Source organism: Ambystoma mexicanum, chromosome 4p (assembly GCF_040938575.1).
Source record: "Ambystoma mexicanum isolate Mex_15411 chromosome 4p, UKY_AmexF1_1, whole genome shotgun sequence".
Classification (NCBI taxonomy): domain Eukaryota; kingdom Metazoa; phylum Chordata; class Amphibia; order Caudata; family Ambystomatidae; genus Ambystoma; species Ambystoma mexicanum.
The window spans coordinates 502,119,582-502,191,670 of record NC_090927.1 but is presented as its reverse complement, the minus strand read 5'-3'; positions in this window follow the sequence as shown (position 1 = coordinate 502,191,670).

Here is a 72,089-nt window from a genome sequence, read left to right as displayed (position 1 = left end):
GTATCACCCAAAAAAAAACCCGGCCTCCCCTCCCCCCCCACCCCCCGTGTCCTCCGCACATACGGATTTGCCATTACTTGAACCACTGGCATTATTGCCTTTTTAAATTCTTCAATTTTTCTCCAGTACGCTTACTTGCTGCTATTTTCAGCAGCCATACGTTGCTCCCAGTTCCACCTCTTCGGTCTGCTTTCCCTGTCAGGCCGTGATTACACCAGAGGCAGGTGCCCCACCTCCTGTCCTATTAGTTAAACAGCCCTGTGACTCATTCCACTACGAATTACGTTTCGTACCTTGGTGCTTGACACCCCCCTGCTCCTATTGACTGGAGCTAGGTTGCCACTGCAACCCCTACATGACTTGCAAGCCGGCTCCATTAGCCCTCAGCTGCACGTTCCGCGAAGGCTTCGCTGTAATGTCTCCTGCAGCATGATGCAGCAGCTTTCTTTCTGCTGTTTCAGGAGTCTGTCTAGATGAGCGGACGCCATCTTGCGAGTTCCTAGGTAAGCGAATTACCAGATGCGCTCTCTCTCTCTGTATAACGCAACCTAAGGCCCCCGCTTCTGCGGCACGACCAGTTGCTACATTTACTAGGTGCTTTCAACTATTACAATAAAGAACGTGCCAACCTCATTACTCTTTTATGTATTTTTACTCCTCCTGGTTGGCTGTGCCCTATACAGCACTACGTGTGCTGCCGGATTTGATCCGCACCTATCAGTCTAACCCCTGACTGCTTCACATCCAGTCCAGCCTCATCTGTAAACCAACACGCAGGTAAACCTCTCTGCGTTATTTTTGCACTCGTTTGCACTCTTGCCACACTGTAATTCACATGCGCTCCACCCCTCTTCCACGAGCATTCGCCCTCTTTCGCCCTGGGCTTGTGGTGCCGGAACCATCCAGTAATTGTGTCTGCCGCCTCTTCTTTCTGTCCTACCTACTTGTTCACTTATTTTTTCCTACATTGACAACATTAATCTGTGTCTATCCCTATCCGGCACACTCAATTCTGGTCTGTGCCCAGCAACATACCGACACACTATATGTTGATGCTCGCCTGCAGCACTCTTTCCTGCTGCCCCCTTGATCTCTTTTTATATACCTGTGGCCCTCTTTCCTTGTCCTTGCTCCTACAGTTGCTGCACTTTCAGCACAGCAAGTTAGAGCATCGGCCCAGGTTGATCATTTGGCTGCAGCATTTTCACTGAGAAGCAGTGCAAGAATTCTAACATACCGGGAAAACAGCACCACAGATTCCCCCTGTCCCCAATGTACATACAGGGTAAGTGATCCGTGCACTTGTGACAGCAGTAATAGACTTTGATATACCTCAGAACATGTCCAACAGAGTACTCTTTGTATAAACCATGTCCCATTCTTTGCTGCCCCCTTTTAGGGAGAAACTATTTCACTACACTTTTCCTGCCCTGAGGAAGGCCCTAACTACTGATGCCCTTTTGGCATGCCGAAACGTGTTATCCATGTGTTTTGTTCCCTATTTTATTGGAAGTGTTTTGGGAACAAGTCTATGATTTCTCCTACACGTTGGCAGTTAACCATATAAACTCAGTTGATAGAATAACTTCTCTCTTTAATCGACCAGGGTAATTTTTTATACACCCTGGTAGTATCCACTCTGTAGGAACAGTTCGTTTCCTGCCAGGATATTTTCCTCATTTAAATTATTGAAAACTATCTAAATTGCTTTTTGATGAACATACCGTTCTTTATAAAATTATGTATATATGATGAATGTTTTGTTTTATGTCTATTCTTCTTTTTCAATATTTTTATTTAACTTTTGTAAAAAAGCGATTTGAATACAAAATGTATTTTGCATATTAAATTTTCTGTACTCCTAAAACTGCTCTTTGGATCCTTTTTTGTGACTTTTTTTGAAAGCACATTCCTTCTACATTACTTTGGAGATTTAACTAAAATAACTGAAAGAAATTAGGACTGTCTTCAGCGTGGGTACCTTGTTTGGCTTTGTTATTAAAGTGGGCCAATGGCAGGCTCTACTCTTAAGAGGGGTGTGAACATGATGACATTAGAAACCCAAACATCAATGGTACAAGACTAATAAATAAAGGAATGTCCAATCGAGGTACTATAAAAATATATACTTTGATTCAACACACTTATGTGCAAATAACTGACAACAAGACTAGAAAAGACCAAACCCTCGGGAAAGAACACAGAAAATGCAGAACATAGATATGAAGGCACTCTGGTTGCTGTACCAGGGGTGAATAGCATGAAATTGCACCAATGACCCTTTAAAAGAAAGGTGCAAGAGGGTGGCTTATTGGTCAGTATGGTTCCAAAAGTAGAACCAAGGGAGACTGGGCCTCTCAAAAGTCCCATAGGCCCTTCCTGGTGATTCAGCAACATTGAACTGGGCTTTTCAGTACTGTGCATGTGTGTCGAGCTGTGGTTGAATGCAGTGAATCTCAATGATTCAGCCAGCGGGTCAGCGTTGAGTCGGGATGGATGTGCCATCAGAATGGTGCAGTTTTAAGAATGTACCAGGTTAGGTTCGACAGCCAAGTCATGTTAAAATGAGTGACATCGCTGGTTGGAATAGTCATGCGAAACAATGCTTCCAGCGGTACTAGTCAAGGTCCCGGTCAGGTCTGCGCAAAGATCCTGGTGGTTCAGTGTGTTTGTTCAAAAACCTAGATCTGACTTTTCAAAGACATCTGCAGTGTAAGTGCCTTGTTCGAGCCAGAGCAGTGATAGACTATGCTGTTGCAATGCAGTGCTGAACTGGCTCAATGCAGCAACTCAATGGTTCAAGGTTCGGGAAAGTGACAAAAGCAGCACTGCGGGTCCTGTATGATTTGAATGCATCAAACACGGTTGACTCAGGCTTGAGGATGGTTCAAAGCTGCGCAACACAGGAATTCAACTGATATGACTTCTCTTGTGCGTGAGCTCCAATTAAGGTGCTTTGGGGGCAGGATTAGTCTCTTTCTCTTCACTCTCAGCCCAGGGAGGCCAGCTGCCACCTGCAGGAGTCCTTCACCTTAAAGTCCTTCACCAACAGTGAGGAGTCTGGGTTCTGGTGCAGCTGGCAGAGAGTGCAGTTCTTGACCCAAAATTCACCTACATTGTTCCCTAGGGATAGTTAGGGGACAGAGCTCACCTCTGTCATTGAACAACTGTCTTCACCTCAGGCAGACTGCTTTGGAATGGACTGCTCTCCCAACCAGATCCAAACAAATTCTTCTGTTCTTAAAAGTCCAAGATGAATCAAAAAGGATTGGGAGACCTCTTCCTTATAATGGTAAAATACCACAGAGCATCTTTAAGGGGTCCATTGTTGCTGTAACAAATGACCTTTGCCTTCTACATCAACCACACAGTGTTCTGCACTGCATGAAGTGAAGGAGATGGAGAGGAACGAGAAGCCAACAGAAAAGCAAGACAGAGATCCCTACCTCCAATCCCTTCTGCTCTGTTGGACTATTCTAATTATGCCCCATTGCCAAGCGATCAGCTTCACAGACCTTTTGGTATGGACAATTCTGGTGTCCGGCCGGCCTGTTATTACTGGTGTGCCTCTTTGAAGCATGGTTCACAGGGGATCTAGTGCGGAACGTGTTCTGGGCTGGAGAGAGGTGTTACCCAACCTGACCAACAGGAGACAGCCTTCCTGCCTTTTGTCTTGATTCCTAAAACCAAGGCAGGCAGCCTGGCTGCAAACCCACATAGCTTTCCATACCAGTCCCAAGCTCTCAAGGTTGACATGAGTATGATATAAATCTGATGTGGCTTTAATAATTGTGTGAACTATCAGCTACCTTGCCAACCAGGCATGGCCTGCCATCAGTTGGATCATCTCAGAATAACCATGCGTTTGGGTCAGAGGTGCAGATTCAAAAGCAACCTCTGTCTGAAGTCACTTTGGTGTCGTGGCAGCTGTTAAATAGGGCACATGCAACCATTGGTATTTCAGGTCAGGAGACTGATACAGTTTGGCAAAGATGTTCATTATGCTTTTGGGGGAATTACCTGCATCATTTCATTTTATTAGTTAGTAAAAATGTTTTTTAAAAAGGCAGGGCTTCTACACCCTTAGCAGATGGGAATACTTTACAGGAGCAATATCACTGATTTGAAAGATCTAAAATGTTATCTTTAAAGTAGGCAGTAGTTCAATTATAACATGAAGGAGCATGTCATGGAACAAATGTGCCCCGAAAATCCTAGCGCAAGCTGGCGCAAGGTGGTGCAAGCGTGAAAAAGCAAGCGTGCGTGTGATTCAAGGAAGTGCCTGCGTGTGTTTTCCACTGGTTGTGCGCCAAATCCGTGCGTGGCGCACACGGGTGCACACGTCATTGCAACAACCTGAACGGCGTGCGCAATGAGCACAGGGAAAGCGCACAACATCGGCGCACACACCAAAAAGCGGGCGGGACACGGGGCGTAACATGCGGAATGGGGAACAACGTGTGAAAAAGAAGGCGTAACTGGGTTTGTACTGCAGGGAAATACACAGAATGCCCACACGCATGCAAACAACTCGTATTCATGGAATCGAATACGGGAAACAAGCGTACGCAAAAAGACACGCACAGATGGCAACACGTCTGCCACAGGAAGGCAGGCGTAAGCGTCCCCGTGCACAGTATAAAAGTGCACGCAAACAACAAACACGTATATCCAGCTACAATGATTGCCCCATTTGTCGCAGCACTGATCGTGGGACACCGCAGGAGGAGGAGAATAGCCAGGGCCCGCATTTGTTCCGCCTGGACTAGCCTTTTTGGGATGCCTGACCACCAGGTCTACGGCAGGTTTAGGTTTCCACCTCGTATCATCCTAGACCTGGTCAGGGAGTGGGAAGATGACCTTACATCCCTCACCCTCTGCTCCCAAGCATTGAGCCCCTTGGAGAAGGTGCTCAATGACCTGCATTTTTTGGCCACTGGGTCATTTCAGCGGAATACTGCCATAGTGGGGGGGTCTCACAGGCCACGCAGTCATGCTGCCTACATCATGTGTTGGAAATCATGACTGCGCGCCCCTCAGTCCGCAGGCACATATACATGCCCAGAACACCCGCAGTAAGGCAGGCCGTAGTCCAGGACTTTTACAGGGTGGCACACTTCCCCAAAGTGCGCGGTGCCATAGATTGCACCCATGTGGCCCTACATCCATCTAGGGCCACTGAGCACATCTATCGAAACCGCAAGCACTGGCATTCCATCAATGTGAAGGTGGTATGCGATGCAAAGGGAATCATCACCTCTGTCTATGCAAACTACCCAGACTCCACCCATGACAGTTTCATATACAGAATGTCCGCCCTGAGCCAGGCCCTGGAAGCTGGGAAGCATGGCGTCACATGGCTCCTCGGTGAGCACAAATGCCCGTGCACATGCATGCATGTCACACACAGACAAATAAACAAACCCCAATGATCACAACCATTATCACCTCTCCAGGGGACAGTGCCTACCCTCTGAGCAACCACATGATGACGCCAATCCAGAACCCCACCACACCACCCCAGTTAAGATACAATGCTGTCCATATTGCAACCAGGGGCATAGTGGAGCACACATTCGGAGTGCTAAAGTCACACTCCCGCTCCCTTGACCGCTCTGGTGGGCAGCTACTCTATCCACCCCCAGTAGTGTGCAGGATCATTGTGGCAGCATATGTCCTGCACAATGTTGCTACACGGCAGGGTGTACTGGTGGACATGGTGGTGCCCCGACATACCCAACCACAGGCACAGGCGCTGCCCATGGGAGGGGATAGGGCACGTGGCGAGGCAGCCCGGACCCAGCTTGTGGCTACATTTTTCACCTAAACTCCCACCCCTGCGGAGTGCACACAGGCCTGGCACATACCAGGTGATAATCGATGATGACAAAGAGACAGTCAATTGTCACAACCTTACCACCCTGAGAATGTTGCCATGGAAGTGCTACATTGTGTGCATCCCTAGCTACTTAAACATAAACAATTGTGTGTGACCAAAAGGAACACATGCAAGGTGTGTATCACACACCCCTGCAAAACAGGCCATCACAATCCCTGGTATGTCATCCAGACCATCCTAAACCACATCACCCTTGTCTGACACACCATGACATGGCAAGCAATAGCAAAAGCCAAACACGTTACCAATAATATACGAAGTAATAAATGGAAAGTGGCTTCAGACAATGACGCCTGTCATGGAATCAGATGAAATGACTGACCAACAACCTCCCACACAAAACAAGTCATACCCAAATGCATTCCAACAATTGTAGCATGAACATAACAATCAATGCATGTTCACATGCACATTGGGCAAGGCAAAATCCCTACTCCTGAATCCGTGTGCTGTGTGCGTCTCCTGCAACACACTCCTCAGCACACAGCATAGTGACCAGCCATTGTGTCAGAGACACACCTCGACCATCACATGAAAAGGACAAAATAAACTAATAAATAAACAATTTACACATGTACAGGATCCACAAATGGTCATAGATCATGTGCTGCAGGGACACAGTGGTCCCCAGAAGGCAAACTGTGTGCACATGTGGCCATGGAAGGGTGGATGTACATGTGGTAGATCATAGTGCGACTGTGTGTGTCAGTAGGGACATGCACTCAATACATGCATGTCCAATCAAGTGACCATCAGTGTCCTCTACACATCACATGTGAACATTACCCATGTGCACACCCCAGCATGTCAAACCACACCAATCCCCTCACACCGGAAAGGTAAACACAACACAGGAACAGGCATTGACCTGCAGAACACATCATGTACATAGGACTCCACAATAATAATGTCAGGGTGCCCATCACACTGTAGGCCAAGACAACTGTTCAACAACCAAACACCCTCCCTCATTCACATATCACCATGTCCTACTGAACAACTGTGTCTGGGGTATGTAGCCTTCTTCCTTGAAGTCTACCTGGCCACAAGATCACCCTACCCCTTTGTCTCCATCTTCCACCTTGCGTGTAAATAGTGTCCAGCACCCTCAGAGGCCACCTTGACTGGCAAAAATACCAAATCGAAGAGAACTCAAAGGAGCCAAACACACAAGCCAGGCAAAAAGCCTGTAGGCAGCAAAACACACTTGAAGAGTCTCCAGTAGATGACTTGAAGTAGCAGTAAATTTCAAAGCACATGTACAAGCACAATGATGGAACAACCAAGTTAGCACACTTAAACAATGCTACAACAGGATGTATAACATGTTTGGTACATAATATACAATGATGCAGCACCAACTGATGGGTAGTGTCACTGCTCTGGTGTCCAGGCGCAGGAGTGGCATGAACCAACCACCCCCTCCATGGTCTGGGCGCCTGCATGGTCAAACTTTCACAGGCCTCTGAGACCACGGTGGGGAAGGAGGGTCAGGGATGTGTTGTCTGGACAGGCATTGTTATTCAGGATAACCGGAAAGAGGGGCAGGAGAGGGGAGTCGGATTGACAAGGGAAAGTAGGGAAAAGACAAAAATCGACTATTCACAATAACACATACTCAATCAGAGAAACCAGGTACATCATGCACATTGTACCAAATGACTCAAATGGAAGTCAAAGAGAGACTTATCTCTGGGGTGAGTGCTGGCCTCCTGCCTTCGCACTCTCAGGTCCGGTAACAGGAGCTGTTCAATGCTGCAAAGATAGTAAGAGTTACTAATCTGTGTGTGTCTATAACACACATATAACACCATACATGCCCCAAAGCAAGTAACTTCTCCCAAACAAACACTCTTGTCTGCTGCTTTTTACCAATACGTAAGATCCCCCCCTGATGGTTCATACACTGTCAATGCAGTAAGTCAGGCGCACGTGGCCGCGTGGCAAATGGAAGACCAATGTGTCAAGATTCACACATCCTGCAATGGTCCCTGGTTAAGCAGCTAGACGCATATAGCGAGGTACAACTTCAGTACAAGTAGTGTTCTGGTATCCCCCAAATAAAAGAGGTAGTGCATGTGTCAATTTGAACATGCAAATGATATGCACTGCACACAAGTCTGTCCCTCGCTGGGTGTCCCTGTGCGCAGCTTCTTTTTCTGGCTTTGAGCGCTACTGGGCTTATACATCTGCTTCTATGGACCATGGTGGACTGGAGGATATGTGCGACAGCCCCTGCATGTGCCCCTGACAACTTGGAAAGCAATTTGCCATGTGTCCACCAACTCATCTTAGCTGCACTGTGCGCTTCAACACCAATAACTGTCCAAGCTCACTGTCAGTGGCGCTACTTAGCATACATGTGCAACAGGCCTGGTGGAAGGTTGGCTGTGGTGTGTGCCCCTTGTACTGCTCACGTTGCCTGGAGTTCCTGGAAACACATCTGCTTCTGTTGGATGTATGAGCACAAGCCCTGTGGCACTGCTTGCCCACACATGCGCATGCCTGCACCACCGAACGTGGCCAGCTGCCAGATGTACAATGGCCCATGTCTGCCGGCAAAGGTGGTCTGGAGGCTTATTCTCCTGCAGAAAGGGCACAAAACACAGAATTAATGCTGGAAAGTCCCCTGTGTGTGTCTCTTCATGCTGGTTGTGACTGGCCCATGTCAGAGACCTACATCAGATTTCATCCCACCATCAGTGTGACTTTGACAGGCAAAGGGTGGCGGACACTCGCTACAGCATGAAGTGCATCGAGCACATGTACAGTAAAGTAAATAAACATACAACACAATGTATAGCAATTAATGGACACCTGATTCATGAAACCACCCATTTATAATGCTGAAATGCCGCCAATAAGACCCCTACAATCCCCACTAGGGGTGTTAATACAAGTAGTACAGCAGCAGACAGGCCACAGATATGACAGTCCAAAGCCCTTGTGAAATTGACTGTAACACCTAACCATCCTTGCGAGCCCATGGATAAGGGAAGCAGGAGTGGCCTATGTGAGTCAGGACCCCAAGCTGCAAACACATACACGAGACAAGCTTGAAGGGCTCAGCTGGAACAGACACTGGATGGTTTCAAAAGCCACAAAGCACCACACCATCACATGAAAGCACAATAGACAAGCAATTTTAAACTATATTAACTAATTAAACTAACTATAAAAAACCTACATTACCTAATTAAACTAACTATCAAATCGAATGTTAACTAACTAAACTAAAATGAAAAATCCAAAATGGCCACATACGACCCGGGGGGGGAGGCACCCAGGAGGGTGGAGATACAGGGTGCAGCTTAACACCCACATGCGATGATGTTGAGTAAACAAAGAAACCTCCATGGGCTCAATGCCTGCACAGCCCGACCTGTGTGGGTGTTACTCTCGCCTGGTTCCCACGAGGGCGTCGAACTGAACTGGCCAGCTGTTGTTTCCACCAGTGAGACGCGTAGTGCTGAGATGATGGACTGGCCCACCCAGCTTCGTTTGTTTGACTCGTAGGAATATCCTTCTGTAATGGAGAAAGGGAATTAACCACCTGTGGAGTTCGAGCGCTAACCCCACCTTCCCTTCTCCCGTAGTTCTTCCCACAGGTCACTTTTGAATTCCCTCTATGCTCTCACCTGATGGTTTGGAAAGATGAGCTCTCCATCCTGCTTCGAGTGCAGGGCGCGTAGATGACCAGTTTCTTCACTGGCGTGGAGGAGTTGGGGAGTTCCAGAATGGTATTGACTCAAAGAATGCCGGCGAGAGGCCGTAAGTCTGTAGTTCGTAAGAGTTCAAAACACGTCTGACCTTCACTCTGTCTAATTCCTTTTAGGTTGCTGTATTGCCCTTATGAAGAGTTCCACGTGGCAACCGGTAAGATGCAGGTAAGGGTTTATATTATCCGGCTCAGTTCGATACAATGGTGTCAATGTATAACATGTGGCTTTTCCCCCATTCAGGCGCTGATGTGGTATGAGGTCTTGGGGACTGATGCCTCCAGCAGTAAAACCAGGTAAGTCTATTGGGAAAAAATCGGTTTCCCCTTATTGCGCCTTGCTGTTCTGTTGTTTCCCTGTAGGGGCCGAGGCACGGCGGAGATGCAGCAGAGGCTGCGCCGACCCGAAATGAGGTATGTACCCCCTGTGGTAAATCAGGTAAGTCTTGGGGGGTAGCTTGTACAGTCTTAGAGTATCCCCTTGGCTCACCTTGCTGTTTTTGTCTCCTTAGGTGTCGGAGAGCGGCCGCGAGATGGAGAAGAGCGTGATGGAATGCTGAAGTGCTGCAAGGCAGGTGAGTACAGCGCGGCGCTGCAGGATGCGAAGTAAGGCGTTTTTAAAGACTTCTTCTCAGCTCTGTGGCGTGAAGGATTAGGATTCAGGTAAGGATTAAAGGTAAAACTCCTGTTCTGACCTTTCCTCCTTCTTTCTTCTTGTTTCCAGGAGCTCCGGACTCGAGGCGGGTGTGGCTAAAGACTGGAAGCTGCTGCAGGCACGGTGAGCGTTACGCTGCTGGATGCAGAATAACGCGAAGCGTGTGCTGCTGTCCGGGCGTGGTTTAAATAGCCTTGGAAGTAGTCCAAGGTAAGTATTCTTCCACAGCCCCACCCGAGTAAAAAGTAGTCCCTTAGGTAAAATAGTCCCTCCTAAGCCTCATTTGGCTTGTGGCTTCTTGCAGCATGGTCTGCATCAGGTAAGTTTGCAGCATGGTCTGTATCAGGTAGGTTTTCTACTATGAGCCTGGCGCCTATGGCGCCAGGACTGACTCTATTCTTATGAGCCTGGCGCCATAGGTGCCAGGACTGCACTCAAACAGCCCCTAGCTGGGGTTTTTGGGCTTGCTCCGAATGGCATGATGCCTGCTTCTGGGGTTGCTGGGCCTGGTCTGGTTTCCCGGGGGCAGGCATCATGACAGCACTCCCCCTCAAGACCCCTCCTAAAGTCGTTCTTCCCCTTGACTTTGGTTTGTTTGGGAAATCTCGGTGGAATCTCTTCACCAATTGAGGTGCATGCACGTGGTCACTAGGTTCCCAAGACCTTTCCTGTGGTCCGTAACCTTTCCAGTCGATTAGATAGAAGAGTTTTGACCTCACCCTTTTTGAGTCCAAGATGTTTTTAACTTCAAATTCGGGTTCCCCGTCTATGAGGATGGGATCTGGTGGTTTGGTTAGCCTTGTTCCTGGTTGCACTGGCTTCAATAGTGACACGTGAAAGACGGGATGAATTTGCATATGAGCAGGTAGGTCCAACTTGACGGCCACCGGGTTGTTAATGGCCTTGATAGAGTAAGGTCCCAAATACCTAGGGTTAAAGGTCCGTGTTCCCTTGAGTGGTATGTGCTTAGTGGCCAACCATACTTGGTCCCCTATCTGGTATTGAGGTGCTTCACTTCTGTGCTGATCAGCATCTTTCTTGTATTTTTCCTTAGCTTTTCGTAAATGTGCAGTTGCTTCTTTAAAGGCTTGTGTAATAACCGCGTGGAGATGGTCCACCGCGGGCATCTCTAAGTGTTGAGGCGAATCAAGATCCGAGGTTCGAAGATGGTGTCCATATATGGTATAAAAAGGACTTTGTCCAGTTCCCGAGTGTACAGAATTATTGTACGCATACTCGGCGATCCAAAGAATGTCTTTCCAATTACCCTCAGACTGATGTAGCATACGACACAGGTATTGTTCAAGAGTCTGGTTGGTCCTCTCTGTTTGACCGTCGGTCTGAGGGTGGTGACTGGTCGAAAGCCTAACTTCTATCTGCGCCAGTTGGCAGCATTTTCTCCAAAAATGTGAAATGAATTGACTGCCCCGGTCCGAAATCAACACGGATGGAAAGCCGTGTAGGCGAACTATGTTTTCAAGGAACTCTTTGGTCAGGGCTGAAGCTGAAGGCCACCCCAGGTAAGATACAATGCTGTCCATATTGCAACCAGGGGCATAGTGGAGCACACATTCGGAGTGCTAAAGTCACACTCCCGCTCCCTTGACCGCTCTGGTGGGCAGCTACTCTATCCACCCCCAGTAGTGTGGAGGATCATTGTGGCAGCATGTGTCCGGCACAATGTTGCTACACGGCAGGGTGTACTGGTTGACATGGCGGTGTCCCCACATCCCCAACCACAGGCACAGGCGCTGCCCATGGGAGGGGATAGGGCATGTGGCAAGGCAGCCCGGACCCAGCTTGTGGCTACATTTTTCACCTAAACTCCCACCCCTGCGGAGTGCACACAGGCCTGGCACATACCAGGTGATAATCGATGATGACAAAGAGACAGTCAATTGTCACAACCTTACCACCCTGAGAATGTTGCCATGGAACTGCTACATTGTGTGCATCCCTAGCTACTTAAACATAAACAATTGTGTGTGACCAAAAGGAATACATGCAAGGTGTGTATCACACACCCCTGCAAAACAGGACATCACAATCCCTGGTATGTCATCCAGACCATCCTAAACCACATCACCCTTGTCTGACACACCATGACATGGCAAGCAATAGCAAAAACCAAACACGTTACCAATAATATACCAAGTGACATGTAATAAATGGAAAGTGGCTTCAGACAATGACGCCTGTCATGGAATCAGATGAAATGACTGACCAACAACCTCCCACACAAAACAAGTCATACCCAAATGCATTCCAACAGTTGTAGCATGAACATAACAATCAATGCATGTTCACATGCACATTGGGCAAGGCAAAATCCCTATTCCTGAATCCGTGTGCTGTGTGCATCTCCTGCAACACACTGCTCAACACACAGCATAGTGACCAGCCATTGTGTCAGAGACACACCTTGACCATCACATGAAAAGGACAAAATAAACTAATAAATAAACAATTGACACATGTACAGGATCCACAAATGGTCATAGATCATGTGCTGCAGGGACACAGTGGTCCCCAGAAGGCAAACTGTGTGCACATGTGGCCATGGAAGGGTGGATGTACATGTGGTGGATCATAGTGCGACTGTGTGTGTCAGTAGGGACATGCACTCAATACATGCATGTCCAATCAAGTGACCATCAGTGTCCTCTACACATCACATGTGAACATTGCCCATGAGCACACCCAGCATGTCAAACCACACCAATCCCCTCACACCGGAAAGGTAAACACAACACAGGAACAGGCATTGACCTGCAGAACACATCATGTACATAGGACTCCACAATAACAATGTCAGGGTGCCCATCACACTGTAGGCCAAGACAACTGTCCAACAACCAAACACCCTCCCTCATTCACATATCACCATGTCCTACTGAACAACTGTGTCTGGGGTATGTAGCCTTCTTCCTTGAAGTCTACCTGGCCACAAGATCACCCTACCCCTTTGTCTCCATCTTCCACCTTGCGTGTAAATAGTGTCCAGCACCCTCAGAGGCCACCTTGACTGGCAAAAATACCAAATCGAAGAGAACTCAAAGGAGCCAAACACATAAGCCAGGCAAAAAGCCTGTAGGCAGCAAAAAACACTTGAAGAGTCTCCAGTAGATGACTTGAAGTAGCAGTAAATTTCAAAGCACATGTACAAGCACAATGATGGAACAACCAAGTTAGCACACTTAAACAATGCTACAACAGGATGTATACCATGTTTGGTAGATAATATACAATGATGCAGCACCAACTGATGGGTAGTGTCACTGCTCCGGTGTCCTGGCGCAGGAGTGGAATGAACCAACCATCCCCTCCATGGTCTGGGTGCCTGCAAGGTCAAACTTACACAGGCCTCTGAGACCACGGTGGGGAAGGAGGGTCAGGGATGTGTTGTCTGGACAGGCATTGTTATTCAGGATAACCGGAAAGAGGGGCAGGAGAGGGGAGTCGGATCGACAAGGGAAAGTAGGGAAAAGACAAAAATCTACTATTCACAATAACACATACTCAATCAGAGAAACCAGGTACATCATGCACATTATACCTAATGACTCAAATGGAAGTCAAAGAGAGACTTATCTCTGGGGTGAGTGCTGGCCTCCTGCCTTCGCACTCTCAGGTCCGGTAACAGGAGCTGTTCAATGCTGCAAAGATAGTAAGAGTTACTAATCTGTGTGTGTCTATAACACACACACAACACCATACATGCCCCAAAGCAAGTAACTTCTCCCAAACAAACACTCTTGTCTGCTGCTTTTTACCCATACGTAAGATCCCCCCCCTGATGGGTCATACACTGTCAATGCAGTAAGTCAGGCGCACGTGGGCGCGTGGCAAATGGAAGACCAATGTGTTAAGATTCACACATCATGCAATGGTCCCTGGTTAAGCAGCTAGACGCATATAGCGAGGTACAACTTCAGTACAAGTAGTGTTCTGGTATCCCCCAAATAAAAGAGGTAGTGCATGTGTCAATTTGAACATGCAAATGATATGCACTGCACACAAGTCTGTCCCTCGCTGGGTGTCCCTGTGCGCAGCTTCTTTTTCTGGCTTTGAACGCTACTGGGCTTATACATCTGCTTCTATGGAGCATGGTGGACTGGAGGATATGTGTGACAGCCCCTGCATGTGCCCCTGACAACTTGGAAAGCAATTTGCCATGTGTCCACCAACTCATCTTAGCTGCACTGTGTGCTTCAACACCAATAACTGTCCAAGCTCACGGTCAGTGGCGCTACTTAGCATGCATGTGGAACAGGCCTGGTGGAAGGTTGGCTGTGGTGTGTGCCCCTTGTACTGCTCACGTTGCCTGGAGTTCCTGGAAACACATCTGCTTCTGTTGGATGTATGAGCAGAAGCCCTGTGGCACTGCTTGCCCACACATGCGCATGTCTGCACCACCTAACGTGGCCAGCTTCCAGATGTACAATGGCCCATGTCTGCCGGCAAAGGTGGTCTGGAGGCTTATTCTCCTGCAGAAAGGGCACAAAACACAGAATTAATGCTGGAAAGTCCCCTGTGTGTGTCTCTTCATGCTGGTTGTGACTGGCCCATGTCAGAGACGTACATCAGATTTCATCCCACCATCAGTGTGATTTGGCAGGCAAAGGGTGGCGGACACTCTCTACAGCATGAAGTGCATCAAGCACATGTACAGTAAAGTAAATAAACATACAACACAATGTATAGCAATTAATGGACACCTGATTCATGAAACCACCCATTTCTAATGCTGAAATGCCGCCAATAAGACCCCTACAATCCACACTAGGGGTGTTAATACAAGTCGTACAGCAGCAGACAGGCCACAGATATGACAGTCCAAAGCCCTAGTGAAATTGACTGTAACACCGAACCATCCTTGCGAGCCCATGGATAAGGGAAGCAGGAGTGGCCTATGTGAGTCAGGACCCCAAGCTGCAAACACATACACGAGACAAGCTTGAAGGGCTCAGCTGGAACAGACACTGGATGGTTTCAAAAGCCACAAAGCACCACACCATCACATGAAAGCACAATAGACAAGCAATTTTAAACTATATTAACTAATTAAACTAACTATAAAAAACCTACATTACCTAATTAAACTAACTTTCAAATCGAATGTTAACTAACTAAACTAAAATGAAAAATCCAAAATGGCCACATACGACCCGGGGGGGAGGCACCCAGGAGGGAGGAGATACAGGGTGCAGCTTAACACCCACATGCGATGATGTTGAGTAAACAAAGAAACCTCCATGGGCTCAACGCCTGCACAGCCCGACCTGTGTGGGTGTTATGCTCGCCTGGTTCCCACGGGGGCGTTGATCTGAACTGGCCAGCTGTTGTATGCACCAGTGAGACGCGTAGTGCCGAGATGATGGACTGGACTGGCCCACCCAGCTTCGTTTGTTTGACTCGTAGGAATATCCTTCTGTAATGGAGAAAGGGAATTAACCACCTGTGGAGTTCGAGCGCTAACCCCACCTTCCTCTCTCCCGTAGTTCTTCCCACAGGTCACTTTTGGATTCCCTCTATGCTCTCACCTGATGGTTTGGAAAGATGAGCTCTCCATCTTGCTTCGAGCGCAGGGGCGCGTAGATGACCACTTTCTTCACTGGCGTGGAGGAGTTGGGGAGTTCCAGAACGGTATTGACTCAAAGAATGCCGGCGAGAGGCCGTAAGTCTGTATTTCGTAAGAGTTCAAAACACGTCTGACCTTCACTCTGTCCAATTCCTTTTAGGTTGCTGTATTGCCCTTATGAAGAGTTCCACGTGGCAACCGGTAAGATGCAGGTAAGGGTTTATATTATCCGGCTCAGTTCGATACAATGGTGTCAATGTATAACATGTGGCTTTTCCCCCATTCAGGCGCTGATGTGGTATGACGTCTTGGGGATTGATGCCTCCAGCGGTAAAACCAGGTAAGTCAATTGGGAAAAAATCAGTTTCCCCTTATTGCGCCTTGCTGTTCTGTTGTTTCCCCATAGGGGCCGGGGCACGGCGGAGGTGCAGCGGAGGCTGCGCCGACCCGAAATGAGGTAAGTACCCCCTGTGGTAAATCAGGTAAGTCTTGGGGGGTAGCTTGTACAGTCTTAGAGTATCCCCTTGGCTCACCTTGCTGTTTTTGTCTCCTTAGGTGTCGGAGAGCGGCCGCGAGATGGAGAAGAGCGTGATGGAATGCTGAAGTGCTGCAAGGCAGGTGAGTACAGCGCAGCGCTGCAGGATGCGAAGTAAGGCGTTTTTCAAGACTTCTTCTCAGCTCTGTGGCGTGAAGGATCAGGATTCAGGTAAGGATTAAAGGTAAAACTCCTGTTCTGACCTTTCCTCCTTCTTTCTTCTTGTTTCCAGGAGCTCCGGACTCGAGGCGGGCGTGGCTGAAGACTGGAAGCTGCTGCAGGCACAGTGAACGTTACGCTGCTGAATGCAGAATAACGCGAAGCGTGTGCTGCTGTCCGGGCGTGGTTTAAATAGCCTTGGAAGTAGTCCCAGGTAAGTATTCTTCCACAGCCCCACCCGAGTAAAAAGTAGTCCCTTAGGTAAAATAGTCCCTCCTAAGCCTCATTTGGCTTGTGGCTTCTTGCAGCATGGTCTGCATCAGGTAAGTTTGCAGCATGGTCTGCATCAGGTAGGTTTTCTACTATGAGCCTTGCGCCTACGGCGCCAGGACTGACTCTATCCTTATGAGCCTGGCGCCATAGGCGCCAGGACTGCACCCAAACAGCCCCTAGCTGGGGTTTTTGGGCTTGCTCCAAATGGCATGATGCCTGCTTCTGGGAGATACCTCGTCGTCCGAGTCTGGCTCATCCTGAAAAGGAGGACGTGGCCCAGGAGCCTGACCACGCCTAGCCACAGCTTGCCCCTCATCAGCAGCAAGTCTGCCGGACGGGTGAGCCTGGTTCTGTGCGGCAATGACACGTAGGTCTGCATGCAGAACCTCCCATGATACGCGTGCTTCCTCTTGCAAGGTAACACGTGTAACACAGAGTTCTTCCTGCAAGGCCTGGCTGCACAACTGATGCACCTCCCGGCAAGCACGTAGCTCAGACGAGATGGTACGCTCATGCTGCTCAAACCTCTCTTCTGACCGCCCCCTCTGGGACATTAAGAGGACACCCAGAGTGGATTTGAGGGACTCATACTCACCCCTCAGGGCCTCCTTGTGTGCCTCTGCATGAGCAGTAATTGCTTGACGCAAAGACAACATTTCAGCCTGGCGTGCCCTGTCTGAGGCTGCCATACCCAGCCTGAGCGAGCGGGCCGTGGACTGTGCCGCCCACTGCTGGAGAAGCATCTGCTTAGCAGGGGGAGCACGGATTGGGCCACACGCTCCATGCTCACAGCAATGTTTTCAATAGCTGAATTGGCAGTCATATCTTGCTCCCACTCAGTATACCTCGGTGGCGCGCGGCCACCGTGTTGCGGGGCTTGACATCTGCGGGACCCAAGGACCGGCCGTCCTCGTTGGGTTGGCACCGCCCGCGGCTGCACGACTACATGCCACCGTCGACGTGATGGCCCATGCCCATCAGTGACTGGTGTGGAGGGTGAACCTGCATCCCGATCCACCACAGGCAGAGGTCCCACCACTGTCTGACCCCTCAGTGCAGGTGTCGCAGACAGAGGAGTGTCCACATCAGAATCACTCACCCCTGACGTATGGACCTGATGCACATCCAACTCGACATGGACGTCAGAGTGGTCATCTGGGCTGGACTCAATGCCAGCCAAAGACAAAATGGTCTGTAGCACATGTGTGTTCTCGTGGTCTACCACCCCACTCCCCCCCAACTTGTGGCAGGTTGCTGTAGTGATAACAACCCTGTGCCTGGCATGACAACACCATCCTCTGGCTCCATTGCGTCATCATCTGAAAAGTAGAGAGAAAAAGATTACTACACATGTTAGAAGCACACAACATACACACACCTAGACATCACACAGACAGCCAACACATGAAGCAGACATGTCACACACAAAAGAGAACCTGCCATGCATGCCTGGTCAACTTGACATTGCTTCAGTGATTAGGCATGTAGAAGTGTTTTATATGGCTCAGAAGTGGGTCGATGCAGTGCAGAACATGTGTACGTTACTCACTATCTACATGCGCAAGTACTTCATGATGTGTATCAGAAAACGTGAAGGCAGTGCAAGGTCAAGTTCAGGCATCACTTGCAATGTGCATGCAATGGGTTGCATGGCTACAAGCAAACCACCCCTCCCCCTAAGTGGAAATGCAGGGATGCCTTGCATGGTATAAAAAGGATGACCAGGCACCTGTGTATTGGCAGACAGTGTTGACTAGCATCAATGGCATCATCTGAGTCAACTGACAACACAGCAGATGATGATGGGACCGTAAGCAGGACACATGATGAACCCTCAGTAGTACACCCATGTGTGCAGAAGACACTACACCAGTTGGACAGAGTCAGTAGGCCAGAAACAGGGTGAGGCATGTGAGCCACACAGACTGCCACACCCTAAACATGTGTGGGACGCAGGTCTGAGCCACAGTGGGCATGGCTGATGAAATGCCATGAAATGTAGGTCACCCTGGACACGTACTACAATGATCATCCACTAAAGGACACATAGGGGCATGCATGGAATGCACATGGATCATGAATGGGCATTCATGTCCCTGCGGAGCATCTGCCATCTGCACAGCCCAAGTGAGACACCCTGCATCAAGGACAAAGGATGTACCCCACTGCATGTGTCTGGCAGGTTCGCTGGTGGAAGTTAGCATGTACACAGGAGGCATGAACAGGCCATTGCATTACGGCAAAATTATGCACACCAGTGCAAAGGTGAAATTGGGGTGCAGGGGGGGTGGAGGGGAAAGGGAGCATGCCTACGTGGAGTACCCGCATGCAGGCAGAGGAAACATGCATCTCAGTCATGCCATGGCATAGTCCCAGTACAGAGAGGAAGGACACCCCAGGCTACATGCAGAAGGGCCAGTGAGCTGGTACATGGACCGGAGGGGCATCGAGGTGACCAGCATGTGAGTAGGGTGCAAGTGTGGTGATGAGGACAGTCCCCGTCTGCTCCACATGTCCACCATCCTGCAGAGCAGCCATGCATCAGTGACTGATTGCATTACTTGCACATATGAACCATGTACACATGACATGTAGTGGCAGTCTTGCACAGCACATCACACAAGTAAAACACCATGGCCTCGACAAACACGCAGCAACACTCACTGGACTGGGCATCAAAGTCCTGCATCTCTCACACTCCTTTGACCAATTCAGGTGGTATGAACTCTGCAACGAGTGACTCGTGCAGAGTGAGATCTTCCTCCTCAGGTGCCGGCCCACTGTCAGTCACCAGAGTCATGTTGTAATTTGAGGCATGCTTTGTCTTAGCTCTGCGTTTGAGGTCATTCCAACGCTTTTTGCACTCTTGCGCCGTGCGCATGTCATGGCCGAATGCACTCACATGTTCCACAACTTGCTTCCAGTGGGTATCATGATGGGCAGCCGTAGTTTGACAATTAGGCCTCACTAGCATGTCACGGTTGTGGTCCCGCATGTAGTCCACGAGGAAGTCCAGTTCCTGCGCACAGAAAGGCTTCTTCCTCGACGTGCAGAAGGTCGTGGCTGTGTGTGGGGTCCCAGCCTGTGCTGCAGGTGCAACCTTTCTCCTCTTGGATAGTGGCGCGGACCCTGGCTGGCAAATGCCACCCTGATCAGTATGGCCAGTGGCACGGGTGGATTGAACCAAGGGAGTGGCAGGTGGAAGGACAACCGAAGGCCTGACTTGTGTCAGTGGCTGCTGGGTGCCCTGGAATGGACCCTGCACAGCCACATCCGCTGTGGCAGGGTCATTGACCGCGACTATCCTGGTTGGTAGACTAACAACCAGGGTTTTGTTGGCTGCATCTGCCCGTGCACTTGCCAACACCCGGCTGGTTGTGGCAGCAGATGACATTACTGCCCCAGGGACACGTGTCTCAGTCAGGGCAGCCCTGCGTGCACCTATGGTGTTCCTCATGATCTGCTGGAAATCTTCCATGTACCCTTCAAGTGCCAACGCAGCCTGCGCTGGCAGACCCTGTGCCTGGGTGGTGGTGTCCACAGCTGCACCTGCAGCTACCACTACCCTTGGGCCCGTGGCAGTCGATGAAACGGACGGCCGTGTCACATGGGCGCCAGTGCCAGATGCAGAAGCTGCATCTCCCGGAACCACAGGGGGTGGTGGCATGGCTGCACCAACACATGGCACAACATCGTGCCGAAATGGTGCACCCCTGCCTCTTCCCCCTCTGCGTCCACCCTGGACACCCTGGAGTCCCCCTACTCCCTGGTCACCCCAGCCACGTCCCTGACCACGGCCGCCATTAGGAGTACGCCCAGTTGAGGCACCCCTCACCTTTGGTGGCCTCCCAACCATGGCACAGATGGAGTAGTGCCGGCACAGATGGAGAAGTGCCAATGGGAGGTGTACACAACAATTGTCCTGGGCAATTGGGTTGAAGGGGGTGGGATACAAGATGTTAAAAGCACCCCTGCACCTGCAAGGCTGTATGTGACCCCGGTGATGAAGTGACGGGTCACGCAATGCCCAGGCACCCCAAAATTGCAGTAAAACCGTGCACGCAACCCCGGTAACCCACGTGTGTGGAATTAACCTCCCGCAGTACACGGTGGCACCCAGGGACATGAAAAACACGTACGCGTGGGACACGCAGGCTACTATGACCTCGAAAATGGGTACACAATACACAGTGGCACCCGCAGTGGGAAAAATAGCGTGCGCAACTCACCGTCAGACTAGCGTGATAATGAAAAACACGCATAGCCAATACCCCACCAAAAGAAGAGATACGTCCTTGATCCGCTGTGAAGTTGTGATGGTGCGCGAAACAACACAAAGTAGCAACACACGCGTCGGTCTCCACGAAAGGCACATACAGCAAACTGCTGGCCCCGCTCACCTTTAACCCCTGCTGAGGGAACGCCCGCCCATGTCACATCACTTACGCGCTTATGCCCTTTCCTCGGATTACACGCATTGACACGCGGACGTGCTGTTTTTTCACATGCTGAATCACCATGCACCCGTCACGAGGGAAATGCCTGCGCGCATAACGTCACAGAACCACAGGGGGCCTTTCCTCTAATTACATGCTGACGTGCACTTTTTTCACGTGCCAAATTACTCCATATCAAGCTGGCCACGCGACAACACACGGAAGAACACGCTCCTGTCCAAATGGCCATTTTCCTGCCCCCCAGAGCCCTGAGCACGCTCCCATCTGCTGCTGCCTGCCTGCCTGCTGGCCACGTGCCCTGCTATTTGGTGCCTGCACGTCAGCCATCTGCAGGGGTCCAGTTGCTGTGACCACCCCTGCTGGAACTGAAGACTCCCGACTGGAGTACCATCGCTCCACAGCCCAGCCCCAGGACCCAGTTGCCCACCCACACCTGCCTCGGGGGTTGCCATGTCGGGGCAAACACCATCAGACAACACTGGCAACCTGCAGCCACAGAGGCAGAGGGCTACCAGCTTCAGTGCCAAAGAGGTTGATATCCTGGTGGAGCAAGTCCTGGGGCAGTATGAGGCCCTCTTTGGAAGTTCACGCGCTGACAATGAAGGACGGAAGAGGATCTGGATGGACATTGTGGCTGCCATAAACGTGGAGGAGGTGGCAGCACGCGACATTCAACACGTCCGGAAGCGCTGGGAAGACTTCAGGTCCAGGACCCTCAGCAAGACCCGGCGCCTCTTGAAGGCAGCGGATACTGAGGGGTGCCGGGTCCGCCTAACCAACATCCAGATGAGGGTCCTGGAACGTATACGCCCAGCGCTCCACATCCAGGTCCTTGAGAGGCAGTCCCGTCCGGAGTCGAGCGGTAAGTGTACATGCGTACTGATTGAACACTGTGCATGTAGAGGTGTGCCAGGAGTGTGCATGTTGGACAAATGTGTTTGTAGGGCCATGTGTGAATGTGTATGTACAGGGGAATGAGCCTGCCGCATGTGAGTCATGTCATGTGTGAGACACATCAATGGTGTATGTGTTGAAATGCATGCTGGCCAAATGCATGGGTGGGTGCACACATGTTTGGATTTCGTTATATGTACTGTGCCATGGTTGTGGTGTCACACAAGGATGCTGGTTCCACCTGCATGTATCTGCACCATGCACATGCGCATGTGTGTGTATTTGCGCAATGTGCAACTGTGATACACCATGGATGCATGTGACACCCACATGTAGGGGAGTAATTTGCAGATGTGACATGGATGGTGATAATTTCACTGTGACAGGTGGTGGAGTTGTACAGATGCATTTATGTCTGGTGACGTGTGTGCATGTGTTTGGCAGTACCCATGTTGCATGTGACTTGAGGCTGACCTGCAGATGTACATGCTGCTGTATGCGCATGGATGCTGCTGCCTGCTGCACAATTCCTGTAAAATTCCGCATGTGTGTGTGTTCAAATGATATGTGAGTTGGGGAGTGTGATGGCATGTGTGCATTTTGGAACTGCCACTCATGTGTAACTGTCATGTGTGTATCATACCATTGTACAGAGCCCTGATGCCTGTGTTCTGTCTCTCCCTGTCTGCAGCGTCAACTGATGAAGAGGGCGGAGACGGTGCTGTGGAGCACAGACGCAGGGATCCAACCGCCAGCCGGAGAGGCAAGGCCCAGCTCCCCTCCCAGGTTGTCATCTCATCGGGGAGTGAGGAGTCTGGTGCCGCCTCAGCGGCCGCAGCTGCCGGGGATAGGTCCAAGAGGCCAAGGTCGGAGGTGGACTCCTCGGCAGCAGAAGGGGCAGCTGAGACCCCACAGGGGCCTATGGAGAAAGATGGCACAGAGTCATTCAGGTTGGTGGGGGGTTTGGTTGAGGAGGAGGCCGTGGAAGTCACACACACGGGGCCTGGAGGGGGGGATTCCACTGGTGCCAGTGGTGCAGTCCAGGGCCAGGGACAGGAGGCAGCACAGGCAGCCGCGGAGGTGCCAGTGTGCAATCCTGTCCCCGATCCTGTGACTGCATCATCCCGCACCAGCACGGATGCCTTCGTCCAGACCCGTTTTCAGGGAGGGGATAGCCGCACAACAAGTGGCCTTCCTCTCCCTGAGGACGTGGCAATCTGGGACTGGCTTGAGCCTGTCCTGTGTGGGGTGGCGTTGCATGTTTGTGACATTCGGGATGACGTGCGGGGTTCTCGTGAGGACAGTGCACGTCATTTTGAATGTCTCGAAGACCGCGTCTACCTACTAGGCTGGGTCACCAGTGCTGGGTTCCTCCATGTTCTGGAGCTTCTACCGACCCCCGCCTCAACTGAACCCCCTATGCGCCAGTCGTCCTCCGTGCCATCTTCCTGCCCAAGAGTCACCTGGGCGCCCTGTGTAGCTGCCCCTGACCCAGCGGTCAGGTTGGTGGAGGACACATCCCTGCCACAGTCAGGAGTCGGAGGTCCAGCAGGGGTGGCCACCCCAGGCAACAACAGGCAGGGCACATGCATGGCAGCAGCAGGCTCAAGGTGGGAGCGATGATGGCTCGGGGCCAACAACATCAGAGGGGCAGGCATCGGCCGGAGGGCAGGAGGATGCTGGATTGGGAGTGTCTTCCATGTGGCAGCGGATAGATGCGGAGCAGCGGCGGGCGGAAGAGGTACAGCTCACAATGGTCAGGTTGGAGAACTCCATGCATAGGGCGCTGAGGCGAGGCAATTCACAGGGAGTTGGAGGTGCACATGGCATCGTCCCTGCGAAACCTCAGGGCCATGGAACAGGCCCGCCTCCAGGACATAGACCAGGAGTTCGATGATGCCCTGGCCCTGGAAATCGAAAAAAGTGAGCCGTAGGACTTGCCCGCCACCATTGTATATAGTTTGTAGTTTTAGGTTTCATTTTTGTTTTGCATTGATTTGGGGCGCTTGGACTATGCCCCACCTTTTTGTATATAGTTATTTATTAGGTATTATTTTTTTTATAGGTTTCATTTCATTCGTTAGGCTCATGGACCCTGGATTTCTTTGTTGTACATAGTTGAACAGTGGATTTATCTTATTTTTTTTTTTCTCACCATGGAGCAATGGATTTCACTATTTTTGTTTCCTTTGGATTTGCTTTGGTGGCCGGAGACTTTGGACAAAATTTAATTTGGATTATTTTGGATTGAGACTTCGTTCATTTTTTTCTGTTTGGGACATGCTGCATTTTATTTCTTGTTTGAAAATGTTTATGTTTTCATTACATGACCTTCATTTTATGTATAATACACAAGGGGAGTTTTACACGCGATTTCGCTAGTGCGAGAGGAGGACGTGTATTCTGAGGGGTGCGCGGGGTGTTTTACACGCGTTTTTGTGGTTGGGGGGCAGTATGTTGGTCCACTGTCCTTTGTGCCATGTACTGGATTTGTGTGCTGTTCATTGCACATGGGGTGGGTTTGGGGGCGTAACTGGCTCTGCTGCAGGGTCGCTGCGGCACTCTGCGCCACGGCTGGTTTTGGATGTTAGAATCCATGAATACGCTGTGCGCTGACATGGGTTTTGGCGCACGCGGCTGGCGTAGACTGCCGCACGCGCTCACTGTGCGCCAGCCGCGTGCGCCACTTGTGCACAGAATTCTATGAATTACCCTCTAAGGATCAATAAGTGCACACATGTGGCTTAAAAGGCCACCCACCTGTTGCCTACATACACCATCATTCAACAAATGATAACATACTTTTGAAGTTGTAGTTATGCAACTGCATGACACATGGCAGACATAGAGCACTGTTTCGGTTAAGTTAAACTGCTGTGTAGTAGAGTCTTGATTACAAAACCTCCTAAATCGTCAATCATGCATAGTAAAACATTAATTAGACCTGGGAATTGTACTTCTCAAACTTCACAGCAGATCTTTACAATAAAATGTTCCATTTGGTATTGCAGTTAAAACATAGCAAGACAGCCATTACAATACAAGGGTGTCATAGATTGGGAGTTATTCTTAACTGTAGCAAGTAGTGTCTCGTGATCTAAGGGAAATACTATATTGAGATGTCTTTTTTTATGGGGAGGAAAATAAAGCAATCAGTACTTCGAGATGGTAGAATTAATGACAGTGACGCCTTTTAACCCTGGCTAAGCACCATCCACACTTAGATCTTGTATTTCTTGAGAGGTCAAGGAACACAATATCATTACTGGGCGGCAGCGTCACTCATTACATGATATACTTGAGGCATTTGGCAAGCAGTATATTCTGAGCACTTGTGCTCCATTGGTAGGCAACAAAAGGTAATCAACGCTTGGAGGCGGAAGGATGGATTATAGTTCAGCCTTGTGAAAAAGCAATATATTGTTAGGTCCTGTTTTCAATGTGGAGGAAAGAAAAGGAAACAGCACATGGAGAGCAAGGCATTCAATACAGTGTATATTCTGAGCTCTTTTTTCCAGCCATTCCGAAGAAAGCAATCAGCACAGCATTCAGTACTGAGGTGTGGGACATTCATTATAGTCCAGTCTTGTGATCTGGCAAACGGCACATTTAGAGCTCTTGTGTGAAAACTAAGGGGAGAAGTAGAAGCAAGCAGCACTGGAGAGCAAATGTATTACTGCAGAGCAGCCTTGTGATTTACAGTAAATACTATATTCTGTGCTTTTATGCTCCAGTTAGAAATATTACATGTACCTGTGTAAGAGCCTTTCTTTCCATCTTAAGTTACTCTGCTCTGCTTTACCCACCAATCCAAAATCCCATCTATCGAACAGCGCCCATATTCTCCTAGCATCCAATAGGCCCTGATGAAGTTAATGCCAGGGAACAGGCTCAAAACTAAGGATCCTGTACACTGGGAGTTTGCGGTCACTTAATCTGACTCTTCTTAATCCTCTCCTCCCCTCTTTCTGGAAACGGTCAAAAGCAGATTTTGAATTTGGCGATAGATACCTGCCAGCAATACACTCCGGGCTTAGGGAGCATGCTAATAGCATTTATGTTCTGCTGACCATAGACCTTAAATACTTGTCTGTAACATTTGTTAGCGAATGTAAACAATGCCTTAAGAGCTGCCCTAAGCTTCCCAAGAAATGCTCACATATCTGGCCTTAAAGAGATCTGTCAATTGGCTTTCTACGAAAGACAAGATTCTCCTTAAAACTGCATCTTTGACACACAAATGTCTTAACCAATCAGCCCCACATTGCCTCACAGCCAGATTTACTAGACAAGTAGCCTCTCGCCCTCTAAGAAAAGTCAACTCCAACCTCCTATTAGTACCTAGATTTAAACATACTAAATCTGGTGGGAGTAGCTTCCCCGTTAAAGCAGCACAATACTGGAAATCCCCCCCCCCCTGCTTTAAGGGATGATCTACCCTACCTACAATTTAGATCTAATCTTATCCATTGGCTAAAGGAACACGATATCTGACCATACATTACTTGCAACCATCCTACCGGCTATTGTATATATGTGTCCACCACTGCATTTATTGGATATATGTGTCTCACAGTAATTCTCTGCATTTATTGTATATACTTGTCCTACAGCAGTGCATACTTACCTCTGTATAACCTTCGCTCTGCCTGTTGCTCATGCATACAGCACTGTAACCATAGCTGTACTTAACCCTGTGTACCAATGTAACTTAAGCTTAACAACCCTCTTTATGCCTTTGCGCCCTAATACCCTCGGGTCTGGTGCCCAATATAAATAATAAAAACAAACAAACAAACAAACAAACAAACAATGTTTTCATTAGATTTCAATGTTCAGAATATGTTTCAAGTTCAATAAAATACATGATAAAGTTAAGATGAATGCCATAAACTCAGTATGTACATCAAAGTGTCCCTTTTTTCTCGGGCAGGTTCTATTTTGCTTATTAAAAAAAAAAATGCAAGCATACAACAGCACCGGATCCTGCAGAGATTGTGTCTGTTTTAGGCTGTGTCTATATTTATGTTAACTTAATAAGAAATGTCCGTATATTTTACTGCACAAGCTTATCAGAAGTCAAATTAATTGGTGTACAGCATTGTTTCTACAAAAGTTAAAAGTCATTTATTGTGTGTGAAAATAAGACATTTACAGTATGAAAGCAGACATGCCTAACAACAAGGTGTCATCGGTATTCACATAAGGACTGTCTAATGCCATGATATGTACTGGCCATAGAAATAAAAACACAGCTAATGCCGAAGACCTACCGTGGAGCTTGGCATGGTATGACATGTTATGACGTGGAGGCCTTTGGGATTCTCTTCAAAGGTAAATCTACAATAGTAATCAATGACAAAGCCCACAGGACTGACTTTGCAAATGTACACGTTAAGCCATGACATGTTATCTTGGGACTGCACAAACATGTAATCGCCTTTGTATTTTGAAAGCCACTACTACAGGCTTTGGCAATGCTTGTTAATGATGTGTCCTGCCTGCATGCCTGCATTCCTAGAGCAGATTGCTAAAGGTTTGCTAAATTGCAGAACGTATGCATTTCAAGTGTTCTTTATATCGGAGGTTGTTTGTAGCAAAATAGATCTACTCACACCAATGTATTGTTTGCCTCCGTTTCGCTTTAAATAGTAAAGAACTGTGTGGTGTGTATTGGCTTCTTTCAGTTAATAAAAAATTACAAAACACAAAAGGACATGGCGTAACTTACCTGTGGTATAGAGATAAGCATTGGGGGTCCTGTAAATGCTTCAAATATTGCAGGACAAGCGTAGGTTGGGCCTTGGAATTTGGACGGATCGCCACAAAGTCCATTTACTCCACGTACGAAAGCATACTAGATCTGGCTGATATGGAAACCTATGTGTGTGACCTTTGCAACATCCCTAGGGAATGCAAGTGGCAGGCCGAGCCATTCCTCACATCTACCAGGAGGTCACTTTATGATAATTAAATTACTAAGAATGAAAAACGAACATAATGTGAACGTTTTTCTTTTCCTATAAGATTAGAACAAATGACACAGATACAAGAAACACCAAAGCAAGTAATGTGCTGGCTTTACAGACTCTTAACTATATTGTCAATTAATCCTAAAAAATCATAAAGCTACTGCAGTGGAACGCCTAAGAGGCCTTGTTCAATGGTGTGTGTATATCTCACTTTAGCAGAGAGCCAAATAGAGGCTTTTCATGACTGATAACCCTGTCACGATTTGACCACGGATAGATATATCACCCCACTCTTGCAGAATGCCATAGTAGGATTAGCCTGTGAGAACAAAATATTACTGATGAAGTAATGATAACACAGAGAAAGACAATAAGGTAACACGAGGCAATACGCTTCTTAGAAAACTGTACACTTTATCCTGGTTGCACACGATATATTGCAGGCATGACGAAGCGAAGAGGATCAAAGGGTGTTATGTGTAAAACGCCCAAGAGGCAATTTAGAATCTGACCACCCGGTGTTCTGTTTTCGAGTGGTCTGTGTGTTTGTTTTCCTCCTGCTGTTGAACCCTCCAGGGGCCTCAAATGAAGCTCGTTCTTAAGCTTACGCGGCCTGCCTCTTTACTTCAATTGGCGACGAGGCACCGCACCCTGAGGACCCCGGGAGCATACCTGAACCCCCAGTCAGTGGGCGCAGCGCTCCTTTCACATGGCCACAAATGCTGTCACTGTGCCTGTAACGGCCCCTCGCCCAGCGGTCGGCCGGTGTTGACGGCGGTGGCAGTGGATGCAACAGCGACTCGCCACTACACGCAAGTCCGGTAAGTGGGGTTCGGTTCCCTATCCTAATGAGCCCATTAATGGAGGGGAACAGTCTGTCGCAGTAACTGCATCATAGGAACCGCCCATTAACGGCGATTAGAGTAAAGGACCCTGAAGCGTAAGGCTACGTGCGGCCATTTCCACATCAATAGCCCTGTTGCCATGACGACCATGCTACGAGGCCTGCGCTTGATACGAATGGTGCCGTTGTCACGTTGAATCCTCCGATGACACTGCAAGTGTGTTAACAGACCGCAATCACTGACGGTTTCAGTGTGTCCCCTCCCACACGGAGGATTATAATTTCCCTTCGCCGTTCACGTCAAATGCTGCAGGGTGACTGCTCGACATGAAACACAGTATACAAACACGGGAAGTGTGCAAGCAGCTCCCCTGCACCTCTGCCTGCGCATGAATCACAGTCCACTTGCTTGAACCTGACTTGGGATTAGTACACCACTCCTCGGTGTCAAGCACCTTACATTTGCCACCATTATCTCCACAACCCGGACAATCACAGACTAGATAGAACTGTTCCTGTAGTTGGGCTCACCAGCTCATCCCACACCCACCGGCCAATTCACTTGGTTTTGTGAACATTTGCCACACATCACTCCTTCAGCAGTCGCCAAAAAAAAAAAAGTGTGCTAAAGTCAACTAGTCCTAAGCAACTATCGAGCTACCTTCTCACAGGTGCTCGTTGTCTCTTCGACAGTTACCACTAAGAACCAGACGCACCACCTGCACCCACCATGCAGGGCGTTCCGCCTCCCACCAAGTTTCTCCCATGCCCTGGAAGACCAACTTGCCCATGGGAACAATGGATCGATGGCTTTCATGTCCACCTCAGGGCCATTAGAGGCAGTAAGTTCAATGATGATCTTAAGGAGGCGACCCTCTTGAACTGCATAGGGGCAGAAGCACTGAGATTATTCAGAACATTTCCCGAACCTGACAATGTGGGAGGAGATGGCAACCGCAAGTTTGACATTGCATTGGCCAAACCCACCAGTCATTTTGGCAACAAGACTAACGTAGTCCTGGAAAGATGCAGGTTTTTTTCCAGAAAACAGCTCAAAGGCGAATCAATCGATTCATACATACCGTCTCGTAGGGCGCTTATGTCGACCTGCAGCTTCACAGGCATCAGTGATGAATATTTGAGAGACCAACTTGTGCTGAATGTGGCTGATCCATGTATTCAACAGAAACTGTGGGTAACCAAAAATCCCACCCTGGACCAAGCCACAGAGATAGCAAGGAGCATGGAATTCGGGGATTGGTGTATGAAGGAAAGACTCGACCACGCGACCAGTGTAGAGATAAAGTCTGTCAGTCCTGAGTTCGAGCCTTACGAGCCTTTAGTGGCAGCAGTGAGAAAGGCTCAGCCATCACGAGGTTGAGATTCAGTTCAAACAGGGGGAGGCCATACAGCTCCCAGAACCCAACGCGCTGCCAGAGATGCGGCTGGTACAAGCATGGCAATCCTGACAAAGAATGCCCCGCTATAGCTGTTGAGTGTTATAAGTGTGGCCAGTTTGGACATTTTGCCAAAGTCTGCAAGAGCTCACGGGGAAGGTCAACCAGATATAGCAATTTCACCAGGTGACCTTTCATCAGATCAGCCTCTGTGAGAGTTATCAAAACTGACCAAGGGCATGATGACATGCTATCCATCAATCAAACGCAAACCACCAGTACAAATACTCACCGTCACATCCCTACAACAGAGCAAGGGTCCCTGGGTCAACATGCAAATCAACGGCATATCATTACCTGTAATGGTTGACACCGGCTCCCCCTATACCATGGTGGATCTTAAGACCTTCCTGAGTGTACTTTCTGGCAAAATACACGACTTGCGGAGCACTTATGTGAGAGCTACTGGTTATGGAAAGACCCCCATTGATATAATGGGATACGTGTGGGTGAACCTCAAGTTCCATGACAGAGAATCATATTGCAAACTCTTCGTAGCCAAGGATGGCTCTTCTGTTGTAGGATGGGAAGAACAAGCCGCCCTTCAGGTGAGGATACACCCTGGAGAAGAAATCCCTGTGCTGAGTGTGCTTAAAACCGATGCTGACATCAAGTCTATTCTAGCAAAACAGTTTCCCAAGGTGTTCTATGACAAGATCGGGCTCCTTGAAGGTTTCCAACACAGAATCGTCCTCAAGAGAGGCACTGTCCCCGTAGCCCATCGAGTCCGCGGAATTCCCTTTGGGATGAAAGAAGCGTTGAAGAAGGAACTTGCGCGCCTCTGCGATGAGAATATCATACAGCCTATAGAGAGTTCAGAATGGCTTGCCCACAAGGCCTGCCTCTTTACTTCAAAGGGAAAGAATAAAACAGGCATACATCGAAATCTATGGATGTAAGCTTACACATATTACCATTTTCAAAGACAGTGTGTTGGTGCAATAGATGTATAAGTTACATGGGACAAACATTGCATCAACTCGCAGATCAGGTCCTGATAAAAATGTGCAGAAACACCAATCCACCTATTGCTACTGTGCACCACTGTGTGCAGTACCTGTGTGCAACATACACAATATGTGTGTATTCTCTCTTTAAATTCAGTTTCATTTATAATACTGGGAAACCTGCAATCTGTAAATATGTGTCTACTAACACAGCTATCACCACTGACCTGTAACAAGATATTGACGTCACTACCAAACAGTAATAACATGTAACAGTTGAATTATGAGGTCACAATGCCTGCTGCCAGAGACAGCACAGAGTATGAAAGGCAGCTATTTATGCAAAATGTTATCTGGAACTAAACAACTAACTAAAGCACATCTACGCTGATCACAGTGCATTGCATTTACTACAATTTGATAATGACTTAATAGGTAGCTGTTAATCGCAGTATTGCTATTTATTTAATTTAGTATGGCCTAAGGTTCAGTACATGAAAAAAAAGAAGATATGAGTGTATTTTTGAAACAATAAGCATTATATATTTATTCAGCTCAAGTGCAAGATCTCTCGGTTCAGAGCTAGCATGAGACCAAGTAGTACAGTGTTTGTCCCTGTATTATACGGAATATAAACCCTTGCTATATGTAAAAAATATATTGCAAACCACCTGCCAGTTCTTGGACCTTATTAAGCAGTCAAACTTCTGTCTCCTTTCTGTGTTTTGTCACTGAACTCCTCTGTAACCTGCAATATCCTGTGGGGAACAATAGCAAGAACTTTATAAGAACTTATCCAAGATCAATATTATGCCTGTGTGCCACCACCATGTTACCCACTTTTCTGGGTCTTCCCAGACGCAAAAGGCTGAAGTCCATAATGTGGGCTAGACTTGCGCTTATCTTAGCAATAGTCATTTCCCCACCTTACTATCATAATGCTGTCTAAATGATGCAGTCCACCTGATCTTAAGGCGTGAGATTGTAAGAACATATTGGTGAGGCCATTACCACCATCCATTTGTACATGGATAGATTTCAAAATTTTGAGCATCGGCATCGAAAGCCTATTGCCCTTCATTGCAAGTGTCTTGCCAATAGCAGTGTAAACAAAATCTTGGCACCTTGATTAAAAACTGTTATTTTTAGCTTAAAGTTCTAGCTGAAACATAATGAGTAAATCTGGCAAGATGATGGGGGAGCTGCTTTATATAAACATGTATGCATTAAAGCAACAACCTTAAAGTGGATTCTAGAGGATACAGGTGGTACAGTTGGTTAAGAACAGGGAATATATGCTCTGAGTATTAGTGCAAGTCTGAAATCTCTGTTTTATTTACACCTAGATAAACGACAATACAGCAATCAAGCTGGCCCCAATAATGGCCCTGCCAATGGTTTTTGAATGAGATCCTTTGAGACAGGATCTGATATTTATTTTTAAAACACAGAGAATAACTGGTTTAGTTGACAACAGATTTGACTTGTGGTTCGAAGGATACATGAGAATCAAAAATAATAGATTTGGCAAATCCGAGAAGAGAGACGGATTCAATTACAAAGGAAGGTGCACAATTTTGGACTGATTTGATCATGGGTTGGGAAATCATGATCACGAGTTCCACTTTGTGATTCAGACTAAACCAATTCCAGTCACTTCAAGATTTCATCAATAAGAAAATAGATTGAAGGGTGATATTCCCTGCCGGGAGGCCGCTAGATAATTACAAAAAAGTGGACTTGTTGGTGTAACAATGAAAACAGTGAAACTCTGAATTGTAAAAATTCATCAGGTAGTTGTGAGGTCTCATTAATATAGGAGGAGACCGGGTTGAACCTTGCAGTACTCTACAACTGACTGAAGTTAAATGGTTATACCATTAGAAGTAACCCAATGTGATCTGTTGGTTAGAAATGGTCTAAACCAAGAAATAGTTTTATCAGATGCCCTGCAATGGTCAATCCAAAATTATCTTGTTGTCTGTGATGTCAAAAGCAGCAGACAGATTAAACATGATCAGCAGACTGTTAGAATGGTCATCCATGTTCCACAATATCTGTTCTCTGACATCTACAAGGGCAGTCTGGGTGCCTCTTCCAGTTCTGAAACCTGATTCGACAAACAGTTCATTATTGCATCACAAAACAGAAGTCGAGATGTGGCCACCTTTTCTAAAATCTTTAGCAGAAAATGAATGTTAGCTAAAGGCCTATAGTTCTCTGGTTGATCAGGTGTCCATGTTAATCTTGTCAATAATGGTGTAGTCCAAATACTTTTTAAACTGGTTGGGACTTTGTTATGTTGTAGAGAGGTTTTGTAAATATTGTCAAGAATTGAAGCAAAATCATCCATACAGCCTTTAAGAATAAAGGAATGGCCTGGGTTAAACGGTATTAGCTGTGAGTATGAAAATCAAAAACATTCTCAGGCATTGCTGGAGAGAGCTTGATTTTATGTACATCTGCAGAAGTGGGGGTATTCACTTATTTTTTTGCATGATGACAAATATGTGAAATCTTTCTTAAGCATCTCTTATCAACATGCGTTGCAGTGTGAGCAAAGAGAAAGGAATGTATTGCCTTTTTTCAATCGATTCCCAACCTACAGGGGCATTGATATCCTCTAACTAGGTGCTAGATTGTGTTTAAGGTAGAGAGATTTAGAAAAGGTAATAGAACCTTTTGCAACTTTACCAGTACCCAAAGCAACCAACAACCTTGCAAACAGCAAGACTTGTATCTTATTTTATTAATTATTACAGTATGTTACAGGTTATCATCAAACATTTCATACTATTATTTCATATGAACAATCCATATATATATTCACTGAAAAAATGTTGTTAAAGGGACGTTATGGTTAAGTGGCACTAACAAAAACCCATGAAATTCACTGAAAAAAATGTTGCTAAAGGGATGTTATGGTGAAGTTGCACTAACAAAAACCCATGAAATTCTCTGAAAAAACGTTATTAAAGGGAGGGTATGTTACAAGTAAAACCAAAAATAAAACACAGAAATTCGCCAGTTACGGTATACTAAGCAACCATAACTCACATTACCTACGTGCACGGCTAATACTAACACCCAGGACATCAAAGATGACATCACAAATGTCATTGATGACATCACTGATGCTATACAATATATATTTTAATGTAAACAAATAATGTATTTTGGCCACACCTTACTAAAATAATAATTTAAATGTTTAACGAATAGTTTTCATGAAGAAACCATGCCCCAGTTTAATTACACGCAATCCCGAGAAACACAACCAGAAGCTCTATCCCCCACTGTAAATAATCAAATCATTATCTTGTCCAACAGATTAGATGAATGATTTAAAAGAAGTTTTACAGTGTCCTGTTTATGTTTCCCATTCCGATACCCCATCCCTTTCTTGAATAAATATATTTTTTGTACTATAAATATTTTGTTTATTGTTGTGTAATGTTTTCCACAAAAATCTGATTACCCACATCAGTTAGATGGACTCCATCTCACCGAAAAATGTTATCCCTATCAAATTTAATGTTCTCATTATGAAACAATGTTAAGCCAACATCTCGAACAAAAGCGCATGCAGCTTTACTGACCTTGCGCCTTGCTTTTTCCTTTTGCGGACCATATGAACTGGAACACATCCACATCTGCTTCCGGGCAATGCGTGTCATTTCTTTTACGAATTAGGGAACATTTCCTTCAACTTTCCCAATCTCTCCTTCATTGCAAACTGCAATGAAATTCCAGTCATATTCCCCAAACTGTTCCCTCTACAATGAACAATAATAATGCCCGAATGTTTCAATTCAACCATATTTGCACAAAATGGGAGTAAGTCCACCCACTTCAATGCCACGCACTCTATACTAGAACACTTCTAATTCAGGAATCCAAGGTTTTTGGCTATAATTCCACAATGCTCAGCATACACCTTCAACCAAGAACCCAAGAGTCCCCCAGAATCCAAACACTCTGCCTGCTGAAAGACATTGCCAGGGCCATTTTCAATCCCCTCACAACTCTAACTAACAAAACTCCTACTACTCTCTCTTCGACTGCGTGGTGTCCGCAGTCCCCTTTCCATGCCAGTCAACCTTCAAAGACCTGGATGTGGCACATGCCATCCTCAGACTATCGCGGTGTCCGCAGATGTCGTAGCCAAAGAGGTGGGGTAAAAATTAAACACAATTTAAGTTGTTTAATCTTTAGTGCTAATTCTGAAAATAACCTTTTTTTGGGGTGTTAACAAACACCCTTTTTCCTTTTTTTTGCTTTTATGTACAGTAGTACTGTGCACTCTACATCCTCCTTTACAATTTCCTTACAGGATCTTTTTCAATGCATTCCTAACATTATAAAGGAAAATTGCATTTCCAACATCTGTGAAATGAACTCCATCTTGACAAAAAATATTTACACCATCAGAACGTATATTGTCATTATCAAAAGATGACAGTCCTGCAGCATATACAAATGCTGATACAACTTAATTGACAAATTGCCTTGATTCTTCAATTTATGGACTGAAAGGTTTGTTGGACATCTCCTTGTTTGCCTCCGATTTATTTCAGAAACAATTATCTTAGCAGAAGGAAACAGTTGCATTAGGCTTTTAAAGGAATCGTTCAGGGCAACCTGCAAAGACACTGAAGTCACCAACCCCAAAGTGTCCCCTCCACAATGCACAATCACAATGTCTGGACATGTAAGGTGAGCCATACTCTCACAGAATGAAAACAAGCTTGCCCAGTTAAAGCCACAAACTGCATGCTACAAAATATCCACTTCTGCCAATCCAATATTTCTAAGGATGCCATGATTTTTGGCATGCACCTTCAATGACTGAATTAAAGAGTCCACACATTCTGCCTTCTCAAACACATAGCCATAGCCACTGTCAGTGCTCTCACAACAACAAAACTCTTGAAACCTTTTCTTTCTGTACACCATACCCAGCCAACCTGCTTGACTAATTCCCACATTCCTATGTCCATGCCAGGCATCCACAAAAGACCTGGATGTGGCACATGCCATCCACAGACTACCACAGGGTCTACAGCCCCCGTAGCATAGAGGCAACTCTTCTACCCTTTTTCCACTTCCATGTTCTGAACAGTCTCTCATTGGCTGCTTTCAAAGAGTCACACATCCATCCACCAATCACATCCAAAACCTCTACACATAACCCTGTCATCTCACTACAACATTTCAGATTTACACTTGAACTCTCAGAATACATATCTCCTGTTAATGAAAGGCATCTGCATCAAAAACTACTGTGCAACTGTCCACGATTTCTATTTCCAGATTCAACGCGATCTGCATCTAACAAAACATAGTACAGGTATGCTTATAATTAAAAAATAATGTCTTCAACTCTTTCACAAACATATATATAGAGAGAGGGTTTCTGCTACTTACCCTGTAATAAGCTTCTCAATAAGCATATTCTCTTTTTTAACCACTCTAGCAAATGCCATGCATTGCCGTATTCATCACCTGCTCACATAAAGCAGCAAACAATTGCAATTATTCACTTCAAAATGTTTCTATTTACAATCATTGTGCTGAAAGTTAGAAAATGCATATCTACATGTATGGCAACACTGTATAATAACATAAAGGAAAAGCAAATAAAATAGATTTGTAGACCATTTTTAAGCGGCACTTAGTGTCTGCCAGCTTAATATGTTAGTAGCACATGCATACACCCCAACAACACCCATTCCAATGTCTAGTTGCTTATTAAGTCTTTATATTTTCCTTTGCATTATGTTGTGAACTTCACGATTCGAAACTGTGACATTTATATCAAATACATATATAAAATGATGTGCTTTTCAAAATACTTTTTTGGAAGCATTTTGAAGAAATAAAAAAATGCATATCTGCACTTGCAGCAGCAGTGTGTCACTTTTTCATATAAGAAAGTAAAAGCAGAGAAAATAAATGTGTACACCATTTGTAATTGGCCCTCGGCGTGTGCCAGTTTAATATATTGTCAGTACATGTATGCTTCCTAACATAAGCCATTCCAATGTTCAGCTGCTTCTGCAGTCCTACATTTTTCTCTACATTCTGTGACTTGTACTACAACTTTCACAATGGGAACCATGGGAAAAGTGGAACTACAAGTCCAAGAACGCAAACAAAAATTCTAGGACCACATAAACTCCTACAGATTAGAATGCATCATGTTGGCAAGTATGCATATACTCCTAACATATTAAACTTCCACACGCCAACTGCCATTTAAAAGTGTAGTAAATTCTTTTCCATCAAATTTTCTTCTCTTTTACAAAATCTTACAGAGCTTCTATAAATGCACATACGCATTTCTTAACTTTCATGAAAATGCTCCTAAAAGCAACAATTTTGAACCATACACCAATTTTATTGACTGTTTCACCCACCCTCCCCTTCCTTCATAAACAGGAACCTTGCTTACTAAAAGTTCTTCACCATTATCACACTAACGTTCTTTTACAATTACAGGAAAGAAGCACATTACTGAAGTCAAAAACCAAAAAATGAATACCCTTCGCATCCAACAAAGTAACTACATTAATGTACCATGTATATGTATATAAGGTCCAGCAGCACAGTTCCACTATATACTAACCCTGACTACTCTTTTCAAACAAACATTTATTTCACTCTAGCCCATTATATTCACCCATTCACACTCTTACTATTCCCATCTACACACCACCATTGGAACACCCACTCTGTTGCTCAAAACAGCACAATCACCCTACAGATTCCATCATATCACTACTCCCTTACTCACTAACCTAACACCATCACACCTCTGCAGACTCTTACTTTCACAACCTTCCCAACCACACCTTATATACCACCTCTATGTCTCTCTACAATCACACCCACAAACCCATGCACCATACATGCATATACATTGCAGAACTTTCCAACAAAAACTATCTCTTTTCCCAACAGACACAACACAATGCCTACTAAAAAGCAATTCTGTAGAAAAGAAAGAAAACATAGAGCAGATAATACTAAAAATACACCAGTCAACCACTCTAAAACAATGTATAGAAAACATTAAAACAAAAGAGCTAGTAACCTCACTCAACAAAACTAAACCGGCCACGACTACAAAAGGTAGGCCCCTCTTGCAAAAATGAAAAGTAAAAAATTATATACAAAGAAAAGCAGACCTACTAATGAACCTAACCCTCTATCTACCAGTGTTAATGTTGTGACGGTAAAGCAACCCAAAAAAATTATGTTAAAGAAAATGTTTCACTGTAGAGTTCTGTACAATCTTATAACAACATCTGAAAAGTCATGATCTACCCGTAAAAACTACCACAGGAGACTAATTCTGCAAGCTGTAATTGACAGTGCTTTTCTACTAAAGAGAACATTGTTTATATTGATTTAAAACAGAATGAAACCACCAACTAAATTAATCAATAGATTACAAAAAGTACTTCTAAACATGTGCAGTGTCAATTTAGAGACCTTTTCAAACTTCTGTGATGGTGATTGGATTCATACAAGAAGCACAGAGCCATACTTCAATGAAGAAGCTTATAAACACGAACAACAAAAAACTATTGCCATAGACAATAATGGTGGAGGGTATGAAATGGTGAAACACACCATTATGGCAAAAGAAACCCTTACAGAAAAAAAGTCTCCTACAATCTTTGAACCAAATGCTCCTTTCACCCAAACAAACCGTCCAATGTACAAATGGACATGCAGCTCAATATGTAATGTGCACCAACAATCCTTTAAATCTTTACAGCAATTCCACAATCACTATGTGAAACTGTCATAGCCACTGGTCAAGGGCCATTCACTTTATCTCCTGCAGGGTCCCAATGGACCTAGTCTTGGCGCCTCTGGCACCAAGCTCACTTCAAAGTGTGCTCTGCACACAGTATGCTCAGGGCATGTGCATCTAGGCCGGGCGGAGCCATACAAATGCATGCAAGGCACGTGCAGAAGACAGGGGGAGTGGCAAGGTAGGGCCACAAGGGGGGGCAAAGAGAGTGGCTGGGGCCAGGCTATATAAGACAGCCCCAACTGCATGCTGGCGCTTCGCGTTAGTCTGCTTGTGTAGCATAACGCTTACTGCCGTCTACAGATCCGTACCTGTTCAGCACGAGCATCTTCAGTCTACGGAACCCATCCAGCATCTTACCAGGAATCAGCCACGCCATTGCTGGAAGCACCGCTGTCCGTTTCCCACTCTGCAGCTGCCACGTGCATCTTACCTGAGGTCAGCCACGCCATCGCTGGAAGCTCTCTTACCCGTTTCCGACTCTACAGCTACCACGAGCATCTTACCAGAGGTCAGCCACACCATCGCTTGGAGCACTTCTACTCGCTTCCAAGGCAACAGCAGCCGCACGCCTCTTACCTGTCTCCTCGAATCCATTTCGGGCCGCGCCTTGCACTTACCTGCCCCGAACTCCCAAGCAATATGGGGCCATCTTCCGGCGCAGCATCCTCGCAGATCTTATTATCTGGCAGCTGGAGTTTGGAGATCCGCTTGCCATCACCTGCAAAGGAGACAGAGAGCACAAGGTTAGTAATTGCATAAACTCTAAACGCTGGGCAGCGCAACTCGCGAACTTGGCGCATCATCCGGAAAGTCAACTTACCAATTGTAGTTTTTCCAGATTGGACTCTCTTCCATCACCGCGCACTTGTGGGCCATCTTCATACCTAGAGAGAGAGAGGAAAGGACAATATAACATTAAGGACATTAATCATTGGGGAAAATCACCACAAAGGATACGGACAATAATCATTGTTATAAACACCTACCTTCAAGGCAGAACAGGTTGCAGCCGGTCTGGACCTCCACGCTAAGGACCAGTGATGCAACTAGGTTTGTCAACTGCACCCCTTCTGAGAGAAAGCAAGCAGGACGGAGAGCTCATCCTTACATTAAAACAGGTGAGCTTGCATGGGCAAACTCTTGCGCTCTTCATTCTGGCACAAAAAGGTTGAGGGGGATCACGACACCACCACACCACTCTCACTGCCTCTTATCTTCTCTCAAGGGCAGTACCAGCATCCCGAGTCTTCAGTTTCGCAGCAGCTGAGGGAGAGAGTCGATCCAAGGGAGCCAAGTCCTGGGAGGGCTCCAAACGTGCCCTAATGTCCCCGCAGATACCAGGTGAGCGTAACAGAAACTAAAAGACAAAAGTAAAATGAAAGCTTTACAAACCATAGACTCCTATCCAGTGCACAGCCACACTGGTCTGCAAGGACATTCATTAGCCTGCATTTTAAGAACTGCTTGCAAAAGCACTCTCCACCACACCAAAATGTTAGCGACACGCCATTCTACTATACGGAATTTTATGCATTGACTATACTATGCAAAACGTCCTGCTGTAGAGCTGCAACATTTAAATAACATTCTTGTACACTGAACTGCCAAAGAACTGCTTCAAGAATTAGAGCACATCCAATGTAAATGCTTTGCAACTGAAGGTGACTTAGACAATTCTGTACCTTTAGAAAAAGCTATGTTTCAAAACACATCTGCTGAAATACCAGACCAAATATGTGTCTGTTGTCGCAGAACATTTTATGAAAGAGCACAAAAATATTCGATCTTGCCTACAAAATAGAAGATAATGAAGAATACCAATGGTTCCAATTAGCTTTAAATCTAGCAGCAAAAACTAAATACAAAATAACTGTCACCTCAAAGGTTTGCACGTACTGCAACACAAAGTTTGACAATAAAAAAATGCTATCACGTGCTATCACCAATAACTTAGAAATATTCCCACTTCCGAAAGCCCTCCAACAACTTAACTTGTACAAGAGCATTACAATACAAACAGTATACCCATTTCAAGCTATAATACGCCTTCAACTGAAATCAGCCAAATTACCTCCATCCAAGTTGCTAAAGGGCATCCGTGGCAAAGTAGTGTATTGGCCATTAGATCTAAAAGAAAAAGTACAATCTCTAGGAGTGCAATGGCCAATAGATCATTTGGCAACAACTAGTCAATTTATACAAAGTTAGGCAAACCCTCCAACATCTAAACGAAAACAATGAATACTACAAAGATATAAACATAGAAGAAAACGCAAGGGAAACCACCCAAATTATTCAAGACTCACCAGCAACTGTCCAATTTGAATGTGTAGATCCTATTACTGCAGCCAACATTTTAGACCAATATACAATTCACCCACTACACTCCAAAGACACAATTAACAATGCATTAGAAACATATCAAATGCATCAAGCCAAAGGATCCCCAATGAGCATATGGGAAAAAAGTGTAGAAGCACGTTCTTCTCCTCTACTCTTTCCTACAGGAAAAGGAGGAAGATATGATGAAATGTCCATTCAAATTAATACATCAGAATATCACTCTGTAAGAATGTATTCTGAAGACCCCAGATTCAGACAAAATGTTGAATTCATTTTCCACCTCCTCTTCGAAAGTCAACTAGCAACTCTATTTATGGAGTTGGACACACATTAAAAATAGGCTCTAACTTGTTAAACATATCCACTACGCAACTGCTTCAAAAAATAAAAGGCATAGATGAAGTCTTGCAGTCAAGTATAACAAACCTCTTGGAAAACATGCGTGGTACAAAATAATACTGGTTCCAACGTCACGCTGATGTACATTGTATGCTAAGGAACCTAGGCCAACCCACATGGTTTGTTACTTTAAGTTGTGCAGAGTACGCATGGGATGACTTGTACAACTTCTTCCGCACTGCTACCAAAATAAAGACGGAATAGATATACAAACTCCAGGAGAACTCTGTTCTCTTCACCATGTCATTGTATCTTGGTACTTTCACCATTGCTTCATTGCCATGCTGCATTTTATCTGCAATAAAACTGCCCCTGCGCTTGGAGAAATACAACACTTCTTTTGGAGAAAAGAATATTAATCCAGAGGAGCACCACATATCCACATGCTTTTGTGGATGAAACATGCTCCTAAATGTGGCCATGATAGTGATACCACTGTTTGACAGCTTATTGAAAAATACATTACCTGCGACATCCCTTCAGAAACCACAGATAGTGACCTACATACACAAGTCTTACGCTTCCAAAACATGAATGCAGCAAATACTGCCAACAGAGTTATAAAAACAAAGGCAAATACTATACCAAATGTCACTTTGCCTTCCCTAGACCAGTTAGCAAACAGGACAAGTAAATAGCTTGATGTCTGCTATTAGACACCGCGTAAAAGGCAAATCCCCTAAAAATATATACAACATTAAAACGGACAAAGCATCAAAGTACATCAATGATTACATTTTAATGATTTCCCTCTTGTGGAATGCAAACATAGACATACAATACCTTGCTGACAATCTCACTGCAGTTGCAAGATATGTGAAAGCCTGTCTCACCAAAACTGAGAAAACAGAGCTAAAAAACCTCTGGGATGGCATCTCGTCTGACAAAATACTATTAAAAAAATTGTACAGCTTCGGTATAAAAATGCTCTCACATAGAGAATGCGAGTGCTATGAAGCAGCAGACCATTTAACAGGTACAGCCTTATATGGCAAATCTAAACACATTCTCTGGCTGTAACTTGGACCAGCTTCATCCCGAAAAAGAGTACTACAATCCTACCAAGAGATAGAAAACATAGCCACAAATAATCCCAACAGCTAGGACATTTTAAAACACAATTGAATTGACACATACAACCCACACTGAAGTACCGCCTTTGGAAAACATATGTCTGTATGGCATTGCCTAAAACCACTCCTTCAAAATCAGTGTCACACCAAATGTCACAACTGGCAAATGTTCAATCTAAACTTGTGAGGGAAGCCTAGTGAATCTCACCAAACCCAGTCTAATTAATCATATAAAGTTATTATTTAAATCTCCAAACATAGAAAACTGTATTACATGGTCCTACTACAACTTTTTAAACCTTGGAGAAAAGAAAAATAATTATTAGGTGTCTATGACTCATTTGAAGCTGCATTCAAAGCAAAGGAAAGCAGTGTAATAAATGACAATTTCAAACAATAAAAACAAATATTGGACAATGAACACCAACAATAGGAAGCCATTGAAGCTTTAAAACAGTATTTGCTTCATGTATAAGTGCCTAACAAGTGACCAATACATAAATAAATAAATAAATAAATAAATAAATAAATAACTAAATAAATAAATAAATAAATAAATAGACAAAGACACTCCTGGGGCAGTAAACCTTCCCTTACAGGAAGCCAAAACCGCTCGGAGAACCACTCATTCTAAATGTTGCATAAATAGCCATAACTGAGGTAGAAAATCAATATAAACAATCTGAGGAAGACTTGTCTGTGCTGGAATCAAAGCTAAATCGTAAAAAAATTCAACATGGTTTTAAACATGAAACCAAAACCTGTAGCTGTATAAATTATAAACATCTGCTCCTGTGTGTTAGTGGTGAAGCTGGTTCTTTTAAAACATTCTTATTTAAAATAATCAGCACATTTCTACAAAACTTAACAAACAGCAACCTTTCGGCTGTAGTAACAGCCCCCAAAGGATTAGCTGCCTACAGTATTGGAGGTGTATCTTTACACTGACTACTATTCCTTGTCGTAGAACACCAAAACAAATTAGAATACTACAAATTATCAGCAGAAGCTGCTAGAGAACTATGCAGAATTCTAAAACAAATTAAAATGCTCCTGATAGATGAAGTAATCAGACCTCACCTGTGCTAACATTTTGAAAAGCATTGAAAGAACTGGTCTGCCTATGCAAGATACAAAATCCATCTTAGATAGTAAATTAATCCATGAGCTATATGGACGAAATACATTTGCTCCTGATGTCATGGAACAATTAGCTCAACAAAATCTAAAATATATGTCCTTAATACCAACCCTTTCAAGCTGTAGTTAATTCAACAAGAGAATGTTGATAAACGAAATGCAACCCAAACTACATATCAGCTCCACAGACAAACTAGAATTGGACGGCCTGACACTTCCTATGTGTCAAAAATGCAACATCACATCTAAATAATTTAGAACAATGTATCTCTAACAAAGCTGAATTGGAGAAATATTGACTTTTTGTCTAAACTCCAGAGTAATTCTAACACGTAACCTTGACGTAGAACAAGGTTTAGTCAATGGAACAATTGGTACAGTTGTTGGCTTCCAAACATATTCACATGACAACAACATTCAGTTTGTCACTATCCACAAGAAAGAAGTGGTTGTTTCCGTTACCCCAAAACATAGGTTTACCAGCAAATTTAACAAATGCCTAATTAATATTCCTTCAACCCAAATTTAGTCACTAAACTATAGCACAATTAACAGTTAGAATATGTCAGGCGGTATCTCACTACATCTATAATACTACAATAGTCCTTTTGAAAGTCAATCTAGTTAGAATAAGTGAACAGGTATCTAATTACTTGAAAAATACCCTTCATTCCAAAACACTTCAAATACGCCATCTGAATTCCTATACGACAAAACATCTTCTAACCTCTAATGTAGTTGAATGTTTCAACAGGTATCTAACTACTTCAAGGATTCCCTTAATCACTACGTACTTCAAACAAACAAACAATCACCCTTCCACTCACTTAACTGTAATCGTTTTTTTAAAATCCAGTACAGATTTTCTTTCCCAATGACCCAATGATTATTTAATGTCAAAACAACAGCAGTGTGACATTCACTGATGTTGTATCAAACATAGTACTTAGAATGTACTGTTTATGAGGGTCTAAAAAGAAAATGCATATGTAAAACTGCATACCACTACAGCTTTTAAACTATCCTGCTTAACAAGTTGTACTTTTTTTTCTCCGCATAAAGTAAACCAGAGATTCCAGCTTCATAACGCTATAAAACTAAGTAACCATAGCAATTACTATACACATATTATTACTGTGGTGGCCAAAGCAAGTGGCCACAACCACTACAATACAATTAACTATATAACAAGTACATACCATACACCATCAACTAAAAAAACTCACCCTGGTCCCCTTCAATTGAAATGATGTCCACGGACACTGAAGTTGACCTCAGACACAGCAGCATTTCCAAACCTGTTTTTCACCTAAAAACAGCTCCACATTACCTTCATTCCTTTTCTGTACCATTTCTATGCCCTCTTTCAGCCATTAAATAACTCCAAATGTCTTTTCCAAGATGTCTGTTCACTGCACTGTCCGGGAACTACAGTGGTGTCCGCGGACAGCTGCGACACCTGCCCGACCTTTTTCAACCTACAAAAATACCCCCATACTGCATATCATATTTTTTCCACTCCCCCACCTGCCACTATTTCTACCATCAAATAACCCAAAATGTGTTTTTCAGACTTTTTCCCCAGCAAGCTGTCTGCGACTTTGCGCTTATCCAACATGGCAGGAATTTCCAAAAATATAACGCACCTCACGTTTTTCACCATCCAATCAGCGGGCACATATGGTGTCTGCAGACCTTGCACTGGCCCCTGGACCAATCAGAGGCCCTTCCATGGACCAAACAGGGAAGTGAGTCCGCAGACTGAACCCAGATATCACACATTTTTTGTACCTACTTTTTGGTCATTTTTAAAATAAATACTGCATGGATTTACACCAAATTTACAAAGCACGCTTTCGCGACCAAGCTGCCGCTCCTGCAAATCTGGTGAAAATACATCTAGGGATTTAGGCTGTAGTCATGAGCCACATATTTTTTCCATTGCATCTATGGGAAAACCCATGCATTTTCCAACTTAACCATAACTGCAGGGCCGCTACAGCAGGCCCTGTAATATAGAACACATATCTATATAAATATTAAACATAAAAACATTAAATAATAGCTTCTAAAACCATATTGTGGCTATACACATAAAACAAATTATATGGATTCTACAGTTTTTGCACCACACACCACAACATTAAGATACAATTGATCTAGCGCTCAAAGAAGTTAGCTCTGCTTGAACAATAAAATAAATTCATATGCGGGGGTTGGCGTCCACATCCATTGTATTAAAATCTTTATTGATAATAACAAGAGCCATAGTGAGCGAAACATTTGTACAATCAAGACTAGAAGCCCAAAAATGGTCTTCTTTTATACGCTCCTTAGAGTATACAAATCTTCCCAAATGTAATTTATATAGGTTGCTCAGGAAATGGCATGTCGTCGAAAATGTCTGTCTCGCCCTGACTCTTATTTTCACATAGCCGGCAATACCAGTTGGATCAATACCATACCGGGAACTGACCACAGCCAGTGTGGGAAGTCGGTTAATTTGCATAAGAAATTCAGTTATTGTGTAATGTGGTGTTGGATGGAAGTAAGTATCTATGAGGACTTCCAAATTCTGGATGCAACCTTGCACAGTCATGAAGTATTTCCAAATGGCTGGCATGCTCCTGATTACAAACCTAATCCATTTTTTGAGCTCTGAGAATGAATTTGCACCTCAGCTGGGGAATTCCAAGTCCCCAACTTTGCTTGTAGCCTATTACCTGGAAATATCTTTCACAAGTGTCTTTGTTTTGTATAGCCATTTAATCATGATTTTAATAACTTGTCTCTAGACCATACATAATGTTAGGTACACAATTCTGCTTGTAGGCCAATAAGATACCATTTAGGCTAAAACTAGTCATTTTTATGGTACACTTTTTGATCACAGTCATAACTAGGAGTGATTTATTTTATTTACTCTCTATTAATTCCCTGCAACACTTTGCTAGAAATCTCAAAGCCCAGATTTGTGTAACAGGAGGTCTCTCTAATATGGCCAATCGGGATATCCAACAACTGTCTAGAACATTTAGAAGTTCTAAAGCACATACATTTGTTTTTTTTCAGGTTAATCTGCAAATCGTTGGCCTTGGTGTACTCAATCTAATCGTACTTTTCTTTATCCCTATTTAGGTGTGCTAAAAAATATAACATTGTCTGCATAGGCGAGCCAAATGATATGATGTTTGCCTAATTTAGGGGGAACATTTGTCACTGTCATAAGTTGCTCATGAAGACCTGTAAGGTATATGTTTTTCCAAAATTAAATCACATACTTCCAGTAACTATTTTATACAAATTGCAACAACACAAAATATATTTTTGGGAACTCACCATAAGCATAAATTATTTTGTACTGCATCGCTTTAAGGTTTTCCACCAATCAATGTAGTGTTTTTTTACTCCCATAATTCTGTTTTTATAGGGAATATAAACACAATGGTAAATCCACATATTTGTATTCCCATTATTGCTCCATCTTCCTCGGGTAAATCTACATATGTGTATTACCCTTATTGCCCCATTTTCCTCAGGGTTTGCAAAGTTATTGTTCCTTGCAGAAAAGTGGATGATGCTTTAACAGAAGCATACATCTGTGTGAGCTCTGTCATATACCACTATGTCTTGGTGTCTCAGTTTACAGCAAATCCTGTAATGTTCTTCAGTAGGATAAACATGACTCTGAAATGATTCTGACTGACTGCAAGATTGTTGTTTATCAAAGAAGAGTGAACTTTGAGCATAAAAACAGTTTTTTAACAAATTTTCTTTTAATAAAGAATTTATTTTGAAAGTTATATGTTTCTCCTAATGTGGGAGTACTGGCCTGTATAGGCACAGTCAGCATAGACTGGACAGTTTACAGTGGAAATGTTGGCCTTATGGACCAATTCATAATAATGTGGATGGACTGCACAAAAATGTAATGCAAGTTTACACAATATACCATCAGTGTAGAGGGGCAGATACCTGGAGCATCTACACCACTGACCCTAATCCAAACAATGTTCATAGTCCTGTATAACATGTAACCATTGTGTAAACATACTGTCTATGATAAGAAAAACATTTCTGATGTTATAATTACATCTTACTTTAAAAAAATAAGGTAGAATTACAAGCACAGTTAATATGTACTTTTAAGAAAATATAATGTATTCTTTCTGCAAAGTACATTTATTTATTTATTTTACTTTTTGGTAATGCACCAACTCGCCCAAGGGCCTCAGGGCACACACAATATGAACAATACAAGATAACATGAGATCAGAGTCAGGGGGAGACAATGGTGACTTTAGATTGAGGGTGCATTGAAAAGGAAGCTTTTCAGCCTTTTTTTTTTACTCAGTCGTAGTTTGGATTTTTTTTTAAGTTCAGGAGAGATGGCATTCCAAATAACGGGGGTCAATACATCAAAGCTTGTCCCCCATACTAAGCCAGGCGGAATCTAGGCTGAACTAGAGTGGGCTGATCCTGTGATCTAAAGATATGTGGATATGGCTTCAGACGCTCAGAGAGGTAGATAGGCGCCACATGGGTCAAGCACTTGCAAGTTAGGGTCAAGATCTTATGAGACACACATTGCCTCACAGTCAACCAGTGCAACTCTCTTCTTGCCTCAGAGATGTATGTCATCTAGGAATACCTAGAACTGCTCCGACTTCCCTGTTTTGGCTCACTTGAAGAGCAAAGATATTTGACTGGGTCGTGCCAGCCAGGAGACTGTTACAATAGTCAACCCGTAAATTGACTAGGGATGAGACATGTTTTTATGTGAGAGAAAGAGGTGAATGTGGCTGATGACTTTGTTAATGAGCCCGCATGATGCACAAGTCTTGACGATGTGCTGCCTCATGGTAAGTTCGGCATCCAATGTAACATCCACCGTTTTCACGCTCACGGTGATCGGAATCGTTGTATTGGTGATGGAAAAGTTAGCATACTCTGGGACCTGTTTCTTTAGCATATGGCTGTATGCAGTGATAAGGATCTCGGTTTTCTCTGCATTAAGGGCCATTTAATTCGCTACCACCCAAGAATGGATGGTGGAATATATGGAATTGGTGGCTGCCAATCCTGGGAGTAGATGCCTGAGAGTTTTAGGATGACCTGAGTGTCATCTGCATAGCTAGCACACAGGACACCCAGGTCATCAAGAATCATCAGAAGTGGGAGGATATAGATGTTTAATTCTAATATAGGACATTAATTCTAAAATAAATTAATGAAGAATGGTGACTGTAATACAAAAATGACAAAGTTAAACATGAATATACACAGTTTGCATGCAAGGTTCTCAAACTAAATATCTCCCAAAACCCCTATTCAGCTGACTCTATCCCTGTCGTCCTAAAAGGTACAAAGGCTACATTACTCTAAAATCAAAGAAACTTTCATTGCATTACACATATAACAATGATAAAACAAACCCACATTATTATCGGAACAACCACTGGAACTCCACAGGATGGACATTAACCCATAATCTTGCTTCCCAGCTGGGATCTCTTTCAATAAAGCTGGATACTAATGCAGCAGCTACTCAGAATGGGCAGTTCTGTTATTGGTTTCTTTATGTACTTAAATAATGTGTTAGCCAATATTTGCTCGGGCAGAATCTGGGATACCAACCTACTTGGTCCTAAATTAGAGGTATGCTATGAAAGCGTTCTTGTACGTAAACAAATCTCTCATGCACAAGTCTTCTCTGTGATGACTTGTACCAAATGGGATTACCAACAGTCCTTTTTCTAAGGTGATATCAAACGTTATCTGGCAAATGTGCTCTGATTTCTATCATGCCATTTTTTGGTTGCTGGGATCTCAGCCCATCCCCAGTATGCCATTGGCCACTCTCGATTCCCTGAATTCGATTTGTATTTAGTCAGTTTCACTTGCTCCCTGGTAGTGATACCTAGTGCAATTTAAGATATCCTTGTGGATTACAGATATGCAGCCACGCACAGCTCAGAGCAAATATATGTATTTGTTAATAAGGGCCTCTCTAATTTCATAGTGATTTTGGGATAATTTGGGTACCTTCTCCAAAAATAGCATTCCCCTCCTGTGGTCCCCCGCACCCTTGCTGTCTTTCCTGTCCTTCCCAGGCTGTGGACGTTGTCGGGCAGGTCTTGTGGGTCAATGATGTCGGAGGTTGGCTTTATCATGGCTATCCCCAATAGCTTACTTGCCAACTCAACAGTCGGCACCTGACACACCAGCTACCTGCCAAAAGGCTTTGTCGAGGTGGAGGTCCAAGGGGAATCTGCGTGCTTCGGTTGAGTACATGGAGTGCAGAGAGGCCTGCGATAGTTGTGATCTGGAACCCATTTTCCAACAAGTATCTTTTGGGCTCTGTTTTTTCCGGTGGGCCCTAGTCTAGCCATGTTGGTATGAATTGCATTTATCCTGACATCATGGTTGTGGCTGACTACTGGGTCCAACGATTCTGGATCCCACATAACACCCACCTTGTTGCTAGATGGTTCTACTGTTGATCCACCCCTTACATGGAATGCTAAGAAAAAGTCTAGCAGTTTATCTAATTCTACTAATTCTGCTAGAAACCTGGTGCACTGGCAACTGCCAATTGAGGCTGCCCCCTTACTGTCTTCAACAGGGGAATGTAATAGGAATGAACCGGGGGAACCTGGTGAACAAGAAGAACTGCCCTCAGTGTCACCACAGTCATTAAATTCCCCAACTCCTTTTTCCATAACAGGACTGACACTATTGGGGAGTTGAGGTGAGGGAAGGTTTGCAGATCCCAGCAATGTGCCCTGCAATATTGCATTATGGTCCAATTAGCCTCTCTTAGGACCAATACCATCCAGTGCAACCCCACTCTGTGACCGACTTCAGAGAAAGAGAGGAAAGGAGGGAGCAGGTGTCTCAATGAGGAGGATCTCAGTCTTACTGGTTTACAGTAGAGGTCATTGGTGGCACATCATTCCTGAATTGCGGCCTTACACTCTGGTATGAGAGAAGAAGCAGAGGTAGCTGAGGGGATCCTGAAAGAGAGCTAAGTGTCATTTGTCAAATTTGAGCTGGAAGTAGCGATGCAGTGGGCACGAGGTGTCAGGTAGTGGTTGAAAAGCCAGGGAGAGAGGTTAAACCCCTGGGAAACACCACAAGTAAAGAGAGAGAGAGAGAGAGGGGGATAGAAGAGAGGAAAGGCCCCAGTTGGGCCTGAAAGGGTCGGTCGGTGAGAAAGGAGGTCAACCAGGCCAGGGCCTGATCATTAATACCAAGATTGTTCCAGAGATGATTAAGCGGGATGGAATGGTTGACCGTGTCAGAAGCGGAGGATAGATGAAGGAGAATGAGGACAGAAAGGAGATTAGAGTCAAGATTGGAGAGCAAGTCTTCACAGGTGTTCAGGAAAGCAGTTTCTGTGCTTCTGGCAGCTGTGAAGTCAGACTGGTGGTCATGGAGGCAACCAACAGATTCAGTATGTAGAGTAAGCTGGGAGATGGATAGCTTTTCCATGGGTTTGGCCAGAAAAGGAGTAATGGAGATTGGGCGATAGTTAGCCGAAGAGGTTGGATCGGCCGAGGGCTTATTTAGAAGGGGATGCACAAGAGAGTGCTTTAGGGGGGAACGGGAAGTTCCAGTGGCAAAGGAGTGATCGCAGAAACTGGCCAAGGCTGGAGCAAGGGTGTCGATGTGGTCCTTGATAGTTCTGGATGAGCAGGAGGCAACCTGCTTTGATGGGACTTTCATAGATCGCACTTGTCTCGAAACATTGCTAGGGGTATGGAGGAGAAAGCAGGAGGAGAGATGGCCTTTCATGGGCCAGGAGTGGTAGAGGAGGAGGAAGAGGAGGTAGAGGAAGAGAAGGTGGACAAGAAGTCCTGCATTTTAGTAGTGAAATGAGAGGCCAAGGCCATGTATATGGTCTGGGAGGGAACATGGGGAGGCAGAGACTGCAGCAGGATTGTCCAGCTCCTTGCAGATTTGGAAAAGTTCAGCCGAGTTGTTAGATGCCGCACAGTTAGCAGATAATGCGCTGGTCATAAAAGGGGAAAGCAGGTTTACACTGTCTTATATTGACTGGGAGTGTCAGGGCTGCTCATGCATTGCCTTTTAATGTGGGGGATAATGGTACCAAACAAGGAGGCTTTTTTGCATTGTATTATATTGTATTGTATTGTTTATTATTTATGTTATTTATTATATATTGTCTGTGAACATTACTGCTGTCTACGAAAATGTATGTGAAAAAAACAGGGAAAATGTATGTCTGTATGTATGTTGTGCCTTTTTTAAGTGTGACTGTTGCCACCGTGGTAGTATTTTAAACATGTTATGGATTGTTTCTGTGGGTTATCATGAGTGCCATTGAAAAGTGTGTTTAGAGCTTGGTTTCAGGATAGCCTCATGCCCAACTTCTGGTTGTAATGACCGTAGTGTTGTAGTAGTGTGAGCAGAATGTTGTGTGAATGGTACATTGGTTGCTAGTTTTGTAAATATGTGTGTGGGTCTTGTCATTGTTATAGTAAGGGAAAAGTGGGCAAAGTGTGTTTCGTGAACAATTTTGGGAGAAGAAATTTGACAATTTTTGACATAAAATCTATTCTTTATGCCTAGTGTTTTAAAACTTTTATGGAGTGTTTGTGTGTTATCATCATTGTCATTATAAAGTGGCTTTAGAGCTTGGTTGCAAGTTAGCTTCATCCCCAAGTTTTCTTTTTTATGAGGTTTGCAATAGTGTGTGAAGGACAACGTTCCCTGTAAGGTGCGCGCCTGTGCGGCCGCGCACCTTTGATTTGGGAGCCGCGCATATTGCATATTTTACCGCGCACATGCTCATTTTGCTGCAAATCATAATTTTTTTTTTTTTTTTTTTTTTTTTTTTTTTTATAAAACAAATTTCTTTTTTGGGGACCCGTTGGCTGGGCTGGTAATGTGCTGAACTAGGAGGATGGCCCTTGCCGAACTAGGAGGATGGCCCTGTCAGCACAGCAGCACTCAGCACTCGGCATGAGTCTGCTTCGGTATCTAGGGCTTCAGGAAGGGGCCTGCTGGAGGAGGTGGAGTTTGCCAGGGCCTGGGAGGTGGAGTTTGCCTGGGCCCCGCGTGGGCTGGGCTGCTTCACCATGCTTGGAGGAGGTGGGGTTTGCAGCTTGAGGAGGTGGAGTTTGCCCGGGCTCACTGGAACATTCCAGAATTCGCGAAGGCACGTGAAACCACCAGTGTCAGAGACAGTTGAGCAGCACTCCATTCGGGACGGTCGTGCACCATTAAAAATCCTGTTGCCAGTGCTGTGCCAAGGATTTTAAAAGGTGAGTGAGCACTGAGCAGCCCCCCCCCCCACCACACAGGACCGCTATATTGTTTTCCTTCTTCCCTTCCGTTCTTTCTTTCCCCCTGTCCGCCTCCGTTCTGTCCTGCAGGCCGCTTCCCCCTTCGGGTACTTACTGTCTGTGACGTGAGTGACCCTGTTCTTTCTTTCCCTCTGTCCGGTCCGCCTCCGTTCTGTCCTGCAGGCCGCTTCCCCCTTCGGGTACTTACTGTGACGTGAGTGACCCCGTTCTTTCTTTCCCTCTGTCCGGTCCGCCTCCGTTCTGTCCTGCAGGCCGCTTCCCCCTTCGGGTACTTACTGTGACGTGAGTGACCCCGTTCTTTCTTTCCCTCTGTCCGGTCCGCCTCCGTTCTGTCCTGCAGGCCGCTTCCCCCTTCGGGTACTTACTGACGTGAGTCCAGAGTGGCTGAAACACATCTACACATTTGCACGCCTCCTAAAGCCTGGCTATACTAAAGCGACTTTGCCTAAACCTGTTCGCCCATTGTCCGCTCCACCTGAGTTCCAGCACCAAGATACATCTCTTGCAGTAAATATTGCACACTATAAATGCTATAAAAACACAGCATATCATACAGCTTCTCCGGTATAGGCCCGCTTTAAGCCACCATCTCCTGCAGGACACCCCGAGGCTCAGCAGAGCACTAGTCTATTTCCAACCCAACTTCATATTAGCATACATATGTCACTACTTTACAAGCATGGGAGCAGTTATATGTATCAGCATAGCCTTCATTCAACATGTAGGCCTTCCTTACTTATCGGTATTGTACGAATTTTCGGATGCGCACGTGACCCTGTTCTTTCTTTCCCTCTGTCCGGTCCGCCTCCGTTCTGTCCTGCAGGCCGCTTCCCCCTTCGGGTACTTACTGTGACGTGAGTGACCCCGTTCTTTCTTTCCCTCTGTCCGGTCCGCCTCCGTTCTGTCCTGCAGGCCGCTTCCCCCTTTGGGTACTTACTGTGACGCACGTGAGTCCCCCGTTCTTTCTTTCCCTCTGTCCGGTCCGCATCCGTTCTGTCCCACGGCCACGGGCTGCTTATTTCCCCTTTTTCTGCGACAGTAAGGAAGTAACACGGGGCGAGGGCATCTCTGCACCATAAAGGGACGTGCACCAGAATTAAGAGAAAGATAGGCCCATGCTTCAGCAAAGAAGGCACAGGGTGTCCCCAAAGAAGGCGCAGGCGTGTCCCCAAAGAAGGCACAGGAGTTTCCCCAAAGAAGGCATGAGAGTGTCACCAAAGAAGGTGCAGGCATTTCGCCAAAGAAGGCGCAGGCATGTCACCAAAGAATGCATAGTGCATAAAGCAATATTAACTGTGGCAGCTGGCATCTTACTCCATGTAATCCAGGGAGTCATCCAGTCCTGTATTTTCATGAAATTTTGATTCTTGAATTTTTTTTCTTTGCCATTTTAAACTAGAAGTCAAAGCGAGTAAAAACATGCATGGCTGGCGTTCTCTTTCACGGCAGGGAGAAACTTGTGACTTGCGAGCTCTGTGAACTTTCACAAAAAAACGTTGTACACCGTGACCTGACCAATGTGATCACTGCTGGAGGAGAACATGTCATATTTTATGTTCCTGCGTACTTACATTTGGCACTGCAGTATTTGTCTAATTTGCCTAGCAAAGAAAGGTGTGATTGTGTGCGCGCGCCGAGTCTTGCATGTATGTGCAGGTGAGGGCATAGGAGTAACGTGGTCTCTGGGGTGCAGGTCAGGATGAAATCAGGATACCCGAGGTCCGACTCCCAGTCCCGAGCGCCCAGACTGAATGAACAATTGCTCAATGCATAAACGTAGACGTAGTTTTAATATGGCACATGTTCCCCTCTTGCCCTGTCCATTTCAGGGCAAGTTTTAAGATTGGTAAATAAAACACAGCGGGTGGAGAGGGACGGAATGGACGAAAAGTCTCCAGTCTGCACAGCTGGATTCGTGTTTACATTATAGTGGCACTTCAGCATCAGATAGTTTTCATGTTGTTGAAAAAAGAAAGATACGATTCTCGGACACAGGAATGGAGGTAGTTTTTCTTTTTCGTTAGTGCTTGCCTTGCCAGGCAACAGGCAAGTGCCATGCAAAATGGTGTAGGCTGGATGTTGCACTATTATGCCATTATACGAGTGGTGCAACAAGATAAACGTGTCTATGTCAAGTTGTGGGAAAGGCATGGGACTTACACCAATGCACAGCTTTGTTAGTCTTAGTCCCTGACTGTCCCTGGGCCCAACAGGGCCATCACAGAGGACATTAAGAACAGAGCAAGAATAATGCCTTCATTCCCCTAAAATTCGGCAATAATAGACTCTCATAATCTGGTAATGGGTAGACTACTTCTTCTGGCCGTATCTTTTTCAATGAAATGTAAATCGATCTATAGTCCATGGGAGGCGCTCTCCTCCATTGTACAAGGATATGTTTTCCTACACCTAACATTTTAAGTTTGCATGAATGTTGAGACACTGTGTATGTAATAGGTCGAATGTACACGGAAACAAAATAGGGAAGGGAATACACGATTATATTACTCTAAATCTTAATCCTGTGATGATTGGTAAAAAAAAAAAATTGACAAAGTAATTCGCTACTGCGTGATTGGAGGAGATTCTTCGCAGCCGTCACCCTTAGTGAACCACTGTTGTGTGTTTCTATACAGAGGAATAATGGCTGCCCAGTGGCCACTGGCCACACCTTTATGCTTTGCTGATTATTATCTCAACATGACTTGTTGTGTCTAATCTATCCGATTGTGTATATCCTCTTCATTGCATATAGCGATCTACAAGGAGGCATGGGTGTACCTAAGTCAAAATGTTGGGGGGAGGAGGTCTAACCCATTAAATGTGGGAGAGGTGCCAACTTCATAGATTGTGGGGTCAGAGCAAACTTACTTGTGTGGGGTCCTCCATCTTCTTCACACATTATAATGAGACTATTCTAGTGCAGCTTCAATGTTACTAGCAGTTAACTCTCTTCTTCACATCTGAAACCACAGAGTAAAGGAGTGCTGTGAGAATGAGCTGTCTCCTGCCCCTTAGTACCCTTCTAATCACTCCCACCCAGTCCCTGCCCTGACACTAACCCCATCAATTGCCTAAAAACGCATGCATATGAATGGGGTTGCTAACAATGAAACCCTTTACATTAGGAATTGCAGAGCCTTTGTTAACTGTGCAGCTGCGGAGAGCACGGTTTTTCGTCTGTGCCCTGCCTGCCAAATGATCTGTAGTGTACGTCAGAAAGGTAATGTCAACAGACTCCGACTCACCATAACCCAACATTTCAGGGGGTGAGGGAGGGGGAGGGCTGACTCTCAACCTGGCCACTTGACATGGGTGTGGTGGTGGACTGATGGTGGTCTGGGAGGACAACCAACATTAGACATTTTCAAGCGCAACAGGCAGTGGTTCTAGCCAGCCTTGTCCACACAGTGCTTCCCTAGACCAGGTTGTTATGGGCAGTCAGTCAAGTCCAACTGAGAGGTGTAAGGTGCTCATTTAGTCATCAAGTGCTGTAGCTCATATTAGATAAGCATTTTGCTACTTGTACTTGTAATGCAGTTCTAGCCAGCCTTGTCCACACAGTGCTTCCCTAGACCAGGTTGTTATGGGCCGTCAGTCAAGTCCAACTGAGAGGTGTTAGTGTAAGGTGCTCATTTAGTCATCAAGTGTTCTGTAGCTCATATTAGATAAGCATTTTGCTACTTGTACTTGTGGCTGCCTGTGGGTAAACAATTCAAGATGCAAGTGAATAGCCAGGCATAAAAGCATCTGCCCTTGGCCTGGGGTGTGATGAATACAAGTTCTCCACTTGCACATAGGCAGCAGAAGCACAGTACTTTGTTTCAGTGCAAATAAATGCTATTTCTTTTTTAACCAGATAATGGATAAATTCTTCAACTTCAGAAGATCCAAGTCTTCTTCATCAAAGGAAGGGGAAGGGAGCGCTGCAGCAACTGCTGCACCAGCACCACCTAAGAAGAAATGTTGCGCTGCTTTCAAAGAAGATTGGTTAAAGGAAATAGTCGAAACAGAGTCCCAGAAATCACAAGATAAGGTACATGTGCGACTTGGAGAGATTTTTCAGTACAATGCTGATGTGGGCCTGATTTGCATAGTATGTGCGGAAGCTAAAGTTACTGGAGAATTTTCTACAGGAAAGAAATGGGCCGATGGTTGGAAATTGGACTACATGAAACGCCATTTAGTTGGAAAAGTTCATGGCTCTGCTGTACAGGCTCTCAGGCGCAAGAATTCAGCAGAGAAACTGGGGTTTGGATTGCGTAGTATGCTGGCACAAACGTCAACTGAGAGAGGTAATAGATTGGCCATGGTTGAGCGTCAACGGTCCAAGCCTGAAGAGGTGAAAGTTCTACTGCACAATGTTTTGCTAGCTGTAAAATTAAACACTTCCATGCTATCTGTGCAAGAAATCCACAATCACATAGCGCAGTACACCAAAATACCAGATAGCTGGAGAAGTAAAAATTATGCGTTTGAATTCCTGGAGTCGATCAGCAGCGTAATAAAATCAGAAATCTTGGCAGAGGTTCGCAATGCTCCATTTCACACTCTGATTGTTGATGAAAGCACTGACATTTCAGTCAGCAAAATGCTAGTTATTTACTTTAAAATCAGATCTCTTGCACCAACAACACCACATTCAATGTACAAAACTGTGTTCGGTGGGATTGTCAAGTTAACATCTTGCAATGCAGAAGCTGTCACTTCAGCAATTACTGAATTTTACTCTGCCAATGGTCTGAGTCTGCAGAACATGGTGATGTTTACATCAGATGGTGCATCCGTTATGCTTGGCAAAAACAACGGTGTTGCTACAAGGCTTAAACAATCTGTTCCACATTTAATTGAGCAACACTGTGTAGCTCACCGTGAAGAATTGGGCATCGGGGATGCTTGGAAGAAGGTGCCAATGATTAGGGAAGTAGAAACCTTGCTAAGGACTGTTTATTCTGTGTTTTGCAGATCTCCATTGAGAAAATCTAAATTTGAAGAAATGGCATCCGTCATTGAATGTGATGCTTTGTCATTTCGACCCCTCAATGAAGTGAGGTGGTTATCAAGGCATTTTGCAGTGAATGCATTAATGCGCAATTATGAGGTGTTGCTAAAATACTTTGATCAGGAAATGAAGGAGGAAAATGATCCTATAGCGAAATACTGTTTCAAGAAACTGTCTGACCCCACTTATCACATTTCTTTGGCAGTGTTAAATGATATTCTTCGCGATCTAGCGGACTTGTCCAAGTTACTCCAAAAAAGCAGTCTTACCCCAATTGAAGCCATGCAGTTTGCACGCGGCAAGATCAATCAGATCAGGGGACAGTACCTTGGTCAGGAAGTGTTCTGGAGCAGCACAGTTAGAGATCTGATCTCAACATACTCTGACAATGAAAAGGACTTCAGTCCTGTATCTATTCTGAGCTTTATTGGCTTAGTGTGTGAGCATATGGAGAAAAGGTTTCCTGAAAACGAACTGAAGGACTGGGCCAGTTTTGATTTTGATTCACTAGCCACTCAACAATGCAGCTTTGACTTTGGAATAGAAAATGTTAAGCATCTTGTTGAAAAATACAAAGACATTTTAGATTGTAAGGAGGTGGGCTGTTTAGAATCAGACCCTACCATGCTTGCGGTGGATTCCATCGTTACGCAGTATAATGCCTTAAAGTACGTGGTAGCAGAGAGGAACAAGTGTGGTTCTTTAAAATGTTTTCGAGACATGGTGAATTTCACACTTCAACATGCCATGGAGTACAATGTAGTGGCACAGCTCATGGACATCTGCGCCACATTTCAAGCCTCAAGCGCAGAGTGTGAGCGAGGGTTCAGTCTTATGAACAGCATTAAGACCAAATCAAGGAATCGACTGGAAGAAAGTCACCTTGACATGCTCATGCGAACAAAGGTGTACCTATTACACAATGAAGTAAATCTTGATGATGTGTATCAGCACTGGAAGAGCGGCAAAGACAGAAGAGAGAAGCATGTGAATCAGGGGGAGTCTGACAGGAGCTCAAAAGACTCAAGTTTCAGTAGTGCTGCTACGGCGGGCAGTGCACTGCCATTGGCGAGTGGTAGCACCACTGAAGTGTAGATACAGACACCGTCAACTTCCCATCAATGCCATTGCCAATGCTGACACTTTGTTTGGCCTGACTTGCTTCTCACTTTGTGGCTTTTAGAGCTTATTGATGCTTTGCTCACCAGAGAGAACTTTGACATTTAAAAACAAAAGCATATTAGAAAGAAGCTTTCAATGGAAACTTGTTTATGCTGTTGAAATGTTCCAACTTTAACGAACAGCAATTGGTATGTATGCCATTCACATATCCCTTCATTTAAATGAAAATGTTTAGATTTGTATTTTTTCTTGTATTAACATGTCATCAGCTTACAATATATGGCAAAACTGGTGGTGCCCTCTGTCCTGTTGTGATGATGACATTTGTTTTCTGTGTTATTTATATAATAGTTTAATTTATTTTCTTTATTGATTGTAAAACAATTTATTTTGTTATGTGCTACCTGGCTGCTAGTGCACTGTACCGGTCGGTCACAGAGTCCCCCATGAATCCGATCCCCCAGTTCCTTCATCTTTAAATGTATTGTTCATGTTGAATAAAATAGTAAACATAATATAAACCCTTCCTTGTTAGAGTGTTGCCTCTTGCTGGACCTCTGATTTGGCAGACAGTCCTCTTTGATGCTGTACTAGTAGTCGTATAGGCAGGCACTGCAGGCACCCTTTTATTTGAAGACTCTGAGACTGTCGGTGTCGGGTTAACTAGTTCCAGGACAATCATCTGAGATTACATGATTACATGATTCAGCGCTTTTTATTTAACTGTCAGAGTCCAATGTCCATTCATACCCCCCCTTCTATTAAGTCTTCTTTGTCATTAATCATGTTCATGTACTGTTTATTTCATTAAACCAATAGAAAGCATTTCTTTATATTCCATACATTTAGTGAATTTGTGAGGCAGAATCTGTGTTCCACTACAAGAACCCCTCTGTTCTTGTACCAACCCATCATAAAACGAAAGATCTTGCTAATGTTTAGAGAAGTAAAGGGACACAATTTCAGATGAGCTAAAGTCTTGGGAGGAGAATAGAGCACCCAAATGACCCTTGAAGTAGAGCTTTTTGTGCCGCAAATTCGCATTCCTCGCTTGCACACTGTGGAATCTGATCACTAAGCCTTGCTCACTGGTGGGGCGCTGCACCGCCGCGCCGCCGCGCCGCCGCGCTGACCACCACCGGTCTGGCAGCGCATCACTCAGTTGCGCACATGACTGAAAAACAGCCCGCACACAAACTATTCTTTGGCGCACACAGCCCAAACAAATTAGAGGGAACATTGGTGAAGGATGTTGTAGAAATGGTAGGTTTGTTGCTACTTCTGTTGTAAAAAAGGCTTGAGGTTCTTGTCATCATCAGTTCTTGGGAAACCTGGCCTGTTTGCAGTTGTGTGAAGAGATATTGTTTGCTGCTTGTCAAGTCTCGGTGATAATATTGTTCTGATTGCTTGCATTGTACCATAGAATGTTCCACCTCAAACATTGCTATTTCTGACTCATTTTGAATAAGTGGCTGACTACCTACAAGGGATGGCTACTTCCATTTGGGGGTTACTTGGCCAATTTCTGTTTCTATTGTATTTTCTTGGCAAAGTTCATCTTCTAACATTTGTTTATACTTTTTTAAATTTATAATTTTTAATGCTGCTTTAAGACATCTTAAATGCAGCTTGAAATATTTCATGCTGCCCTGTTAATTCTTATACTTTTCACCAAGGTTTGAATAACTCCAGTAGAGCCATGTAACAGAATTCTTTCTGGTCTGCAGATCGGAAAGATAGTTATATATATATTCAGTAAAAAAACTTTGTTAAAGGGACTTCATGGTTAAGTTGCGCTACTAAAAACCTATGAAATTCTGTAAAAAAACTTTGTTAAAGGGACCGTATGTTTCAAAGTAAAACCGAAAAAACCCTGAAATTCACCAGTTATGGTAAGCTAAGCAACCATAACTTGCGCCACAACCGTGCACTGCTAAGACTAACACCCAGGACATCAAAGATGACATCACAAATGTCATTGATGACATCAGTGATGACATCACATGTCTGGCTCCCCCTTTTTTCCTTTACTGACATATCTAGGCCACATGGTTTTGTTCAGTAACAGTCAGGAAATAAAATTGAAAAGGTACTATATTTGTAGACTTATACTTAAGTATGTTCTTACAGTAATTCCCTTAGGGTCAAGTCACACCATATGAAACATATACATAGGGGAAGACACAGGCTTGAAAGACAGCAATCCTTTCTGTGCATGAAGATAATCAGTAGGATTATCAGCACTTTCTGATAGTTTTTTTTAATTACTGTACTTTCCCTGTATATGCTCATATTTCTATAGATTGTACTCACACTACTTTCCTTACGGTCCAGTCACATCATGTGATAAGCATACATAGAGTAAGTAGCAGCTTTGAAACAGAGCAATTATTTCTCTGCATAAAGATAATCAGTTAGGTTATGAACTTTTGCTACTACTCCTGCTTTTTTGCGTACTTCACTTTCCCTGTATATACTCATATTTGTATGTGTTGTTGTCTCTTTGTGTTTTGTCTGTAATAATGCAATGATGTAGTAAGTGGGTTTTATTAGCTACTCATTAGATGTTTCACAGTACGCAAAACTCTAATAAGAAAGCAGTTATCATTTCACTATTCAACATGGCAAGATTATGAATATTGCACCTTCACCATGTATGCTGTACACACTGCCTATGTTTGTGCATGAGTAGCTCAGTATGCTGGACAGAACTTCATAATAGAATGCTATGTATATCAATGCATTGCTTACTGCACTAATTAGCTCATGATATTTATTCCAGTGATCCTTGACACTTTTTTGTCAACATTATAATAAGAATCCCTTTAACCGAGTTTTCAGAGTAAATGCACATGTGATGTCATCTTAGATGTCTTGGCTGTTACTCTTAGCAGTGCACAGTGGTGGCACGAGTTATGGTTGCTTAGTTTACCATAACTGGCGAATTTTAGGGGTTTTTTGGTTTTACTTGGAAACATAAGGTCCCTTTAACAAAGTTTTTTTACTGAATTTCATAGGTTTTTAGTAGCGCAACTTAACCATAATGTCCCTTTAACAAAGTTTTTTTACTGAATTTCATAGGTTTCTAGTAGCGAAACTTAACCATAACGTTCATTTAACAAAGTTTTTTTTACTGAATATACATTTTCATAGTGTGAATTTGATAGATGTTTACTAGGATTCCCTTACTTTATATACATGTAACATAGAACATACTGAACCCCCAGATAGTGATTCTGATATCCGCGGACTGTGAGTATATCCGCGAACAGTCACGGATGACACCAATACTACCCAAACACTCAGGGGGTATCTTAAATTGTTCTGTCATACCATATAAACACTGCACAAGTTCAAAAAGCAGCACGTGAACACATTATATGTAATAATAAATAAACAGTGAAACCTATATATCTAACACATCAACCATCCATTTAAATACCATATGTAGTAAAATGGAATATACCAAAACAAAAAAGATATTCCTCCAACATAATTACCTCACAGAAACTGCAGAGCTAGAAGCAACAGTAGACCAACACAACAGTGCAAATACAACTTAGCAGAAACTAGTAAGTAAACTTAATTTTTCTTATATATTTCTAAACTTTTTGTATTAGGTACACTACAATTATTATATTTTTGTTTTTCACACAGAAATGTGCAGTACTTTGGAATGGCTTGAGGAGAATTTTCCACATGAGGAATTGTCTGAAGACGCTGATAATAATGGTAGACACTTCTCTATATAACCAAATTAATAATCATTACTTTATGTGTACTTAACATATATATATTTAATTTTAACAGACTATACAAACATTGAAAATAATACACCAAAAGACACATTTGAAAAGACTCTGTAACGGATGGAACAGAAAATGGACAGGCTCAAGGAAAATTTCTATGTTTTGAAGCAGTTAGTGGAGGACCACATAAAAGAAAAAATTAAATACCATTGCCCCACATGTACCTGTTCCTCCTCTCCATGTCCCAGTCAACTATCCCCAAACCCTCAACACCAAGAAAAACGTTTTGATGAGACTTCCATCCCTTCATCCCCTTCCATCCATCTTCTCCAAACCGCTAATTCCCCTGTATTTGTATCAGTTTCTGCTTCCCCCTCTCTTTCATAAATTGTGTATCTGTACATAATAAAAAAAATATTATGTGTCTTTTAATTCAATCCTTTGTGTCTTATTTCTTTTTTTTAAGCAGTTAGAATGTCCGCAGACAGCGCGCCTGTCCGGGCTGTCTGTAATTAACAAAATGGGGATGTCCTAAGGACACTACACCTGTCCGTACCATTCGCAGCCAAGATGGAACTGTTCTTAGAACACACCTGGTGTCCGGGATGTCCGTAAATGAACAAAATGGGGGTGTCCTAAGGACACTATACCTGTCCGTACCGTTTGCAACCAAGATGGAACGGTTCTTAGAACACACCTGGTGTCCGAGATGACCTTGAGTGAACAAAATGGATGAATCCTAAGGACACTATACCTGTCCATACTGTCCGCAGCCAAGTTGAAACTGTCCTAAGAACACGCGCGATGTCCGGGATGTCCATAGTCAAACAAAATGGAGGTGTCCTAAAGACACTATACCTGTCCGTACAGTCTGCAGAACATCTTCGCACATGCGCACCACACCAGTAAGTCCTGTGAACATCGCGCCTGTCCGTAACTCACTTGTGTCTCACTTTTAATTTGTTTGAGGACCCGAACACTGTCCGTAGAACACCCGTGTGCATGCGCACAACCGTTCCCGTGCATTTGGTGTCCAGCGGACACCCGTTCCCTTCGCGGACGTGTTCCCGACGTCATCATGTGACCGCACCCACACCGACCCTGTGTTCTGATTGCGGACACTGTCTGGTTCCCCAACATTTTAAAAGAATTTATTCAGACAATCCAAATTATTTTACAGCAATAATTCACCATTGCACATGTCCCAGACAATGACCCTGGCTTTCCACATACTTTTTGTAACTTTTTTAACCTTTTTGGTTGTTCGAACCTTTCGCGAAGCGCACCCCTCCACTCCTATAAAAAGCCACATCCCAGAGCTGATCTTCATTGTGCTTCTGGCTATTGTAGATTGACTTTTGCTGCCTTTGCTGCTCTTACTGAGATTATCTTATCAACCGTGATGGCATCCATGGCTGCTGTTGCTACATCTGCCTCAGCACCACCCCCAAGCCCTCCACCACCACCACCTCCCCAAGGGCCTGCAGAGGGGAACACGTGTGATGATGTAGAGAACGAGGATGAAGAGGATGAAGTGAATGAGGTCGAGGAACTCCGTACTACCCGTACTCGCCGGGAGTCTTGGGTGTGGCGGTTGTTTACCATTCATGGTCACCTGCAACCAGTGCAAAATGGTGCTGAGTCGTGGGAGACGTGGTTTGTACAGCTTTGGTACTACATCCATGAAGCGGCACCTAACGTCGTTCCACAGTGCGGACATTCGCAAGGTTGTACCTTGTAATAAACGTAGTAGGTTGAGTTCCTCTACAGCATCCTCTGTTTCTGCTCCTCTCACCACAAGAGACACTCCTGTGGGAGAGCGCATCCCTTCATCTGCTTCACAGGCCATTCGCAATGCTGTTGACCCGTACCTTTCGAGGGTCTCAATATTGTGTATGTACTGCGACGCAGTACTCTGCAGGGGGGAGAGTCTTCGAAGTGCTTTCGAGACTACGTTCACAGAACACCAGAAGACCTGCTACCTACATAAGTAAGGCCCACCCTACATCTTCCTCTCTCCACCTGCCCTTCCTTATCCCAGTGGTTGTTGTCCCTTTCTTACTCTCCTTTCCCCTCCTCTCCTAGTGTGTCGTGTGTAAAAAACCCCAAAAAGTATAAAACAACAAAAATCCAAAAAGAAGGCTCTTTTTAGAGCCGCCTTTCACAGTTTAAAAATAGAAGTGGCAAATAAACAGTGCAGGGCCCTGTGCATTATTTGGAAGTCCGCGGGCAGTCCTAGGACATATAAAAATTTAGGATGTTGCCCTAGCAAAACCAATGCACTTTTCTCTGGTAGGAAGTGGTGGCTCTGAAAAGAGCCTTTTGGTGGTGTTTTTGTGTGTTTGAAATACTTGAAATCGTTAACATCTACTGCAAAATAGATGACTATAATTCCAAAAAAAAGTTGCAATGCATTTAGCAAATTTCTCAGAAAAATCTGATTGCCAGCATAAGTGAGATGGACTCCATCTCTGTGAAAAATGTATGTGCTACGAAACATAATATTTTCAAAAGAGGACATGCCAACATCTCTTAGAAAGGCACAAACAGCCTTATTGACATTGCGCCCCGCTTTCTCAGTTTGTGGACCAAATAAAGAAGAACGCAGACACATTTGTCTTTGTGCAATATGAGAAAAAATTACTTGGGAATTTGGAAACATGTCCATGACCTTCTCAAGTCCTTCTTTCATTGCAAATTGCAAAGAAATTCCAGACACATGTCCTAAACTGTTCCCTCCACAATGAATTATACTTATGTCTGGATGATGCTATGTCTCTAAAGTAGCACAGAGAGGTACCAAGTCCAGCCACTTCATTCCACGCACTCCGTGCCAATGCAATTCCACATGAGAAAATCCAAGATCTGCAGCTACCTCACAGCGTTCTGCATGCACCTCCAATCAATGGATCTATGAGTCTCCCAAAATCCAGATAATCTGTTTTCGGAAACACACAGCCATAGCTATCTGTTCTTCTCTCAGGAAAAAGACGTTCTGACAAAATCTCTCCTTACACAACACACCCACTAAAGTTTACAGACCAATCCATAAGTCCGCTCATTCTCATTTACATGCCTCTCCACCCCAAAAACCCCGTATGTAATACGCACTGTCCGCAGACTACCACAATGTCCGCAGACATATAGAAAATCTGAGCATGGTGAATGTACATTTAAATAGTGTGGCCCATTTCCCCTTTGAGGTGGGCTCTGAAAAGAGCCGTTTTTTGGGATTTTTTTGCAGATGCCTGACAGACACCTGTTATTTTGTATTTTTTTATTTTTTTTCTTCTTACTTTACAACTAAAATCTTCAAATAACCTTCTCCAAAGCAACCCTTACATTCCAAAACAGCATGGCATTTCCCAAAAAAAGATAAAGAAATGCCATCTATATAAAAATAAACAACATTACGCGAATCAATATTCTCATTATTACAGAAAAACATACCAGCTCTAAGCATGAAAGCACACATGCCTCGGTTGATTGCACACCTACCAATGTTTTGCTGAGGACAAAAAACAGAACTATTGTCCCATATTGCCCTAGGTAGTATTTGAAAGGATGTTCATTACTGCTTGAACCAACTGTTCCAAATCTACCAGCAAAGTAGGGACACTGATGTAGCCCAAATGGAAAGCACTGTAGTGCAAAACTACCAGATGGGGACTGTTCATCCAGCGCATATCTTCACAAACTTGCAGAATTCCCTCTACATTGCAATCAGGCACAGCGCTCCACACCACCTCCACTTCTTTAACATGAAATTGTTTGCCACATGCCTGCATTGAGCATTGTGCTGTAAACCATGGACAAACATATCTCAGAGCACCAACAGCCTGACTTTCTCCACCTCTGCCATCTTCACTACACACACTCTATTCCTACACAAATCCACAATGTCAACATCTGATTGGCTGATCCCTACAGTCCCCTTTCCATACTGGATTTGCTGGAAAACCCTGGATGTGGCACGCCCTACCCACGGACAGCCGTGGTGTCCGCGTGGCACGTAACTCTTAGCCAGCCCTTCTACCTTTTTCACATCACTCTCAGTGCCATTCCCTCACTGGATACAGTTAAGCAGTCACACAACCATCCACCAATAACATCCAAGACCTCTACATCTAACTCCATCATCAGAGTTCCGCACTTCAAATGTACTGTTGATCACTCTGAGTACAAGTCTCATATCATTGGAAAGCATATACTATAAAAACTACTCTACAAGTCTCCAAGATTTCTACTTACAGCTGCATTCATATCCACATACATGAATACAAACTACAGGTATGCATATTCTATTCACAGTACATGTACAAGTGTTATGAATCCATATTAAAAGAGTAATGCCACTAAACCTGCATAGCCTGTACATACATGCCAACCCTCCCGATTTAAGCACGAGACTCCCGATTTTTCATTAAAAAATCGCACCATTTTTTACTGTCTCCCGCATAACCTATACATACATGCCAACCCTCCCGATTTAGGCACGAGACTCCCGATTTTTCATTAAAAAATCGCACAATTTTTTACTTTCTCCCGCCTAAATTAATGCTAATCCCAATGCAATCCTATGAGAAAAAAAAAACGTTCCCGATTGCTGTGGTGAAATCTCCCTCTCAGGTGCTCCCGATTGTTGGCATGTATACCTATAAAATGAACTTATTGAAATTGTTCCCATCTATTATAATCAACTTTAACTTCCAAACCTGTCTGCTATCTACAAAACACCTTTAAAAAACCAAGTGAATTTCATGCACTTAAAATTCTGTTAATTTGCAAAGCATGTTGAACTAACATATTGTAAATAAAATATAAAGACTGCACATAGTCAATTGAAATGCATGCATACACTATGTTTAGATGTCAAACAAGAATACTACCACAAAAACATACAAATCAATGTCTACATTAACATCAGTGCTATAAACACACAATCTTACTAACTTCTTTCTTTTACAATTGCAGTGAGGACCACTCTCCTGAAAATCAGCAGCATCTGAACTACAAACAACATATCCGAAGAGACCTGCTCATTGCACAAAAAAGAGTAAGTACAGTACTACCTTAATATTCTTACTGTTCCTCAAACACAATGTGCGGTTCATTCATGTAATTTGCGCACCAAATAAAACAGCGATTTCTGAACCATTCTGCCCACAAATCCCCATTTATTAAACAAAGATTAGCAGGCATAATGGCACATAAATCCCTGTTCTTTTGGAACACAAATTACATAATCAACCCTTAGAATGTTAGTACTACAAAACAAAGAACTGTTTTAATTGTATACCATTAGATTTACTATTAATGCTTCTCCTCACCAATAGCTCACTTTCTACTCTAATCTGAACCGCAGTTTATTAACAGACAAATAGAAGAATAACCTTGTAACTGCCCAATGCACAATCACACACCACCACATACATCTTTCCCATCACACTCAGACACTCATGTACACAGCACACATACACTGCAGAACAGCCCAACCCATACCTTCTTTTTTTTTCAACAGACCCTAAAGAATGCCTACCAAAAAGCAGGTCCATAGAAAGCAACACAGAAATAGAGCAAATGAAAATAAAAGAGTCCAAAACAAGCATCCATCTCTACCAGAGTTTGTACAAAATGTTGAAACAAAACAGCAAATACAGTCATTTGGCAAAACAAAACAAGCTTCCAGTACAGAAACTTTGCCTCCTCTATCAAAATGTAAAACGAAACAAAAAATGCTTAACAAGAATTCGGCTACCGCTACTGCTAAAACTGCTCCTATAAATCTTGATATACTAGCATGTAACCATACCAAAAAAAGTATTTTAGCAAAAATGTTCTGCCACAAAGTCCTGGAGACAAATCATGCACAACCCTTCAAAACTACCACAGAAAATTAATCTTAGAAGCTTTAATAGATAGTGCAACCCTTCTCAAAAGAAAGTTATTCATTTTAGTGTTAAACAGAATGAAAGCACTAACAAAACTAAATACCAAATTACAAAAATTCATCTCAATAAACTAAATGTCAACAAAAATAACTTCTTAAATATCTGTGGAGGTGAATGGAGTCACAAAACGAGCACAGGACCGTATTGTAATGAAGAAGCATACAAACAAAACCAAACAAACACAATTGCCATCCATAGCAGTGGGCGAGGTTATGAAAAAATTAATACCATACTGGAACAAGAAATAATGCTTACAAAAATATCCCCAGCACAGCAGCATTGTGTCGGCTTGCCGTGGCCGATAGCTTGTGTGGTTAAGACTCCTTTCAGTAAATCAGTCGTGACTGACTTATTGCTTGGGAATGGAGCCAGGGAGTACAAGGCGATAAACAAGCGGGAAATGGCTTTGTTTAAAGCGCTCCGATGAATGGTCAAGAGAGATGTATGTTCAATTAGGAAAGAATTTTATCATGCGGTTTCCCCAGTTTAAAGTTGTAATTTGAAATGCAAAGTGAGACGGAGTTCTCAACTCTATTCTGTCATGAGGGCAGGGAAAAATAATTGCGAGGATTTGACATGCAAATTGTGAACAGTAATCTAACCATTGACTCAGCCCCAGTGTGCTAGCGAGTGGGGGGCTGTAATTTTCAGAGGCGAGGGTTCGCTTTTTTAATGTATGCTTTTGAAGTGTTGACATTCCTGAAGATAACGTGGGGTATGAGCCGTGCTTAGGAGAAAGAGTAACATCTGTGCTGAGAGCCTAAAGGGTTTGTTTTTCTTTTGGCAACTGTAAATTCCATGTGCTGGTGGCGAATTCTGTTTAAAGGAAACACACTTAAATGGTTATATTGCATTTTAAGCTGTGCCATGCTTATAATGGGTGAGAGACTCACTTAAAAAAGGAAGTGAGTGATGTTATTTGGATTTTCGATTTTTGTGTATTGATTTGAAAATTGCAGAATCAGTTTGCAATGGTTTGGGGGGAAAAGACAATTTATATTTTTCTAAATTGCCTCTAAATTGCCCCAGGAGTATTTTTGACTGTTCCCACGCTATGCCATGGATTTGTACTGTTGCCTTATAAGTGATGCATGTTTGGAAATAGTGACCTGTTGACTGTGATACATGGTGAAAAATGTTGTTGACACAATAACAGCCCACAAGCAATATAGATTGTGGGTTGCTCTTGCAGAAAAAAAAACGTGTAGGGAGCTGCACTAAACATGGCATTTTTTAAATGCACTGAAATAAGTGGTTATATTCTGGCAATGGTACAACAGAATGAAAAATCTGTGTGTGGTAAGACAGCACAAAGATTTAGTGGGTTGCGGGTTCTTTTGAAAGATCGCACATTGCATTGGAGTGAGCTCGTGAAGCCAAACTACAAGGTTACGAGGAAGAAGAAAAAAAAACGTATGCCTTTTAAATGGGACATTAATCAGTTCAAAACAGGCTAAAAGACGCTTTGACATTTTGCTAAATTACATGGAGTAGAATCTGATGACAAGAAAAGTGCCTCTTTTGAAAATAAGAGTCTTGCTGTGTGTGCAGAGCTTGTGCCTTGAAGATAACTTGCACTGTCTTGGGCGAGGTGCGCGGAGAGAAAAACAAACTGTTGGAGGAAGGCAGACAAAAGCAGAATACTGCGCTCCTGTTTAGTAAAATGGTATTTCAGATATGGGAGCTTTCCTGAGTTGCTGGAGAAAAGCAGTGCAAGAAAGAGTTAATCTGGATGAACTGTCTGAAACGAGTGCCTTCCATTGAAGCCGCCACAGTGTAAGAGTTATAGGCAAAGAGATAAGCTTGCTGCGCGAAAGATAAACAATGACATTCCTGCATTCCATCCCTGTGAGAGACACGTCAGTGTGAGCAAAAAACTGAGGAGAGGGGGTGCAAAGACAGAAATGCTGATCAGAAGTAAAGAATTTGCCCAGTATCAACACTGGAAGGAAAACAAAGGCTGCATGCAGGATGGCAGATGGGCACATCACATCTGAACATTTGGGGAACCTGTGCATCTGTGAATGGGCTAAGAAAAGACAGCTGCCCATTTCAAGAGACTCCGTGCAAACTGCATTCCCATGCACCATGTGATGTGATGTGAAGTGAAGCGACATTGCTGTGAAAGCTGCATTCCAGTGCTCCATGTGATGTGAACTGAAGTAAAGCACTGTGCACTGGAGAAGAAACCTCTAGGCGCTTTGAGAAATGAAAATACACAGCTGGCAAAATGCAAGCTACATTGCCAGGGCTGGAGTAACTGACAAAGACATTATGGCATTCCAGATGGAAGCAAAACTGACAAAAGCGCTTAGCCGTTTTGCAAGAGACAACATGCAGAGCGGGGCTTTGGAGTACAACATGAACACTGCACATTAGCCATGATCCAGAAGCCTCACGGCTTAGTGCAAGAATGAATGATTTGTTGAAGCAACAAAAGAAACTGACTTAGACTATCGCGCTCAAAGGGGTGGGCCAAGAAATCAGCAAACACCCTTTGAGAAAATGATAAGTGAAAAACCAGAGGCTTGAAAGACACTAGCTGTATGGAGAAAAATAAACAAAGCTGCTTGTGCAACTGCAGGCGATATTGGACTGAAAGACTTTACCTTTGAAAAATGGAGTGATGCCAGCAGGGCAAACTAAATCAAGATCATGAGACACTGGAAGCAAGTTGGCGCCTGGCATTCGTTATCGCTTTGGTGAAAAAAGAAAAGCATTGTGCGACCTGGGTACTTATTATATGGCTTTTGTAAAAG